The 70,634-nt window shown below is 42.0% G+C and overlaps 4 protein-coding genes and 1 non-coding gene across 9 annotated transcripts; 3 read left to right on the top strand and 2 right to left on the bottom strand.

The window, feature by feature from the left end:
- Positions 1-4,703: 4,703 nt before the first annotated feature.
- On the bottom strand, positions 4,704-4,810 carry LOC121493976. Its single transcript, XR_005988625.1, has one exon. It is a non-coding gene; the product is annotated as a U6 spliceosomal RNA (small nuclear RNA).
- A 20,396-nt stretch (positions 4,811-25,206) lies between these two features.
- On the top strand, positions 25,207-25,993 carry LOC121493328 (coiled-coil-helix-coiled-coil-helix domain-containing protein 2). Its single transcript, XM_041759103.1, has one exon. It carries the CDS (start codon positions 25,243-25,245, stop codon positions 25,699-25,701), a length of 459 nt encoding a protein of 152 aa, XP_041615037.1. The 5' UTR covers positions 25,207-25,242; the 3' UTR covers positions 25,702-25,993.
- Positions 25,994-34,290: 8,297 nt separating this feature from the next.
- On the top strand, positions 34,291-37,356 carry TMEM251 (transmembrane protein 251). 4 transcript variants are annotated; one of them, XM_041759549.1, is made up of 3 exons: positions 34,291-34,417; positions 34,448-34,579; positions 35,908-37,356. In XM_041759549.1, exons 2-3 carry the CDS (start codon positions 34,509-34,511, stop codon positions 36,317-36,319), a joined length of 483 nt encoding a protein of 160 aa, XP_041615483.1. In that variant the 5' UTR covers positions 34,291-34,417; positions 34,448-34,508; the 3' UTR covers positions 36,320-37,356. The 4 variants fall into 4 exon arrangements, with proteins under 4 accessions (XP_041615483.1, XP_041615485.1, XP_041615484.1 ...); XM_041759551.1 differs by lacking the exons at positions 34,291-34,417; positions 34,448-34,579 and adding an exon at positions 34,891-35,004; XM_041759550.1 differs by lacking the exons at positions 34,291-34,417; positions 34,448-34,579 and adding an exon at positions 35,002-35,039.
- Positions 37,357-47,157: 9,801 nt separating this feature from the next.
- Positions 47,158-50,914, bottom strand: GON7 (GON7 subunit of KEOPS complex). Of its 2 annotated transcripts, none has more exons than XR_005988237.1 (2): positions 50,631-50,788; positions 47,158-48,033 (listed from the first exon to the last, which is right to left on the bottom strand). XR_005988237.1 is itself a non-coding variant. In XM_041757683.1 (2 exons), exons 1-2 carry the CDS (start codon positions 50,848-50,850, stop codon positions 47,939-47,941), a joined length of 300 nt encoding a protein of 99 aa, XP_041613617.1. In that variant the 5' UTR covers positions 50,851-50,914; the 3' UTR covers positions 47,158-47,938. The 2 variants fall into 2 exon arrangements, 1 of the variants encoding a protein (XP_041613617.1); XM_041757683.1 differs by having other exon boundaries at positions 50,646-50,914.
- Positions 50,915-51,057: 143 nt separating this feature from the next.
- UBR7 (ubiquitin protein ligase E3 component n-recognin 7) lies at positions 51,058-69,192 on the top strand. Its single transcript, XM_041759845.1, has 11 exons — positions 51,058-51,260; positions 53,080-53,213; positions 53,877-53,937; positions 54,991-55,086; positions 57,182-57,235; positions 57,453-57,558; positions 59,613-59,821; positions 60,001-60,150; positions 61,073-61,235; positions 62,333-62,394; positions 66,937-69,192. The coding sequence occupies exons 1-11, from the start codon at positions 51,111-51,113 to the stop codon at positions 67,027-67,029; spliced, it is 1,278 nt and encodes a 425-aa protein (XP_041615779.1). The 5' UTR covers positions 51,058-51,110; the 3' UTR covers positions 67,030-69,192.
- The last annotated feature ends 1,442 nt before the right edge of the window (positions 69,193-70,634 follow it).

Here is a 70,634-nt window from a genome sequence, read left to right as displayed (position 1 = left end):
ATTAATAGATACAACATTCTTAGTAGCTATCAAGTTCTACATAGTGAAACAATGTGATCTGAAGAAACAATGCACAATTGAAACCTCACTTGGTAAGATCTGGAAATATTACAATTTGTCGTCACGGATTAAATCATCTTTGAATCAGAACATAATAGTCCTTTCTTAAGTACTATTTTAAAGCTTCTGTTATTAAGACAAATAAAGATAAGCAACAATGGGAGAGCAGACAATTTTAAAGCAGCGGATGTCCTACAAACGCGTCTGAAAGTGCTCTGAGATAATGCATGAATTTCCTGGAGCTGCCACAACAAATCACTGCAAACTGGCTTAAAACAAATCCATCTCTTACAGGTCTGGAGGCCAGAAGTCCAAAATCAAGGTGTCAGCGGAGTGGTGCTCCTTCTAGAGGCGCTAGGACAGGGAACCTGTTTCTTGCCCCTTCTAGCTTCTAGTGACCGGACCGCTCTGCTCCCATCTCCGAGCCGGGTACACGCTGCTTACTCCCCTTCTATGTGGATCAAATCTCCCTTTGTTTCCTCTTACGAAGACACTTGTGATGGCACTTAAGTCTCATTCAGGTAATCCAGGGTAATCTCCCATCTCAAAATACTTAACTTCATTACATCTATAAGGTAACGGTCACAGGTTCCAGGGATTAGGACACGGATATATATTTTTAAGGAACACCGTGGAGCCCACTATAGGTGATATGATACGAAATAAAATTAGGTATCATCTGTCTTGTAATAACATCTTCTTAGGATGAATAATAGTCATTTAAAAATTCATTTGAATATTGTTTTATCATTATTTCTGCCTGGCTAAATTGCAAGTGTTAGAAAGTCTCTCTCTCTGGGATGCCTGGGTAGCTCAATAGTTGAGCATTTGCCTTGAGCTCAGGGTGTGACCCCGGTGACCTGGGATCGAGTTCCGCATTGGGCTCCCTGGAGGGAGCCTGCTTCTCCCTCTGCCTGTGTCTCTGCCGCTCTGTGTATCTCTCATGAATTACGAAATAAAATCTTAAAAAAAAAAAAAAGTCTCGGGGCAGCCTGGGTGGCTCAGTGGTTTAGCGCCTGCCTTCGGCCCAGGGCGTGATCCTGGAGACCCGAGATCGAGTCCCACATCAGGCTCCCTGCATGGAGCCTGCTTCTCCCTCTGCCTGTGTCTCTGCCTCTGCCTCTCTCTCTCTCTCTGTGCGTCTCTCAGGAATAAACAAATAAAATCTTTAAAAATTTTTTTAAAAGTCTCTATACATACTATATATGTGTATATATTTATATACACACACACATGCATAGACTCTATAATAATAATATAAATAATATATAAAATAGTCATAAAGGATTTTAAGCATCTCAGAGAAAAGGAACTAGATTAGAATGGCTTACTATTTACATTGCCAATACACATTGTTTACTTAAATCTAATTTACTTCTTTTTTTTAAATATTTTTATTTATTTATTCGACAGAGTGCACAAGCTGAGGGAGAGGCAGAGAGAGAATGGGAGAAATAAGTTCCCTTCTGAGCAGGGAGCCTGATGCGGAACTCGATCCCAGGACCCCAGGAAAATGACCTGAGCCGAAGGCAGATGCTTAACGATCTAAGCCAACTAGGTGCCCTAATTTACTTAAATTCTTACTGACAGTGTTTTCATCATATTGAAACAATTACACTCTTGGTGTATGCCCCTCTCCCAATCATTTAAAAGAGCAGACTATCTGAAAATGAAATGTAAAGTTTTAACATTAACTACAGATACTTTTTAAGTTTCAGGCAATTGATGCAAAGCATTCAGGTGATACCCTTCTGTAACTAAGGCAAGTGATGTTGAGCCCTGGGAAAAAGTCATACTTGAACTACATTCAATGCCAACTAAAGAGGACAAAGTTCAGTATACAAATTTTTACTATAAGGATATCTTTCGGACTATTTATAATGAAAAAGGTGAAGTCAAAAAAAAAAAAAGAAAAAGGTGAAGTCATTATTATTTTTTTTTTTAGGAAAAAGGATGTTAAATGCTAAACATCAACAGGCTGTAAGATCAAATAGAATATTGATCAACTGGAATTTGAATGCTAGCATTAACTGCTAAGATTGCATAGAATCCTGTCTCTATAAACACAATATTTTATAAATATGGTTTGTTAAAATAGCGACATGTCTTTGAGCAGTCTAAATTATACAGCTACATTAGGCAAAGACCAATTCGCTGACCTACCTAAATGAGAAACCCAATAAACATATACAGGAGAAATGTGTTTGAAAGTTGTCATTCTGGGGATCCCTGGGTGGCCCAGCGGTTTGGCGCCTGCCTTTGGCCCAGGGCGCGATCCTGGAGTCCTGGGATCGAATCCCACGTTGGGCTCTCGGTGCATGGAGCCTGCTTCTCCCTCTGCCTGTCTCTCTGCCTCTCTCTCTCTCTCTCTGTGTGTGTGTGACTATCATAAATAAATAAAAAATTTAAAAAAAAAGAAAGTTGTCATTCTATTAGTAGCATGTCTGTGAATGACAGGAATTTATGTTCAGCAACTGTTTGCATATTTGAAAAGGCTCATATTCGGTTTAATTTAAACAATTTTTAAATATTAAACTTTATTTTTTTTTACAGATCTAATTTATTTATTTTGGGACAGAGAGAATGCATGAGGTAGGGGGAAGGGCAGAAGGGGGAAGAGAAACTCAAGCAGACTCCCCACTGAGCAAGGAGCCTGACTCGAGACCCAATTTCATGACCCTAAGATCATGGACTCAGCTAAAACCAAGAGTTGGACGCTTCACCGACTGAGCCACCCAGGTGCCCCTAAATATTAATTTTAAATGGAATTTTTTAAAAAATCGGAGTCAACACACAACTTACATTAGTTTCAGGTGAACAACATGGGGATTGGTCAAGTGCATATATTATGCTCTGCTCAACACAAGTGTAGCCACAATCTGTCACCAAGCAGCACTGTTACAATATCATTGACTATATATTCCCTGACCTGTGTCTTTTATTCTCATGACTTATAATTCCATAACTGGAAGTCTGTGTCTCCCATGTTTAATTTTAGGTTTTGCATCTGGGAAGATTATCTGAAAATATTGTAACTTCTGAAGAGGAATTTTCTTATTTATTTTTAAGTATTTTATTTATTTATTTGAGAGAGAGAGTGCATACATGTGGGCAGAGGGAGAAGGAGAAGCAGACTTTTCCCCCTGAGCAAGGAGCCTGATGCAGGGCTCGATCCCAGGATCTTGGGATCATGACCTGAGCCAAAGGCAGATGCTTAACTGACTGAGTCACTCAGGTGCCTGAAGGAATTTAAATTATATGTAAAGCGTGGCATTCCTCCTAAAATTATTGTATTTCAAAGTTTCTAGGGATATGATGGTTCACAGGATAACTCTGTATTTAAAGGGGTTTTCCCAATTTCATATGCTATGTATTATCTGCTGAAAAAGGATTGGTATTTTATTAATTTACAGTTTTTGTCAAATAGACTTGACAATATTTAAGAAACACTCTTAAGAATAAAAAATCTAATAAAAGCTGGTTACAGCAGGATTGAACCCCAGAAATCATAAATCCAAGCCTCTTGTTTTAGTCATGATTAAAATGAGGTTGAAAGAGAACTAGGACTTGCCCGAGGTTCTCCTAGCTGGTGAGAGAGAAGATGAAGCTGGAAGCCTGAAGCTTGAAGGTAGGGCTCTGCACTCTGAATTCATTGTTCTTTCTACCATGGGAAGCTACTCATCAAAAAGGTGTATAACTTTTCTTCTTCAAGTAACAAACACGATACTTCTAAAGGAGCCCTCTTATTAAGAGCCTGTGGTAATACATTGAGGAGAGCTAACTATATTGTTATTTTTTTCTTCTTTTTTAAAAGATTTATTTGAGTGGGAGAGGGAGGGAGGGAGGGAAGGAGGGAGGGAGGGAGGGAGAGAGAGAGAGAGAGAGAGAGCGAGCACCTGAGTGGGAGGGGCAGAAGGAGAGGGAGAAAGAATCTCAAGCAGACTCTACGCCAAGTGCAGAGCTTGACATGGGGCTCAATCCCCAGCCCCGAGATTGGGATCTGAGCTGAAACCAAGAGTCTGGCGCTTAACCCACTAAGCCATCCATGTGCCTCTGTTACTTTTTTTTGAACCGTATTATGCTTGTTTCCTAACAGGATATATAGAGGGAATGTCAAATCTTTATTTTAAAGATTAAAAAAAGTTTGTCTCACTCTACCATACAATTTAGCAACAGATTTACTTTTTTATTTTATTTTTATTTATCTTTTTTTGGGAGAGCCAGGGCAATGGGGGAGGGAGACAGAATTTTAAGCAGTCCCCACACCCAGCACAGAGCCCTGCATGGGGTCAATCTCACAACCCTGCGATTATAACCTGAGCTGAAATAGAGTTGGATTCTTAACTGACTGAGCCCCCAGGCACCCCCAGATTTAGTTTTATAACAGAATATGGACCTGATAAAGACAGTTTCGCTACCGACTAGGTGTTTAATATTGGGATTCTACTTGTACTAGATAATTTTAAAGCTAAAATGTCTCAAATAGTCCTGAAGAATACAGAATAAAATTGAAAAAAAAATCATAGGATTACAAGCAAGGAATAGTACTTGGATATGCTTTATCTTCTGTCTTCTTTAATTTCTAGACCTTTATTTCTCTGTGAAAAGAGAAAAAAGGAATAAAATAAAAATGGCACAGTTGAAAAAATACAGAATGCATCACGAATTTGCGTGTCATCCTCGTGCCGGGGCCATGCTAATCTACTCTGTAATGTTCCAATTTTAGTCTATGTGCTGCCAAAGCAAGCACTATCTTCTGTCTTTTATTTTTAAAGATTTTATTTCTTTATTTGAGAGAAAGAGTGAAGGAGAGAGCACAAGCTGAGGGAAGGGAGCACACGCCTGTCTGAGCAGAGAGCCAGACAAGGCTCATCCCAGGACACGGGGATCATGACCGGAGCCAAAGGCAGACACTTAACTGACTGGGCCATCCAGGTGCCCCTCTTCTGTCTTTTTGACAGAGACTGGCAACTAATGAAACACATGTTAAAATATTCACAAGATAATTTGTATGACATGGCCAGGCCTGCTCTAGGTCAAATTGCAATGTGTCTTAGGTTTTCCTTATTCTTTTCTCATTCCTCTACCTTCCCTAAGCATCACCTTCTAAAACCCCTGATCACATCCAGTTACCAAAGAAGAGAGAGTAATTACATGGGCACTGTGTTTTCCTTACAAAAGCAAATAAAGCTGTGTGGAAATTGGGCATTTTATTTCTGAAATGCTAGCAGCAATTGCTACAGAACTGGAGACCCATTGAGAACAGGCTGACGACCCTTCTATAGAACACAGATTGCCAGAGCAACCTGAATGTTCGTGGCTGTCCTTGGAACCTTTTCTATAAGCAGTTAATCAATGTGTATACATACTGAAATTCCAATTTTATACTCATTTCAAAACGATTTCTCTCCTTAAGTAAATTGGCACACATGGCTCCCTGTACTGTTCTCTGTTGCATTCCTCTCTGAGCCAGAACATGAAGATGGCTCTCATTAGAGTGGGTACCCCTCTATGCCCTCCACCAGCTCCCCAGAATTTCAACAGTATCTTTTTTAATTTGACAGTGAGCTTTTTGAAAATTTATAATGGAATTGACTTTTTGAGTTTTAGACCATTAAGTAATAGAACCAACATTAAAGGAGTGTTGGCTCTTTTTGATAAACTATATGTAATAATGCTTGGCAAAGAGCTGCATTCTCAGGGCCCGAGTGGCTCAGTGGTTGAGCGTTTGCCTTTGGCTCAGGGCGTGATCTCAGGGTCCTGGGATCGAGTCCTGCATCAGCTCCCCACAGGGAGCCTGGTTCTCCCTCTGCCTGTGTTTCTGCCTCTCTCTGTGTGTCTCTCGTGAATAAATAAATAAACTCTAAAAAAAAAAAAAAAGAGCTGCATTCTCAACAGACATTCGAAATTCAGGATATCTTCACATTCCTAAATGGAGGAGAAGGTGATAAAGAACAGAGATTCTGGTCCTCCACCATGGGACCACTCATGTTAGGTTAAAGTCTAGTAACCAACATGCTTCTGATTTCTGCATACTTACCTCATAAGTTCTTTACCAGGAGAACCTTTTAACCCTTGATTAGGGGTTATGAACTACTAATCTAAGGGTCAGATCCAGTTCACTGACCTATTTACATTTGCCTGCAGAGTTTAAAAATTGGGAAATTCTACATAAAAAGCTGGACTTCTGACTTCTCTTGAGGGATTGGGAAATCTGGTCACGTTGCTCTCATTTCCATGGAAGGACAATAGGTAGGACACATAGTAGAAAGCAGCTTTAGAGAGGGTGCACACACCTGTCAGGGTTCACTTGTCCTGTTCCTTATCGAGGCCTGGCCCTAGAAGCCCTGACGTTTCTAACTATTCTTAGAAGAAGCAGTAAGTACCTTGCAGTTAAGACAGATAACTCTGTGCAGATGAGCTAGCAAGTGAAGAGCAATTTGAAGATATTTTTTGGGAGGGGCGCCTGGGTGGCTCAGTCAGTTGGGCATCTGCCTTCAGCTCAGGTCATGACTCTGGGGTCCTGAATCAAGCCCCATGTCAGGCTCCCTGCTCAGTGAGGAGCCTGCTTCTCCCTCTCCCTCTGCCTGGGGCTCCCCCTGCGTGTGCGCTCTCTCTCTCTCTCTCTCTCTCTCTCTCTCTGTGAAATGAGTATATAAAAAAATTATTAAAACAAACAAACATTTTGCAGGAAAATTAAGTTCCAGAAATTCAGCAGACTTCAAATGGATGAAAATTCTTCTAGGTTGTGTGATTTTTTTAAAAAAATCACTTTTGAAGTTCCCTAATTCTTTTCCTTACATAAATTCATTTTTCTTTTGCTAAGGATGTGAGAAAATCTAACTGAAACTAAAAATTGAATCAAAGTAATCCAAAATCTTTACCAAGGACATTTTTTTCTTTTTAAAATGAGAAATAGGGGGTTCCCTGGGTGGCTCAGTGGTTTAGTGCCTTGCCTTTGGCCCAGGGCATGGTCCTGGGGTCCTGGGATCGAGTCCTGCGTGGGGCTCCCTGCGTGGAGCCTGCATCTCCCTCTGCCTGTGTCTCTGCCTCTCTCTCTCTATGTATATCATGAATAAATTTTTAAAAATGAGAAATAAGTTTTTTCTTTTTAATATTGAGTTGTGAACCAGGCAGACAGGTTTCTGATGGTAGAGTTCACTAGAAGCTATTATTTTCACTATGTAGCTGGCAGTATCATCCATATAATTTTTATTTTCTTTTTTTAAGATTTAATTATTTATTTATTTGAGAGAGAAAGAGTGTGAGCGAGCCAGAAAAAGAGCATGAGTGGGGGAGAGGAGAGGGAGAAGCAGGGAGCCCGATGTGAGGCTCCATCCCAGCACTCCAGGATCATGACGGGAGCCCAAGGCAGCCACTTAACCAACGAAGCTACCCAAGTGCCCCTAATCTTTCATTTTTATTTTAAGCACATTTTGATTTTCAACTAACACTTGAATACAATGCACCAGCAGCTGCTATGGAACACGGAACAACTATTAATGCTCACCTGGTAAGATAATGAAAAAAATAACTAAGTTTTTAAAAAGTCGACCTTATACTCAATTGCAAGATTCTAGAGTAGAGGGTAAACTGGTGGAACTTCCACTATGTCTGGCTCACACACCCCATTCAAAAATTCTCAATTGTGGACCCGGAAAATTGCAATGCCTGTATGAAGTTTCCACGAGGGGGCGCCTCCAGGACACTTGACTGGGCAAAATGATGTGCTTGGCCCTGAAAGGCACTGGAGTTTGTGACCTGTGCTCCAAAGTTATTTCTTCTCAACTCAGAAAAAGTGCAAGGAAGCTCATTTTCACCATCTTTTTTTCCTGTTGTTTAAGAAGGATTCGCAATATATAAAGGCATAAAAACTACAAGAAGTAGCTGTTGGAAATGGTGAGGCTAAGATGTGACGTCATTGTATTGAGCATACAACCCAAAGGAATCAGCAAATTCACAGAACTAACTAGAAGATTTAATACAATGACTGCGAACAAGATACATACAGCTATTAAGGTCACTCAAGGATTTCAGAACGGAAAACCTAAGATCATGTCTCCCTTACCTCATCTTTTAAACCTGGATACTAAACACAAGTCAGTTCCCGTTAAGTGTGCTGGACACATTCCTGAAGGTTGCCACAAACAGAGTTTATGAAGACTAAATCATTGCTTCCTCTTTTTTTTTTAAGAGAGGGGGAGTGGGAGTGGGGCAGAGAGAGGAGAGAGTCCTAAGCCAGCTCCACACACAGCACGGAGCGTGATGCTGGGCTGGATCTCCTAATCCTGAGATCCTGACCAGGGAGGAATCAAGAGTCAGGCACTTAACCGACTAAGCCATCCGGGGGTCCCCTGAATGTCCACTTCTAGAGGAATCATAGGCATAGGTTCCTGTGAGCCTCTGGTTACATTTTCATCAATTGATCATAACCTTGTGTTAGTGTATGTTTCTATCGATTGATTTGCAGTTACGATTACATTTTAGTAAGTAGGCAAATTGGAAAATATAGACACTGCAAATAATTAGAATTGACTATAGAGACGCCTGGGATCAATAGTTGAGCATCTGCCTTCGGCTCAGGGTGTGATCCTGGGGTCCTGGGATGGAGTCCCGCATCAGGCTCCCCCCGCAGGGAACCTGTTTCTCCATCTGCCTGTGTCTTTCATTAATAAATAAAATCTTTTAAAAAATAAGAATAGACTATATATAATTATAAAACATCCATTTATGATTTTACAAAAATATATACTTTTTAAAAAACAGCAGTATTTTCTTCAGCTTCTTGGTTGTTCCCCTTCTCATTCTCCTTCTCCCCCACTACGTCCTTCCCTAGTTTACGCCAGGGCCCACGGTAATTGATGTGGATGACTTAATTGATGTCATCCTGTCTTTTCCTTATGTTTAATCACATACAAAATAAACATACACTTGTAAACATATATTGTTTTACAAAACTAGAATGAAACACTCTTACCTCCGTCTCACGTTTCCTAATATCTCATGGAAATTCATCCAAGTTAGCCAGTATATCTCTACTTCAGCCTTTATAAAGGCTGCCTGATACTTCATGTTTTGGGGGATGTATCTATTTTCTTATTAACACACATTCACTTTGTTTTAATTCTGCTAACATAATGCTACAATAAAGTTCATAGAACATATATTCTTTTATTTCTATGGGCTGGGTCCCCAGGAAAGGGACTGCTGGCTGTTGTCAGATTATTTTCTAGAAGGTCTGATGCTAACATTTCTACCAGCAGTATCTGAGACTACTCCGACTGCATAGCCCTAAAAGGAATACATGCTGTATGTCTTCTTTACTTTTTGCCAGGCTGCTAATAAAAGGATCATTTGATTGTTATCTTAATTAGAATTTCCCTGAGTATCTTTATTTTTTTTAAAGGGCTTTTTTTTTTTCAATTTTTATTTATTTATGATAGTCACACACAGAGAGAGAGAGAGAGGCAGAGACATAGGCAGAGGGAGAAGCAGGCTCCATGCACCGGCAGCCAGACGTGGGATTCGATCCCGGGTCTCCAGGATCGCGCCCTGGGCCAAAGGCAGGCGCTAAACCGCTGCACCACCCAGGGATCCCTCCCTGAGTATCTTTAAATTTGAGCACTTTTTCATGTTTGTTGTCATTTGGATTTGCCTGTCTGTGAACAATCTACTTTTCCATTGGGCTGACTGATCCTTTTTGTTGGAATGCAAGAGTTCTTTGTATATTCGAGATCATAAATAATTTGTTCTCTGTTTTTAAGGTATTTCCTAAATTTTTTATTTTTAAAAATTCTTTGTTTAAATTCCAGTTAGTTAACATACAGTGTAGTATTAGTTACAATGTAATGACTTAATGTTTTCATACAATATCTAGTGCTCATCACAGCGAGTTTTGTCTTTAATCCCCATCACCTACCTATTCAACCCACCCACCCTCACCCCTCTCCCCTCTGATGACCATCATGTTTCTTGGTTTGCCTCTCTCTATTTTATTCCCCCTTGGTTTGTTTGTTTTGTTTCTTAAATTACACATATGAGTGAAATGATATGGTATTTGTCATTTTCTGACTGTGTTATTTCACTTAGCATAATACTCTCTAGCTCCATAAGAATGAATGGCAAGGTTTCATTTTTTTATAACTGAGCAATATTCTATTATTTTATATATATATATATGCCTCTTTTTCTTTATCCATTCATCAGTAGATGGACACTTAGGCTGTTTTCATAACTTGACTATTGTAGATACTGATGCCATAAGCATTAGGTGCATATATCCCTTTGAATTAGTATATTTGTATTTTGGGGGTAAGTACTTCATAGTGCAATTGCTGGATTGTAACAGGGTAGTTCTATTTTTCACTTTTCTGAGGAAATCCATACTGTTTTCCAGAGTAGCTGCACCAGTTTGCATTCCTGCCAAAAGTGCACAAGTATTCTTTTTTTCTCTACATCCCTGCCAACACTTGCTGTTGCTTGCATGTGTGTGTTTTTTTTTACTATTATTTTTTTTAAAGTAGTCTCCACGTCCAACATGGAGCCCAATGCAGGGCTTGAATTCATGACCCTGAGATCAAGGTCTGAGCTGAGATAGAGTCTGATGCTTAACCGACTGAGCCACCCAGGTGCCCCATCTTGTGTTGTTGATTTTAGCTGTTCTGACTGGTGTGAGGTGATATTGTGGTTTTGATTTGTACTTCCCTGATGATTCTAAATTTGTTATTATATGTATATATAATATATAGAAAGAGACTTTGATTATAGTATTTTTCCCAAAACATGATTTTAATGTCTACGTATTCAAAATGCTCACCTTTTCTTTATAGCTATCATATCCCCAGTTTGGTTTATTGTCTTTCCTGGCCCTAGAGTATACACATGGAATTTTAATTTTCTTTTTTTTAAAGATTTATTTATTTATGATAGACATAGAGAGAGAGAGAGAGAAGCAGACACACAGGAGGAGGGAGAAGCAAGCTCCATGCCGGGAGCCTGATGTGGGACTCGATCCTGGGATTCCAGGATCGCACCCTGGGCCAAAGGCAGGCGCTAAACCACTGAGCCACCCAGGGATCCCTGGAATTTTATATTTTCTGGAAAGATATTTATGCTTTAGTCCATATAGAACTTATTTTTGGAGATGGTGCTAGGAAGGCTAGTAAGTTTCATCCAGGAGGCTAGCCGATTATGCCAGCACCATTTAATAAACAATCCACTGTTTTTCACCTATTTTAAATAATACCTTGTCAATATGAATTCTATTATATTTATACTAGGGACAATACATTTTACTAATGTATTTGTCTATTCCTTTGATGGGTTAAAGGATTGACATTTCTTATTTTTTCCCAGTCAAGAACATGATGTGTATTTCCTTTTGCTCAAATCTTAGTTTTTGGCTCTCAAAAAGGTTTTTATAAGCTTCTCTCATATAGATTCTAATTCTGTTACATTTACTTCCAAGTATTTAATAGTTTTTGTTGCTACTATGAATGGGAAAAATCCCATTTCTTTTCCTAGGAAATTACTAAAATAGAGAACAGCTATTTTGTACATTTAACTTACAAGCCACCTTATGAACTTCATAAATTTTATGATTCTAATACATTTTTCTTATCAGAATCTCTTGGCCTTCCTGGTTATAAAGTAATATCAGCAACAAACAGATGGTTTTTATCTTTGCTTTTCCAGGGTCATACCAGGTCCCTCACTTCCTTGTCCTAGAGCTCCTGTTACAACTTCCAAGAATATGTGGAGCATTCGAGTAGTAGCAGGTGGTCCTGCTTTGTTCCTAATGGTTTTCATCATCTGACCCATGTCCACTGAATGTTTGGTTTGCTGAGAGGCAGGGAGGGCTTGCAATATTTTTTTTGCCTTCACATGTACAGATCAACAATACACCCTGCCCCATTTCTCCACCCTAAATGAAAACCCATAACCTTTTTCTCTTTATAAACATGAAAGGGAAGGACATGTTTTAAGCACCCTCACTCAAGAACACAACAAGCCACCAGACTTTATGATACCTTAATGTCATGTTAGACCTAGTGGCTCAAGTACTTCCCTATCTGTGAATAGTTCCCAAACTGGCCCACCCTCTCCATAATATTACATATTGTGATAGTGGAAGACTTTTTTAAAAAAGATTTTATTTATTTATTCATGAGAGACACAGAGAGAGAGAGGCAGAGACACAGGCAGAGGGAGAAGCAGGCTCCATGCAGGGAACCTGACGTGGGACTCTATCCCCGGTTCCAGGATCACACCCTGGGCTGAAGGTGGCGCTAAACCACTGAGCCACCCAGACTGCCCCATGAGAGTGGAAGTCTTAAAGGCCTCCACCACAAATGGATCTTCTCCAAAAAGGACGAGGACACTTCAGCTCTCATATTGAACAGGTAACCTCAATTTGTCCCATCTTCCAGAAACACAGTCGTGGTAAAAATGTAAAGATGGAGCAAGGATGACAGCCAGCTCCCTGAGTCCCTTTCCCTGCTGGCAAATAGATTTGATTAAACTTCCAAAGTCTCATGGGTACAAATATATCCTAATGATAGTCTGCCTTTGAAAAAGGATGTCTGGAAGCTTTTCCCTACAAATAGGCTATTGCCCTAACTTTGGCTAAGTCACTGCTAGAAAGAATTTTCCCCACTTGGGGAATCCCTCTCTTGTTCTCTAGGGATAGAGGAACTCACCTCATTGTTCAGGTGATTCTAGATATTCAATGAGTTTGTTCATTTACAAAAACTGCATGGTCCTTATCACTCTCTATCCCCTTAAATCAGAATGAGCCAAGGGTGCTCTTACACTTAAACCAGTCCAACTCTGAGGAACTCAACCTGACGTAGCCCAAGGTCTTGCCATGAACCTTTGGTCCTTTGATCCTCATTCTCTCAACATTGATTATCCCTTTATGAAATAATTACTGGCAAGCCAGTGAAGATTCCTTACTCTTGTTTGACCATAGAAAATTCAAAATCTGATCGCTTCTAATATTCTTAAATACTGCCAAGTCTTTATTCAATATTTATTGTTTATTTATTTTTAAATTGGTTTTATGTATTATTTTTTTAATTTATTATTTCTATTTATTACCAGTAGTTCAAGTCTGTTTTTCCCCCAGTCATCTCACCTCAGCCCTTTAGATTGAAGATCTAATCTTCTGGAAGAGATATCACCAAAAGACCAATGTTGAATCTAATCTTAGGACTAATACAGTTAACCCTTGATCAATGTAGGGGGTTAGGGGCAATGATCTTCTCTCCTGTCAGAAATCCATGGGGTACTTTTGATTCCCCAAAAAACTTAATGACTAATAGCCTACAGTTGACTGGAAGCCTAATAACATAGTCAATTAACACATAATTTATATGTTATATGTATATTATATACTGTATAATCTTACAGTAAAGCAAGCTAGAGAAAAAATCTTAAGAAAATCATAAGGAAGAGAAAATACATTTGCAATACTGTACTGTACAGTTTGAAAAAAATCCGTGTACTAGAGAACCTGCATAGTGCAAACCCATATTGTTCAAGGATCAATTGTACTGTCTTCCTAACCACCAACTTCTATAAACTCTAAGGAATACAACTTTGGGTTCATTTTTCACAATTTGAAAAACACAAGGCTTGGGGCACCTGGGCGGGTTAGTTGGTAAAGTGTCTGCCTTCAGCTCAGGTCATGATCTCAGGGTCCTGGGATTGAGCTCCACATCAGGTTCCCTGCTCAGTGGGGAGTCTGCTTCTCTCTCTCCCTCTCTCCACTTGTGTTCTCAAATAAGTAAATAGATAGATAGATAGATAGATAGATAGATAGATAGATAGATAGATAATAGATAGATAAATCTTAAAAATAAAAAAAAAAACCATGAGTCTTAATTGGAGATTGGGGAAATTCACCCCAACAGGAGACCTTAAACTGATACTCTTTCGATAATGACATGAGACAGACTACTTTCTCACTAGATTTGGAACAAGTAGATGACATCAGAGTGGGGTCAGCTTCTGCCCACAAGTCCCTCAGATTCTCCCACTTAGTCTCTTTCATATCTTTGTCATTCATTGTGTACTGTCCATTAGTTCCAGGACTTCCTTGACTCATGCCTTTCCTTTCCTTTTCATTTTTTCTCTATTCTTCATCTACCTACAAACATTCAAGGCCTCTGGTTGCTGCACATTTCTCTCCATGTTGCATATGTTCCCTCAAACCTCCCTGATCTCCACATCATAAGCAAGAACATTTGAGATGCTAACCGAGAAAGTCATTGGATGACAACCGTGGTCCTGACCCATTATCAAAGGACCTCTCTACACTACTTTCTCTGAATCCACTAGATGCGTTCCCATTGGCCTCAAGTCTTGGTTTGTTTCTTAATACAGCCTCTATTGCTTCTCTCCTCTGTTTTGTAATTATCTTCCCAACCAAATGCCTTGCTTCCAGAACCCTTTCTCAGCTTCGGACCACCATCAGACCTCAACAAATGGTTTAGCCAGTACTCCAACGAGAGTGCCAACAAGGAACTGCTGACTCTGTGGGCAGCTTCACTGAGCCTTGACCAAGACTCCACAGAGATTATTCTAACCCCTAAGAGTGTTCTACGATGAATGATGTCTGTCTTGCGCAAGAGGGGGCACTGGCAAGGCCAGACACTGTTCCTCCAACTCCCCATTCTTTGTCTCATGATAGATTTGCTAAGATTAAAACTGTCCCGCAAACTAGCTAACCACAGAGAAAAACATTTCCTGTTCACATAACTGACTGAGACTTCTGCTTGGAAAACAACCCCAACTATAAATCACTCCATCTGCAACTTGTTTACTCCTCCCTATAAAAGTCTAAGGCAAAAACATCCTGCTGAGACACTCTGATCTTTGGATTTTGGATGTTCCACCCATTACCTGAAAAATGCCAATCTCCTTACCTGTCTAATTTTTGTCTTGGACATAAATTGCATGAAAAAGTGATAAAAACCATAGAACTAGTGCAAAACCAACAAATGGACCAAGAAACAAAAATAAATCCATGTTATGTGGAAATCTGATGTGTGATAAATAAGGCACCACAAAGGAATGGCAAAAAAAAAATTGTTTAATTGATGGTACTGGCCAAATTAGCTCACTCTATGGAGAAAAATAAAGAAAATAAAGTTAAATCCCTATCATATATTAAAATTTAAAAAGGGGGAAATATCTCCAAAAGTTAAACTTATAAATCAAATTGAAGAAAATGTAGGAAAATATCTATGAACTAGAAATGGAGGGAAACTTTCTAACCCAGAAACAATTTCTGATAAACAATGTACCTGTTGGCAAAATTAACAGAGACATGACAGACTGACTAGGGATTACATCATGGAGTATTGATTGTAGACTCTCATTTGTAGACCATTATTGGGGAACAAATTCAGTGTAGTGATTGCAATGAGTATTAAAAAATAAAGTAGAATAGAATGGAAAATATCAGATTATAGTATTAGGGAAATATACTCATCAAATTTTGTTTAAGTTACATAAATAAAATGTAAATTAAAATATACATCATACACAGTGTGTATTGGTGGGGAATATTATATTTACATATATACATGTAATATATTAATACATAGTAACATAATCACATTTAATTACAAAAATTTAATATACAGTTATATATTGTTATTATAATCAATATATGCTATGTTAACATTATCTTTATATGTACTAATATATATTATAGATAATGTATATATGTTTTTTTGATAATGTATATGTTTATTATAATGTTAAATATCTTCTTACTGTCAATTATGAGCAAAACAGTGAAAACCATTTGATATTTGCTCAAGCAAATCACAGAGAAAACAGTAAGACTCAACAGAAAACTGAGCAAAGTATACCAATAGGCAATGAATAGAGAGGGAAGCCTGATTGGCTAAAAAGTATATGAAGAGATACTCAAATTTATTAGTAATCTGGCAGATACATTTTAAAACTATGTTTGGAGCAGAATGACAAAAATAAAAAAGATGGATGCTACTCAGTGTCAAGGTGTATGGGAACTCTTGTAGTATTGATGAAAGTATAAACTGGTTAGGACATTCTAGAAATAATCATTTGGAGGTACTTAATGGAATTAAGAACAAAAATTCTCTTTGACTCAGCAGAGAAAAATCCATGTCTAGGTGTGTATATCCGGGAGTGGTATATATAAGGGCACCTCTGCCCTTAAGGCAGCATAAAATTAGGATGCTTGCTGTGGTGGTGTTTATGGATTGCAACATTGCAGCCAATCTAGGTTCTATCATTAGGGGAATGGATGCCTAGAATGTGGTAAATACACATTTATAATATGAATGACTATGCAACAGTTAAAAGTAACAGAGTTGGTGTATACCAAACAAAATCTGGAGTGATAAAGGAAGACACAGAATGAGATCTGCAGCATAATACCATTCAAGTCAAATATATATATGCACACATTGCATATTTTAACACTTAAAACTAGTTATCTTTAGGTAGTAGCAGTATGGATTTTTTCTCTTTATTCTTTTCGGTATTTTTAAAGTTTTCCACAAGTTTATAGTTTTTCATAATGAGAACATATATAATAAATTTTACTATTAAAAGTCACCTATATGAAAAAATAGTCTTTCCAACAAATAGACATTTTTTTCCAAAGAAGATATATAAATGGCCAATAAGCACACAAAACAATTCTCCACATTGTAGTCATTAGGCAAATGCAAATCAAAACTGCACTGAGATACTGTTTCACACACATTTGGATGTCAATAAAAAAGACAGACAATATGAAGTGTTGGCAAAGATGTGGAGAAATTGAAACCCTCTGTCCTGATCATGAGAATGCAAAAACAATGCAACCACTTTGAGAAACAGTAGGGCGCATCCTCAAAATGTTAAACCTAGAGGTCCTATATGACTGAGCACTACTATTCCAAGGCATCTATCCAAGAGAGATGAAAACATACGCCCACACAAACACTTGCATGTTCACAGCAGTATGATTTATGAGAGCCAAAGGGTCCAAACAACCCAAATGTCCATGAACTGATTGATGAGTGGCTAAATAGAATGTGGTATATCTATATAATAAGATGCTATCTAGCAGCAAAAAGGAATCAAGTACTGAGTCATACACAAGCTTAAAAAGCATTTTGTTAACTGAAAGAAGCAAGTCTCACAAGATCACCGACTGTATGGTTCAAAGTATAGAGAATGCCCAGAAAAAGTAACTATGGAGACAGAAAGTAGATTATTGGCTGCCCAGGGCTGAGGGTATAGAATGAAGGGTGACTCCTAACAGGTATGAGCTTCTTTCTGAGGTGATGACATATTCTAAAATCAGCCTATGGTGATGGTTACCTAATTCTTTAACTATGCTCTTTAGACATCGTGATGAGTGTCAGAGCATTCTGCTTATCCCTGTTTTCAGCAATAAGGCGCTGTAACCAAGAATCACCATAATTTTCCCATCATCAATGTCTCCAAATAAAATCTGATCATCTAGAGGAAAAGAACTATGAAAAATATCTTTCATAATATTTTTAAATATACTTGTCTCTGGGCAGCCCCCGTGGCTCAGCGGTTTAGCGCCGCCTTCAGCCCAGGGCGTGTTCCTAGAGACCCGGGATCAAGTCTCACATCAGGTTTCCTGCATGGAGTCTGCTTCTCCCTCTACCTGTGTCTCTGCCTCTGTGTGTGTGTGTGTGTGTGTGTGTGTGTGTGTGTGTCATGAATAAATAAATAAAATATTTTTAAAAAAACAGCTGTTTAAAAAAATAAATATACTTGTCTCATAAAATTAATACAAGCTGATTGTAAAATTTATGGAACATAACAAAATCAAACAGCTATTATCCTCAGTCAGAATATAATTGCTATTAATTTTCTGGTCTGTTTTCTCAGTTTTTATGTTTTATTTACTTTTTATTTTTTTAAACATTTTATTTATTTATTCATGAGAGACACATGGAGAGGGAGAAGCAAGCTCCCTGCAGGAAGCCGGATGTGGGACTTGATCCCAGGACTCCGGGATCACGACCTGAGCTGAAGGCAGATGCTCAACCACTGAGCCACCAAGGCATCCCTCAGTTTTTATGTTTTAAATAAAAGTTGTATCTTATATTTGGATTACCTATAATGCAGTATTTTATAATTATATTATTTTCTTAACTCTGATTTAGAAACCTAGATCTGGGCACTAGATGTGCTTGTTCCTGGATTATTACTGGTTCTGTGACCTCTCAGGGGGCAGAGGTGGGGGAGGGGACACACTAATCCATCCATTTGCACATACCTATATGTGCACATTTCCATGGCACATCCTCACCTATAGTGGAGCTAGGTTCTAACTCCCATAGGTGAGAGGCTAATTGAAAGTTGCATTCAAGGAATGCCTCTGAGAGTTGAGCACAGGGCCCTTCCATTGGGCCTCCACACCTAATGGGGACATAGGTTCTAACTCCCTTATGTTAGAGGCTTGTCAGAAGCTGACTACAAGGAATGCTTGTTTCTCAGAGTTAAGTAGACCAACATGTCCCTCTGAGCCTCCACAGGTTCTTTTGATATAGGTTCTAATGCCAGTAGATGAGAGGGTAGTGGAAAGGTGCACTCAAGGAACTGTGGTGTCCCAGAGGCCCACCAGCACCCTGGGAACGCTCCTCCACAGTTTGTGGGGAGACAGGTTTGAACTCCCTTCATCAAGAAGCTATCCTTCTAGGAGGATCTTAGCCTCAGCACTCAAGCCAGCTCATTTCCCTTATGCCCCATCACCTGCTGAGGAGGCCGGGTCTCACAGGCCTCTAGGAGAGGGAGGCCTAGTGGTGAGCATATTCAGGGAGAGCTCGGTCCTCAGAGGAAAGTAGCCTGATTTCCTTTGGCACCGCCACCACTCCTGAGACACCTGTTCCCATTCCCTGAGGTGAGAAGCTAGCCACCAGGGGGCACTCCAGGAAGGCCTAGATCCCCTACAGGTGCACAGCCCCTTCCAAAGCCCATTGAAACTGCCTGAGAAGCTGGGCTTCTCCAGCCCTTCTTGGAGACAGCCCTTCTTGGTGGAAAGCTGCCCTCACTGGCCCCTTGGGCCTGGGGTTCAGGACAGCGAGTTCCTTTGGGTCTCTGGCCTCAGGTGGGGCCAGGGCCTACCTCCCACCTGGGAGGGGCTCGCTGAAAGTTTCCTTCAAGGAATGGTAGTTCCTCAGCATTTAGGAGGTCCTGGGGTCATTTCATCTCCACAACCACTGTGGAGAGGCTGTGCTAACTCACCGCGGTGACAGATTCGTGGTCAGCTGCAGGCCAGGAAAGCTGCTTTCTCAGTGAGAAGTATCTGGCCTCTCCCCTACGCCTTCCCCACTGAGGGTGGAGCTAGCTGCTAACCTCCCTCAGCTGTGAGGGTGGGCATGCCAAGGGTTCCCTCCAGGAGGGCCTGGTTCTGGGGGCCCGGGCAAGAAGGCGGAGGAGTAGGGTCCTCACCTCACTTGGCCCCACCAACTTACCTAGATAGCTTTCAAACCATCCTGAACACCTACGAATTTGACCTGAGATTTTTTTTTTAAGAATTGTTTTTGAAGATTTTATTTATTCATGAGAGAGAGAGAGAGGCAGAGACATAGGCAGAGGGAGAAGCAGGCTCCATGCAGGAGCATGACGTGGGTCTTGATCCCGGGGCTCCAGGATCACTCCCTGGGCTGAAGGCGGCGCTAAACTGCTGTGCCCCTGGGGCTGCCCTCGACCTGAGATTTAAAGAGAGAACAGCTGGAACGCCACAAAGAGAAGGGTTTTCGCTTCTAGCAAGGTAGGAAAGCGGAAAAAAATAAAAAAGAATCGAGTGGGGGAGGGGCCCCCCGAGGAGCCGGGCTAAGGGGGGTGGCGAGAGCCTTGGGGACAGGAAAGCCCAGCCCCGGAGAAGCGGGAACTTTAAGAATCTGCACCAAATTTTTCCCGGGTGATAAAGCGCTCAGCAGGACCGGAGGGGCAGGGGAGCCTCCAGTCTCCCGGGGTCACTAACAGAGGAGGGGTGCCCCGGGGAGAGCGCACCGCACCCCTCGGGCCGAGCACGGTGAAGGGCTGGAGCCGCACGGGCGGGGCCTTGGGGAGAAGCCGGGGGCAGGTGGGGGCTCCGAGCGGAGGGGGCTGCACCTGCTGCCTTCGGGAGCTGCGCCCCGGGAGCACGATTCCAGCAGCACAGGCCCCAGAGCCCAGGGCGCCGAGGGACACAGCCCAGATCCCCCCGGGACAGGCGGAGATGGAGGCAGGTGGACACAGGACAGCGAGGACGCTTCTGCCCCTGGGCGCCCCCAAGCTGTGCAGGTCAGTGCCCCCTGACACCCCGGGAGCATCCAGGCCAGTGTGGACAGGGAGCTGTGGTGATTACTGCGAGAGCTGACTCCAGGGCTGGAGAGCTGGCTGCCGCCAGTGGGGTTGTTCCTCCTGGTGACACCTTGTGCCTGGGCTGGAGTGGGGCCATCAGGGAACAGGGGCCTCACGGGGTAACCAGCTCCCACTGAGCCCGGCACCCAGCGGGGGGCGGTGCATCCCCCCAGGTGAACACACCTGAGAGTCAGCACAGCAGCCCCTCCCCCAGACCAGTTGGAAGGACAGGGGAAGATCAAGTTCTTGACCCAGCAGCGCTGGAAAGCTCCAGGACCAAGGGGAAACCGAGAGAACATAGTATACAGAACTAGAGGGTCCCCCCTTTTTAATTTTTTTCCTTTTTCCATTACAATTCATTTTTTATATCAGACTAAAAATTTCAATTATTTTTTTTCTCTTTTCTCACCTTAGCTACAATAAATTACCAGGTCTTCATTTTTAAGTTTCTTCCTTTTACACTTTAATATTTCTATAATTACATGTCTTAGATATATTTTTCACTTCTGGATTCCCTTCAACATACTCAACTTAATTTTGGGAGATATACGAGATATGGGTTTTTTGTTTTGTGTTTTTTGCTTTCTCTGCGTCGTTTTGTTCTGCAATGGCAGAAGTTAATACCTTCTAAAATATGACCAGCGTGCACTCAGAACCAAGTGGAATACCATGCTGGTTCATTCTATGAGATTATATTATCTCTTCATTCCTATTCTGCTCCCCCTGCCTTTTCTCTCGTTTATGTTTTGGTGGTCAGTGTTGGGGTTTTCTATAAGTATCTCTGCTTTATATAAATTTGGGACTGAGCATCTTCTAACATACAGAACTTAATACACTCAGAACCAAGAGGATCACCCTCTAGGACCCCTCAGGTAGACTATATTCTCCTGCCACTACAACTTCTTCACCACCACCATCTCCAAGTCCCCCCCCCCCTTTTTTTTTCTTTTTTCTCTTTTTCTTCTTTTAGTTTTTTCTTCTTCTTTGGGATTTTTGGCCTTTCATTTTTTTACTACTTTGTTTTAAAATTTTTCACTTTAGTGGTCCTTTTGTTTTATTTCCTTCTGATCTTCATTTTCATTTTCTCGTCTCTGACCTTGTCAGAATCATCTAGGCTGAAATTTACTTAGGTTGTGGTTGATATTCTTGACTCAGCCTGCTCATTCTTGACTCAGCCTGCTCATACAGCCTGCTCATACACTCTGCACTGAACAAAATGTTACAGAATATGGATTACAGTTCAATGTCAGCCAATTCAGAAGCATGATTATAAAGCTACTGGCGGCTCTGGAAAAAAGCATACAGGACTCTAGAGACTTCGTTACTGCAGAATTTAGATCTAATCAAGTCAAAATTAAAAATAAATGAGATGCAATCCAAACTGGATGTCCTAACGGCTAGGGTTAATGAGGTGGAAGAAAGAGTGAGTGACATTGAAGACAAGTTGATGGTAAGGAAGGAAGCTGAGGAAAAAAAGAGAAAAACAAGAGACCATTAGGAAAGGCTAAGGGAAATAAATGATAGCCTCAGAAGGAAGAATCTATGTATAATTGGGGTCCCAGAAGATGCCGAGAGGGAGAGAGGACCAGAAAGTATATTTCAACAAATCATAGTTGAGAGCTTCCCTAATTTGGGGAAGGAAATGCATTCAGATCCAGGAGATAGGCTCCCCACCCCCTGCAAAAAAAATCAATAAAAACCATTCAACACCTCCACACTTAATAGTGAAACTTGCAAATTCCAAGACAAAGAGAAAATCCTTAAAGTAGCAAGATAAGAGATTCTTAACTTACACGGAAAAAAATATTAGATTAACACCAGACCTCTCCACAGAGACCTGGCAGGCCAGAAAGGGCTGGCATGATATATTCAGGGTACTAAATGAAAATAACATGCAGCCAAGAATATTTTATCCAGCAAGGCTGTCATTCAGAATGGAAAGAGAGATAAAGAGCTTCCAAGATAGGCAGAAACTGAAAGAATATGGGACCACCAAACCAGCTCTGCAAGAAATATTAATGGGGACTCTGTAAAGGAAAGAGGAATCCCAGGGAGATAATTCACAAAACAGGGACTGAATAGGTATTACGATGACATTTAATTCATATCTTTCAACAGCTACTCTGAACGTGAATGGGCTAAATGATTCCATCAAAAGACGCAGGGTTTCAGACTGGATAAAAAAGCAAGACCCATATATTTGCTGTCTACAAGAGACTAATTTTAGACCTGAGGACACCTCCAACCTGAAAATGAAAGGGTGGAGAACCATTTACCATTCAAATGGTCCTCAAAAGAAAGCTGGAGTCGCAATCCTCATATCAGATATTAAACTTTATCCCAAAGACTGTAGTAAGTGATGAAGAGGGACACTGTATCATACTTAAATGGTCTATCCAACAAGAAGACCTAACAATCATGAATATTTATGCCTCTAATGTGGGAGCTGCCAAGTATATCAATCAATAACCAAAGTAAAGAGATACTTAGATAATAATACACTAATAGTGGGAGACTTAACATAGCACTCTCTGAAAATGACAGATTTCTAAGCACAACATCACCAAAGAAACAAGGGTCTTGAAAGATACACTGGGTCAGATAGATTTCACAGATATATACAGAACATTCCATCCAAATGCAACTGAATACACATTCTTCTCAAGTGCATGTGGAACTTTCTCCAGAATAGACCATATACTGGGTCACAAATCAGGTCTCAACTGATGCCAAAAGATTGGGATTGTCCCCTGCATAGTTTCAGACCACAATGCTTTGAAACTAGAACTCAATCACAAGAAGAAATTTGGAAGAAACTCAAACACATGAAGGTTAAAGGGCATCCTACTAAAAGATAAATGAGTCAACCAGGAAAACAGAAGAATTAAAAAAATTCATGGAAACTAATGAAAATTAGGATACAACCATTCAAAATCTTTGGGATACAGCAAAAGTGGCCCTTAGAGAGAAATACATTGCAATACAAGCCTCCCTCAAAAAATTGGAAAAAAAACCTCAAATACACAAGCTAACCTCACTTCTAAAGGAACTGGAGAAAGAACAGCAATTAAAACCTACACCAAGCAGAAGAAGAGAGACAATAAAGATTCAAGCAAAACTCAATGAAATAGAGACCAGAAGAACTGTAGAACAGATCAACAAAACCAGGAGTTTGTTCTTTGAAAGAATTAATAATATAGATAAACCATTAGCCAGCCTTATTAAAAAGAAAAAAGACTCAATAAAATCATGAATGAAAGAGGAGAGATCACAACCAATACCAAGGAAACATAAACACTTAAAAAAACATATTATGAGCAGCTATATGCCAACAAATTAGACAATCTAGAAGAAATGGATGCATTTCTGCAAAACCACAAATTACCAAAACTGGAATAGGAAGAAATAGAAAACCTGAACAAGTCAATAACCACAAGGAAATTGAAGCAGTCAGCAAAAACCTCCCAAGAAACAAAAGTCCAGGGCCAGATGGTCTCCCAGGGGAATTCTATCAAACACTTAAAGAAGAATACCTATTCTACTAAAGCTGTTCTGAAGGATAGAAAGGGAGGGATACTTCCAAACTCATTTTATGATGCCAGCATCACTTTGATTCCAAAACCAGACAAAGACCCCATGAAGAAGAATTATAGATCAATATCCCTGATGAACATGGATGCAAAAATTCTCAACAAGATACTCACCAATAGGATCCAACAGTACATTAAGAAGATTATTCACCATGACCAAATGGGATTTATCCCTGGGATGCAAGGTTGGTTCAACACTTGTAAAACAATCAATGCAGTAGATCACATCAACAAGAGAAAAAACAAGAACCATATGATCCTCTCAATAGATGCAGAGAAAGCATTTGACAAAATACCGCATCCATTCCTGATCAAAACTTTTTAGTGTGTGGGGATAGAACATTCCTCAGCATCTTAAAAGCCATCTGTGAGGGATGTCTGGGTGGCTCAGCAGTTGAACCTCTCTGCCTTTGGCCCAGGATGTGATCCTGGAGTCCCGGGATTGAGTCCCACATTGGGCTCCCTGCATGGAGCCTGCTTCTCTCTCTGCCTGTGTCTCTGCCTATCTCTCTGTGTCTCTCATGAATAAATAAATTTTAAAAAATCTCAAAAAATAATGAAAAAGAAAAAATCCATCTGTGAAAAGCCCACAGCAAATATCATTCTCAATGGGAAAAAACTGAGACCTTTTCCCCTAAGATCAGAAACATGACAGGGATGTCCACTCTCACCACTGCTATTCAACATAGTACTAGAAGCCCTAGCCTCAGCAATCAGACAACAAAAAGAAATAAAAGGCATTCAAATTGGCAAAGAAGAAGTTAAACTCTCCATCTTTGCAGATGACACGATACTGTAGGTAGAAAACCCAAAAGACTCCACCCCAAGACTGCTAGAACTCATACAGCAATTCGGCAGTGTGGCAGGATACAAAATCAATGCCCAGAAGTCAGTGGCATTTCTATACACTAACAATGAGCTGAAGAAAGAGAAATTAAGGAGTCAATCCCATTTACAATTGCACCCAAAAGCATCAGATACCTAGGAATAAACCTAATCAAAGTATTAAAAGATCTATACCCTAAAAACTACAGAACACTTCTGAAAGAAATTGAGGAAGACACAAAGAGATGGAAGAATATTCCATGCTCATGGATTGGAAGAATATTGTGAAAATGTCTATGCTACCCAGGGCAATTTACATGTCCAATGCAATCCCTATCAAAATACCATGGACTGGTGTCGGGCTTCTGGGCGCCGTGCTCCTGTCCCAGTAGACATGCCGCGTGGAAGCCGGAGCCGCGCCTCCCGCATGGCTCCTCCGGCCAGCCGGGCACCTCAGATGAGAGCTGCACCTAGACCAGCGCCAGCCGCTCAGCCGCCAGCAGCAGCTCCGCCATCTGCTGTTGGCTCACCTGCTGCACCCCGGCAGCCAGGTCTCATGGCCCAGATGGCAACCACTGCAGCTGGCGTGGCTGTAGGCTCTGCTGTAGGGCACACGATTGGGCATGCCATTACTGGGGGCTTTGGTGGAGGAAGTAACACTGAGCCTTCAAGGCCCGACATCACTTACCAGGAGCCTCAGGGAACCCAGCCAGCATACCAGCAGCAGTTTGGCCCATGCCACTACGAGATGAAACAGTTCCTGGAGTGTGCCCAGAACCAGGGTGACCTAAAGCTTTGTGAAGGTTTCAGCGAGGTGCTGAAACAGTGCAGATTTGCAAATGGATTAGCCTAATCAAGAAGTTTAAATCGGAAGATATGGAAAATCATCTCTCATGACCAAGTTAATTTAGCATAAAAATATAATTAAAAGAGAAGATATAAAGTGTAAAACCACCAGTTAAACCTCTCCTTCATCATTAAATACAGGTTTCTTCAGAATTGTTAATGAAAGAGGGTATTTTTAGTATAGAAGTTTATTGAGATGGTTTGAGTTGGGGGCTGGACAGATGTTTGTGTGCCTCCTTAAATCACCTTTTGTGACGTTATCATTTATGAATTAATTAGAATAAAGTGATTTTTCTCCCCCCCCCAAAAAAAAATACCATGGACTTTCTTCAGAGAGTTGGAACAAATAATCTTAAGATTTGTGTGGAATAAGAAAAGACCCTGAATAGCCAGGGGAATATTGAAAAAGAAAACCAGAGCCGGGGACATCACAATGCCATATTTCAGGTTGTACTACAAAGCTGTGATCATCAAGACAGTGTGATACTGGTACAAAAACAGACACATAGATCAATGGAACAGGATAGAGAACCCAGAAATGGGCACTCAACTCTAAGGTCAACTAATATTCGACAAAGCAGGAAAGACCATCCACTGGAAAAAGGACAGTCCCTTCGATAAATGGTGTTGGGAAAATTGGACAGCCACGTGCAGAAGAATGAAACTAGACCATTATCTTACACCAGACACAAAGATAAACTCAAAATGGATGAAAGATCTAAATGTGAGACAAGAATCCATCAAAATACTAGAGGAGAACACAGGCAACACCCTTTTTGAACAAGGACACATCCACTTCTTCCAAGATACACCATTGAAGGCAAGAGAAACAGGCAAAAATGAACTACTGGGACATAATCAAGATAAAGAACTTCTGCACACCAAAAGACACAGTCAACAAAACTACAAGACAACCTACAGAATGGGAGAAGATATTTGCAAATGACATATCAGATAAAGGGCTAGTATCCAAGATCCATAAAGAACTTATTAAACTCAACACCCAGGAATCAAACAACCCAGTCATGAAATGGGCAAAGGGCATGAACAGAAATTTCACTAAAAAAGACACACACATGGCCAACAAGCACGTGAGAAAATGCTCTGGATCACTTGCCATCAGGGAAATAAAAATCAAAACCACAATGAGATACCACCTCACACCAGTGAGAATGGTGACAATTAACAAGACAGCAAACAACAAATGTTGGAGAGGATGTGGAGAAAGGGGAACCCTCTTGCACTGTTGGTGGGAATGTGAACTGGCACAGCCACTCTGGAAAACCATGTGGAGGTTCCTCAAGGAGTTAAAAATAGAGCTACCCTACAACCCAGCAATTGCACTGCTGGGGATTTACCCCAAAGATACAGATGCAATGAAACGCCGGGACACCTGCACCCCGATGTTTCTAGCAGCAATGTCCACGATAGCCAAACTGTGGAAGGAGCCTCAGTGTCCATCAAAAGATGAATGGATAAAGAAGATGTGGCCTATGTATACAATGGAATATTCCTCAGCCATCAGAAACGACGAATACCCACCATTTGCTTCGATGTGGATGGAACTGGAGGATATTATGCTGAGTGAAGTAAGTCCATCGGAGAAGGACAAACATTATATGGTTTCACTCATACGGGGAATATAAGAAATAGTGAAAGAGATTATAGGGGGAAGGAGGGAAAATGAGTGGGAAAAATGAGAGAGGGTGACAAACCATGAGAGACTCCTAACTCTGGGAAATGAACAAGGGGTAGTGGAAGGGGAGGTGGGTGGGGGGATGGGGTACTGGGTGACAGGCACTGAGGAGGGCACTTGACAGGATGAGCACTGGGTGTTATACTATATGTTGGCAAATCGAACTTCAACAAAAATAAATAGATATATATATAAAAGGAAAATCAACATCTCTAAAAGCAGAGTTAGGCTTGCCAGTAGTAGAGGCAGGATAGTATATTTGAAACCCACCATAATTAAAGGGAAGTTTCGACCTACATGTTATTCTCTTTAAAATAAGAGACTTTCAGAAGTTTAATTGTTTTCTTTAAAGATATTTATTTATTTATTTATTCATTTATTTATTTATTTATTATTTATTCATGATAGAGAGAGAAGCAGAGACACAGGGAGACAGAGGGAGAAGCAGGCTCCATGCAGGGAGCCTGATATGGGACTCGATCCTGGAACTCCAGGATCATACCCCGGGCCAAGGGCAGGCGCTGAACCGCTGAGCCACCCAGGGATCCCCCAGAAGTTGAATTCTAAAACCATCCAGTTTCCAGTTTTATGAAATGTTCTGACTGGAAGTGAAATGGAATCCTTGAGGATGTTCTCATTTACATAGATGTATTCATTTGTCTAGGCCCGGCCTCTCAAGTTAATTAGAAGATTTGAGAAGTGTCACAGGGACTGAAGAGAAAGTCACTTCCTAGATTGGGTACTTAAATATTTTTCTACATAAAGGCTTGAGGAATTTTCCAGTCTTTGAAGGGGGAAGTGTGACTCCACTTATGTAAAAAATAATCCCTTTCTGTTTTGGCCTGGCTGTGGGCTACACTGAGTGCTACTGTCACCTGGTGGTGTTTAGATGAATAACCACTTTTCGGAAGGGTGGGTACTCCACAGTTATTCACTCCCTAGGACTTATTTCACTGGTTGGCATACCAGGTCATTTGTTATTTGCTTGTGCATGTATATATGTATGTATGTAAGTATCTGTATGTGTATTTCAATGAACACATGGTTGATTGACTTTTAAGTTTATTTATTTAAGTAATCTCTACACCCAAGGTGGGGCTCCAACTCAACACGGAGAGATCAAGAGTCACATGCTTTTCCAACTGAGCCAGCCCAGTGCCCCTCAATGAACATATTATTTTTGAATACTTTAGACTTACAGAAAAGTTATACAGTTAGTACAGAGAGTTCCTGTATACTCACCTAGATTCCCCTTCTCATTAACGTCTTACATTACCATGGTACATTTGTCACCTCCAAGAAGCCAACATTGAGGGAGTCCCTGAGTGGCTCAGCAGTTTAGCACCTGCCCTCAGCCCAGGGCATGATCCTGGAGTTCTGGGATTGAGTCCCACATCGGCCTCCCTGCATGGAGCCTGCTTCTCCCTCTGCCTGTGTCTCTCCCTCTCTCTCTCTGTGTCTCTCATGAATAAATAAAATTTTTAAAAAAAGAAGCCAACATTGATATATTGCTAGTTACTAAACTCCAGACTATTTCTGGATTTTACTTTTGCACTAAAGTCCTTTACCTGTCCCAAAAGCCCTTCCAGGATACCAGATTCTATATAGCTACCATGATTCCTTAGTCTTCTCTAGTCTGTCAGTTTTTCAGTCTTTCCTTATTTTTCATGATCTTGATAGTTTTGAAGACTGTTGGTCGGGTATTTTGTAGAATGTCCTTCAATTTGGGTTTGTCTGATAAATTTTTCACAATAGACCAGACTGCGTTCTCAGACATTAACCTTGATGTTAACTAGCCAAGCTAGTACTTGCCAGGTTTCTTCCCCGAAAAGTGACTCTTTCTCCCTTTCATTACTCCATTCCTAAATTCAGCCTAACTTACGGGGAGAAGAGGATAAACTCCACTTCCTTCTTTTTAAGATTTTATTTATTTATTTATTTATTTATTTATTATTTATTTATTATTTAAGATTTTATTTATTTATTCATGAGAGACACACACACACAGAGGGACAGACACAGGCAGAGGGAGAAGCAGGCTCCCTCTAGGAAGTCCTATGCGGGACTTGATCCCAGGACCCTGGGACCCTGGGATCATGACCTGAGCCAAAGGTAGGCGTTCAACCACTGAGCCACCCAGACATCCCTGGACTCCACTTCCTGAAGGGGAAGCATCCATATAAATGATTTGAAATTCTTATAAGGAAAATCTAACTCTTCTCCCACATTTATTCATTCATGTATTTATATCAGCATGAACTTGTAGATATTTATTTTATACTTTGTGTTTTAATCCAATGTAATCCTATTGGTTTTGTTCAAATTACACCTTTTACCAGTGGGAGCTCTTTCAGGCTGGTTCTTGTCTCTTTGACATTCTACCTCCCTTTTGTTTTCTGAGTACTTCCTTTGCATATGTATTTTTCATTAAAAAAAAAACACTTTTATTTTTTTATATATACTTCTTTATTGTTCAATTTGCCAACATATAGTATAACACCCAGTGCTCATCCTGTCAAGTGCCCTCCTCAGTGCCTGTCACCCAGTACCCCATCCCCCCACCCACCTCCCCTTCCACTACCCCTTGTTCATTTCCCAGAGTTAGGAGTCTCTCATGGTTTGTCACCCTCTCTCATTTTTCCCACTCATTTTCCCTCCTTCCCCCTATAATCTCTTTCACTATTTCTTATATTCCCCGTATGAGTGAAACCATATAATGTTTGTCCTTCTCCGATGGACTTACTTCACTCAGCATAATATCCTCCAGTTCCATCCACATCGAAGCAAATGGTGGGTATTCGTCGTTTCTGATGGCTGAGGAATATTCCATTGTATACATAGGCCACATCTTCTTTATCCATTCATCTTTCGATGGACACTGAGGCTCCTTCCACAGTTTGGCTATCGTGGACATTGCTGCTAGAAACATCGGGGTGCAGGTGTCCCGGCGTTTCATTGCATCTGTATCTTTGGGGTAAATCCCCAGCAGTGCAATTGCTGGGTTGTAGGGTAGCTCTATTTTTAACTCCTTGAGGAACCTCCACATGGTTTTCCAGAGTGGCTGTGCCAGTTCACATTCCCACCAACAGTGCAAGAGGGTTCCCCTTTCTCCACATCCTCTCCAACATATGTTGTTTCCTGTCTTGTTAATTGTCACCATTCTCACTGGTATGAGGTGAGAGGCATCTGGCTGGCTCAGTCAGAAGAGCATGTGTCTCTTGTTCTCAGGGTCATGAGTTCAAGCCTCATGTTTGGTGTGGAGCCTACTTAAAAAAAAAGAAAGAAAAAAACACTTGTAGCAAGCAAGAATACCATCTTTATAATTCCATCATCCCAACACAACCAGTTAGCATTTTAGTATTTTGTTGTTCACATTTTTGAAACATAGTTTTTATTTTATTATTTTTTAAAAGATTTTATTTATTCATGAGAGACACAGAGAGAGAAGCAGAGACATAGGCAGAGGGAGAAGCAGGCTCCCTGCAGGGAGGGCGATGCGGAACTTGATTCCAGGACCTTGAGATCACATCCTGAGCTGAAGACAGATGCTCAACCACTGAGCCACCCATGTGCCCACATAACCTAAATTTCACTATACAGTCTAAACCCTCCAATTCAGTGCTTCACGTAGAGAGGTGCAGTGTGTATTAACACCCAAGTGTGCACACACAGTATCTATCAGCAAAATACAAGTATACCACTTCCCACTACTAAGGTATCAAAGTATCTTACATGTACCAACAAGATCAGTTATACCTTTGAATGTATCTAGTCTACACCATCTATTATTTAGCTTCTTTTTCCTTACCTTATTGAGGTAAATTTGACCAGTAAAAATCATATATATCTAAGGGGCATAATGTGATGGCTTGATCTGTGTTTAGCTTCCCATAGTGGGAGGACTTAATAAAGAATGAAACCATGATATTCAGTCTTAACAGAAATACTCTGCAATGCCTTTAAATCTAAACCAAATTTGTATATCCCAAATTTGGTCCTTTGGGGTATTTTTATTAAAGAGGAAGACGTTACTTTACTTTTCCGCAATTTTCAAACTTTCTTCATACTAACTTTTTTTTTTAGGGACCAAATCATTAAATCATGCCCAACCTCCTGGCTGCCTGGTTTTACAGGTTCTCATACTCCCTGCTTCTCATAATGTCTAGTTTGTAGTAATGATTCAGAATAACAAACTCTACACTAACGCATACAAGACAGGTATGAAATATGGTTAACATCTGTTGTGTTTCTGCCATGTTTGTGAAGCCGTTGGGTTCTCATACCCTTGTGATTGCTTCTCTTCTTTGGCAATGGAAGACTATGGGCCTTGCAGGAGGGCAGAGGATACACTTCTGGACCTGCCGCTTACTAGTTGTTTTGCCCTGGACAAGTATTTTTTAACCTTTCTGTGCCCATTTCTATGAGCGAGAAATTGAGTTTTCCTATATTGCAAGATTTTTAAGAGGATTCAATGAGAAAGTACACGGGAAAGCTTTCATTTATTCTAGTCTGTCATAGACAAGCATACAACCTTTCTTTCTTTCCTTTCACTTTCCACACTCGACACTGATGCATTTGGACCTACTCCTTGCATTAATTTGTGTTTGATCTTCTTTCACTCCCCCATGTCAGAAGGTCCCTTCAGCAATCTCACTTAGAAAACTACTCCTTAGGGGTGCCGGGATGGCTCACCAGTTAAGCATCCAACTTTTGGTTTTGGCTCAGGTCATGATCTCATGATTGTGGGGTTAAGCTTTGCACTGGGCTCTGTGCTCAGCAAGGAGACTGCTTAAGATTCTCTCCCCCTCCGTCCCTCCCCGTGGTTAGGCTCTTTCTCTCTCAAATAAGTAAATAAATCTTAAAAAAAAAAAATGAAAAAGAACTATTCTCTATCCCCTGGTCACTAAGAGGAAAATATGCAAGGGACTAAGATTATGTGACCTCAGTGGTTTTCAGTTTTATTTTTTTTTTATTTTTATTTATTTATGATAGTCACACAGAGAGAGAGAGAGGCAGAGACATAGGCAGAGGGAGAAGCAGGCTCCATGCACCGGGAGCCCGACGTGGGACTCGATCCTGGGTCTCCAGGATCGTGCCCTGGGCCAAAGGTAGGCGCCAAACCGCTGCACCACCCAGGGATCCCTCAGTTTTATGTTTTTGGAACCCTCTGTTCAAATGAAATATCTCTTGGAATTGTGATGTATAAATAAGACATTTTAAGAAGGTCATTTTATTAGCATTCCTTTATTTTATAAGTTCACATAGATCATTTTATAACACTTATTAGAATGACATTCAGAACTGAATGTTCTGATGACATATATCAGAAATCCAGGGTTAGAGTTGACAGCTGCAAACTTATCAGCCTCAGCATTTGATTCTGCCTCTTGTTTTGATTGCACAGAATCAGTACAATTGTGATTCAAACAGAAAATAACTTAGCATCTTAACCACTGGCTCATATTTTGATAATAAATATAGGGCAATACACACCTAAAAACCATCTATGATACATCATCACATCCAACATCCTATGGTTGCACCTGTTATCACATAAGCTGACATCTCTCAGAGCATCATACATATGTTGTGACAGACCCTCTGGACAATTTTGTATGATAAATTCACAGACGTAAATTTAAATACATAAATACTAGTGCAGAACTACATCCTTCCTAGTCTGTGACACATCTGGGAAACATTAAATAGGCACAGAAATGACAAAGGAGGGCAGCCCGGGTGGCTCAGTGGTTTGGTGCCACCTTCAGCCCAGGGCATGATCCCGGAGATCCAGGATAGAGTCCCACATAGGGCTCCCTGCAGGGAGCCTGCTTCTTCCTCTGCCTGTGTCTCTGCCTCTCTCTCTCTGTCTCTCATGAATAAATAAATAAATAATCTTAAAAAAAAGAAATGACAAAGGATTTAGACAGGGAACTGTACAGAATGAATTCCTCAGCAGCACAAGGAAGGGACTGATTAGTATCTATCATGAGTACACTGACTGTTCTACCTTCATGCTCTGCTTGCTGCCAGCTACCCCTTCCTGGTTGCCTAAGATTCAGGAGAAATGCCCTTCTAATACTGCCTGAAAAAGGGCCTCCTCCTCCTCCTCCTCCTCAGCTGCTGCTTCATCCTTTATCAGTAAGCCAGGGGCTGGGCCGGCCTGTGGCAGAGCAAGCTTCCTGCGAAGGGTTCCGTGGATGGCTGCAGCCAGGAATTGGTCTAGGTGCGCCTGATTCACAACATCTTTCTCAATTGCTCCTCTCTCTACCAGTTTCTGTAATAGAGGCTCCAATCTTAGCAGGTAAGCAGACAATTTATCTTCATCTCTCTGATGAGTGGTCAGATACTTGATCTGCAATTCCCTAGGATTATCAATAACCCCAAACACCTGCTCAAGAGCCTGCAGGCATTAAGCAACTGTAACGAAAGGATTGTTTATCTTGAGGAAACGAGTAACATCAAATGCTGGGCCTCTGAGGCTCTCTAGCCATGGCCTTCTTTTCTCTGCATCTGACACCTGCCATGTCTTCGTCATCTGAGGAGTATGAAGAAACTGCCGGGATTCGAATTCTTCTTCTCCTGGTTCTGGAGGCTCACTGCCTGAGAACACGCTCAGCTTTTTGTACAGGCTGAAGGGCTCCCTCTAATGCTTGTGTCAACATAGGGGTCTGTATCTCTGGGATCATGTTCTGGCCTAGGTCAAAAGGGTCGTTTCCATATCCAAGAGCTCTGGTCAACTCAACGTTGTGCCCTCTCCCTCTAAGAATTCATTTAATCTGCTTAAAAACTCATTATCCAGGTCTGGCGGCTTAAAGATCACTCTCCAGACACCCCCTCTTCCGGGTATCTCCTTAGGGACCGAGAACGAGTAGTCAGTCTCTCCTCGGTCAGCCCGACCAAGGCTACGTTCCTGTTCTCGTCCCGCCGGAACATCCTCCCGCGCAGTCCGTGCTCGCCCAAGTGCGCCACAGCGGCCCGCAGAGCCTCCTCGCTTTCCGCCATGGCACAGGTCGGGGTGGGGAGGGGGATGCCCTCCGAGGGGATGCCCTCCGAGGGCGCACATCCGTCCCCCCGCGCCAGTCCTCAGCCTCGCGTCACGGTGCCCCAAGCAGCGGATGTCGAGTCTAATCCGGCCGGGGCACAGGTGGCGCCGCACTCCACGCCGTGTCTCCGCCGCAGCCCCCAGGTGAGGTCCGGGTCGGAGGCCTGCGAGCACCAAGCAGTCGGGTCAGCGGCGGGGGCCGGTGACCCCCGCCCCGCCAGGCCCCCCGGAGGGCGACCTCCCGGCCGTCTCACCCTCGGCCGTGCAGTCGTCCGCGCCCGCGCCCCTCGCCGGCGCAGCGGGGGGCCGGCCTCCCCGCACTCGGAGGGCGACCGGGCGGACGGCGGCCCGCCGCGAGGCGCAGGGCGAGGACGCGGAGCCGGACCGAGCAGCTCCGGGGAAGACGCCCGCGGCCTCCGCCCCCGTCCCCACCTGAGCCGGCCGGGCGCGCGCTGGGAGGCGACCCGGCGTCACGACGGGCGGAGCGCGCGCGCTTCCGGCCCGAGCCGGAAGTCCCGACTGTGGCAGCATCCGGGACGGCGGGCGGGCGGGCCAAACGGGACAGGAAGGTGAGATCCGGGAGCTGCCGGTCTCTGCAGGCTCGGTGGGTGGCCGCTGCCCGGCCCCGGGCTCCCGGCGCTGCGAGGCGGAGAGGCCCGGGCCCGGCGCCGCCCGCGCGCCTCTGGTCGCGGCCGCCGGCGCTGCGGCGCCGCGGGGGGCGGGGCCGGCTGCCGGGGAGGCCCGCGGGGGGGCTGGGGAGCCTCCGGGCCCGGCCCGCTGACACGGCTGGGGCTCCGCCGCCGCCACAGGGGCCGGGCCGCCGCGTGACTGGCGCGGTCACGCTGTGCTTAATCACAATTAGCTTGTGCTCCGGGCCGGCCGCGCTCCCGTGTCTCCCAGCCGGTGACCCCGGGGATTTCTCTTAGGGTGGCTTTCTCTGAAATGCCAAAACCACCCGATTATTCAGAACTGAGTGACTCTTTAACGCTTGCCGTGGGGACAGGAAGATTTTCGGGACCACTGTAAGTGTTTAAGAGTTGCGGTCTTACCGTGGGGGCTCCGACTTTGGTTTGACTTGCAGCATCGAGCGTTCCCGTCCAAAACAGGGCTGTTCAGTCAGAAACTACTGGGACTGTAGGAGCGAAGTCTTCCTGAGGAAACCAGTTTAGTTCCAATTCCTCACGGGAACGTGTGCTGGACCTGTTTCAGCCGGATGTTCGGTGATTGGTCTATTCTGTGGGATTCACATAAAAAGCACTGTCTATATATATATATATATATATATATATATATATACTGAAACTTCACTTTTTCATAACTGTTACCTAAAACAAGCTGTGAGTTGTTTACATTTCTTAGTAAATGTCGATTTAGTTATTTCCCAGCTTAAATGCATTAATGGGGAATAGTTGCCCTGACACCATTTACTACACCCTAACTTTTTTTTTTTTTTTTTTCTTCTTAATGTGAAGGCACAGAGCATGGAGAATGATGAACTTCCGCCAGAGGATGGGATGGATTGGAGTGGGATTGTATTTGTTAGCAAGCGCAGGAGCGTTTTACTATGTTTTTGAAATCAATGAGACTTACAACAGGCTGGCCTTGGAACACATTCAGCAGCACCCGGAGGAGCCCCTTGAAGGAACCACATGGACACACTCCTTGAAAGCTCGCTTACTCTCCCTGCCTTTTTGGTTTTGGACAGTTATTTTTCTGATACCTTACTTACAAATGTTTTTGTTCCTTTATTCTTGTACGAGAGCTGACCCCAAAACAGTGGGCTACTGTATTATCCCCATATGCTTGGCAGTTATTTGCAATCGCCACCAGGCATTTGTCAAGGCTTCTAATCAGATCAGCAGACTACAACTGATTGACACGTAAAATCAGTCACCATTTTTTCATTACAGTTAAAAAACTGCCAGTACCATATGGAGCCCGATCACAAGACTGCAGTTTCTTTGCAGACCTCAGGAAGTTGTGGTGGGACAGCGGCTTTCTAAAAAGTGTGACTAGGGGGCTGTCTTTATCTGAATAATAATGAATTTTTAAGTGAAGCCCGAGATACAGTACTACAAAATCATGTTGATGACTTCAGATTTTGGAAGTAAAATCGTGTCTGTTATTTGCATTCTTTAGAAACTTGAATAAGTACCTGAACTCCTATTTTTATTCTACTGTGCAACATAGTGATGATTCAGAAATTTTTCCTATGGGGAAAAATGAATATGAACATTTCCATTGTGCTTAATGTAAAAAAGGTCCAAACATGGTCATAAAATTTAAATTTTATACAATTACTTGGCTTGCTTTAAAATTCTTCAGGCTAAAACACCACTTCAACCTGTTGTAACTAGGCCAACTATTTATGCTTGCTTACTGTCAGTTTGTGAGAAATTGGTATAAAATTATTGAGGTGATGGCTGTCTTGATAAGCAAAGGTTGTGCTTCCTTTTGGTAATGCTGCTGGCACTGTCAGCATTATTAATGCTACTAGTTTTTTAAAAGATTACTTGGGAAGAAAGTAAATGTTTGAAAGTTGAGAAATCTTACATAGAGAAGATGGAAACGAGGTATTCAGTTAAAATATTTAGTCTGGTCCTTGTCAGATGTGTGACACTCCTCTAAAATATTACCAAGTCATCATCCTTCTGATTTTCTTTTCTGGCCTAAGGTCCAGTCTTCCGGTCTTCAGGCAACAGGTTAATTGCATAAAGATGTGATCATTGTACTTCTTCCTTTGCTTCTGTACTTACTACCTCATGTCTGGTACCAATACAATTAACTAAAACATGGAAATACCAGATTTTAGGATTTTTTTTTTTCTGGGTGAGATCAAGATGTATTTTTTATACAGTTAATGTCATTAACACCAAGGAAATGTTTTACACTGATGGATTTTAATAATAATCATAACCTTTTTCGGTGCTTATTCTTTCGGGTCCTGTTCTAAGAGGTTTACATGAATGAACTCCTTTAATCCTCTCAGAAACCCTAAGAAAACAATTATTATCCAGATTTTATAGATAAGGACACTGAGGTAAAGAAGTTAAGTAACTTGCCTGTTAAGGTCACACACCTGGTGAGCAGCAGAGCCAGAGGCATCTGATACCTTTGTTCCTAACCACTGAGTTGTAGTGCTTCTCACAAATGACATATTTCAGGATATTGTCTGCCTAGCCATGCCAAAGAATGGAAATGGCATTACTTAAAGGTTTTTCTCAATTCATAGGAGCTATTGAAAATTGAAGTGTTTTAACAACCTCAGCATTTAAGTCTGATTTGACTAGAATGGAAGGCTGAACATTTCACAGCAAGCTTTACTTGAAAGATGGAGCAGGTACCTTTGTAACTCAAAAGCAGCAAGATCAGGTCCTTCTCCAGGTAACCAATCTCACTTTCCCTTCACTTCTTCCAGGGGGCTAGAGACTGAAATGATCTATCTTTTGCTATAATACACTGAATCTCCAAAGTAGGCAGCAGTTTGAAATACCGTTTCTGTGAGGGTCAGATAACCAAATCACTTGGCATCTTTTGAGTACTTAACTAGTAGTATGCACATTGCAGGCACTGTGTTCTGAGTGATTTACATTTTTCAAAACAGGCCTGTGGGGAGGTTCGTGCTGCTGCTAGTGCCATTTTACAGAAGAGGAAGCACAGGAATTAGCTTGCCTATAGTCACACAACAAGGACATGGAAGAGTCAGGATTTGAATCCATGTCTGGCTTCAGATCTCTAGCTCTATTACTCCATTATACTGCTTCTCAGAAGAAAAAAAAAAAAGGATAATTTGAGGAAAATCACTGAGTTTTCTTGCTTGATTTGATTACTCTTGAGGTAGTGTATTTTAAAAATGATTTAAGAGAATTATTTCAGTTTTTTCATTTCATAAATGCTTGATATAATGCAAGGTTTTTGAGTTTGTCATTTGTCTTATAAAGTAGTAATTCCTTTTTACTGAAGTGGACTTTTTTATCTTTTATACTTCAAATTCTAGCATTTTGAGATTTGCTGATAAGTAAGTGCTTGGTCCATTTCTAGTTTTCAAGACCAGATTGCTTTGGTAGTAAAAATATTAAAATAGGGGCCTCTGGGTGGCTCAGTCAGTTAGGCATCTGCTTTGGCTCAGGTCATGATCCCAGGGTCCTGGGATGGAGGCCCACATGATCCCAGGGTCCTGGGATGAAGCAGGCAGAGCAGGGAGCCTGCTTCTCACTCTCTACCACTTGTGTTCTCTTTCTCAAATAAATAAATTTTTTAAAAAAGAAGTAGAGTGGGAGTAATTCAGTATTTCCAAATAAAATTATTAGGTTTCAGATTGCAGGTTAATCTAGCTCTGTTAGATTGAGGGGGAGATTAAGCTGGTGGAGAGGAGACCCGTGTATTACGTCAGGTTATTTATTTCAAATGCACATCATAGTACAATAAGCAGTGAGTACAGGATTAGATAAATGGCAAATACAGGAAATTCTTTAGGGATTTCAGGGAAAGGACAAGCATCCTAGTACCCATACTAGTCAATAATATCTGCTTCTAGAAATGAGAAAAATAATTATGTACCCTAGTTGCTTAATAAGTCACCTTACTTGCAACCACATCTGAAATAAAGCCTGTTGTGTTTTTCATGGAAAATGCCCAGGATTGAGTCCTGCATCAGGCTCCCTGTGGGGAGGCTGCCTCTCCCTCTGCCTATGTCTCTGTCTCTCTGTGTCTCTCATGAATAAATAAATGAAATCTTAAAAAAAAAAAAAAAGTGCGAGGATAGAGAATAGGCAACTAAATCGGAGAAACATCTAATTCATGGAGTCACCATGTAACTTCTAGTTTTAAAGATGCCACCGTTTTTTAAAAAAATTTTTGGGGGGGCGGCACAGGAGAGGGAGAGACCTCAAGCTGATGCCACAATGAGCCCAACATGGGGCCTGATCTCATGACCCTGAGATCATGACCTGAGCCAAAATCAAGAGTTGGACATTTAACCGACTGGTAGCATCTAAGGGTGCCACCTTAAGGTGGCCTGGGTAGCACCCTTAGATGCTACCAGATTTAAAGTAAAAAATATGATTTCCTAAGTTTAGAATTTTTTATTCTATTTCAAAGCTTTTATAATTAATAAAAAGCTTTTCTTTGGGTAATCCTCAGATAAAGCACTCCTATGAGAGTAATTGCACACATACAATAATCAAACTGGTATGTCTGTTCACAATGGGAAGTGTTATAGTCTTTATTATCTAGTGTTGATTTCCTTCTTGAGGACTTAATAATCTCAATCTCCAAAACACTGTTAGAAAGCTTACTACAATACCGCATGATTCACTTTTGGATCAAGCATGTGCCATCACTTTATAAATTCTCCAACATATTTGTAAAGTTCCATCAAGTTCTGGACCATGATTGGGAATCCTGCATTAGTATTTTCGTTTTGGTCTAAGACAGTGCATAGGTCTTGAACTAGAGCTGTATCATAGAATAATCCAAATGAAAAAGCAAAACTCCTCACATAATGCCAAGGTCCCTTCCCAATTTTATCAATCTCTGGGAGGGGAGAAGAGGCCAATTGTGTTTTTAGAGCTCTTCACATGATTGCTTTGGAATCATTGGTTGAGAATCACTGGGCCATGGATTTTTATGTACCATAAAGATTGAACTATTTGTCATCTCAGCTGTGTTTGTTTGTCTTTGGAGCAGCTTCAACAAATATTTTGCAGCAAGCTCACCCAGCTATTTGAATTGCAAATCTTTAGAGAGATGTCTGTATGTTTGTTTGTTTGTTTATTTGTTTTTGAGGCTTAAATAGACTTTATTGTTACAAGCAGGGCCCTACAGAGTGGGACCTTATAAAGTGATATATGTGGTCCCAGGATATCACTATGGAGAAATAAAGATGTCGTGACTGTAGAAGAGGTCACTGTAATTGAAGGCCATGATCCTAGGAGGCCAGCTAAGAATTCAGGTATGACCAGGACAAAGCATGATCAAGTCACAAGGTGAAGGAGAGGACAGTCCCCTTCACTCCTGCTTCCTGTAGCTCTCCAAATGTGACAAGACCCAGCCCCATGGCAGGAGAAAACAAAGCAAGAGGTGAGTCCTCTGGTGATAGTCATGGTCCTGATCTGTTCCTAGGGCAGTGTGAGATGATCTGGAGCACCGGGAGCTCCATGCTGGGCCTGTCGGGCCCTCTAGTCTAGGAGCAGTGTCAGCGTGGACGTGACCATACAGATAGCTAGCTGCCTGCCAGAGCCCAAGGTCAAGGAAAAGTGTGTTTTCTAGTTCTAGTTCCTCTCCTACAGATGATTTTTTTTTTTCCTACAGATGATCTTGAACATACTTCTATCAGTCTTTTTCCTTCCACTCTACCAAAACTGCTCTCTTGTCAAGAGGTCCCTGGTCACTTGCACCCAACTAAACCCCAGTGGTCAAGGCTCAGTAGCCTCATTAGTCGTTTTTGATACCCTCCTTGAGACAGTTTCCTCAGTTGGTTTCCAGACCAGTACTCCCCAGTAGGGCTTTAGTGATGATGGAAATGTTTGATATCTATCTGTACTGTCCAAATCAGTAGCCACTAGCTACATGAAATGAGCCCTTGAGATGCAGCTAGTGTGACTAAGGAACTGAATTTTAATTTTTAATTGGTTCAAATAGCCACATGCGGTTAGCAGCTACCAGATGTTACCCCACTTCTAGACACTCTCCTGGTTTGCCTTCTTCCTCACTAGCTTTTCCTGTCTCCTTTGCTGGTTCCTCTCTGTGGGCTGTGCCCAGCTTGTGAATGTTGACATCCCCCAGTTCTCATTTCTATACCTATTCCCCTTGCTCATCCTATCCAGGTTCATGGCTTTAAGTGCCCACATTTATGTTACTACCTTGAGTCTCTCCTGAGCTCCAGACTTGGATATTCAACCACCTATTTGATATTTACTAAGATGTCTTGCCAGGAATCTGAGATTTAACCTGTCCTAAACCAAGCTCCTCACCTCTCTACCCACCAAAATCTGATTAAGGCCCCTTTAAGCTCTATCAGACAAGTGGCAAGGGATTCTTTTAAAATGTTACTCCTCTCAAAAAAACCCTCCTATTTGCTTCCCTTCTGAGAATAAAAGGCAAAGTTAACATGGCTTACAAAGTCCTGAATAAGTGGCCCTCGACAATTTTCGTTTTTTACCACTTTCCATCCCTCACTCCACTCTAGCCACACTGATCTTCCTGCTGATTCTAGAACACGCCAGAAAAGCCTGTTTCAGGACTTCTACACTGCACGGACCTTCTGTTTGAGTGCTCAGCCCTGGCCTGCTTGATCACATCTTCAGACCTCTGTTCAGTTGTCAAGTTTCACGAGGCTGCCTCTGACCAGCTATTTTAAATTATTCTCCTTCCCTGTTTTTCTCCACAGCACTTACCGTCATGTGACACTTTACACATTTTGTCAGAATCTAAACTCCAGGATGCCTGGGTGGCTCAGCGGTTGAATGTCTACCTTCGACTCAGGGTGTGACCTCGGGGTCCCGGGATCGAGTCCTACACTGGGCTCCCCGCAGGGTGCCTGCTTCTCCCTCTACCTGTGTCTCTCATGAATAAATAAATAAAATCTTAAAAAAAAAAAAAAAGAATCTAAACTCCACGAGTGCAGCGATTTTGTCTATTCACTGTTGTACACCCCATGCCTAGGACAGTGCCTGGCACATAGGTGCTCATAATTAATTCTCCCATGAGTGATTCTTATTGCCACTGGATACCTCTTTCATTAGACTGCAAAACAATCTAGCTTGCTCTCCAGAGAGAATAAAGGTTAAAGATAACATTTTCTAAGTGCATAGCCTAATCTTTCACATGTTCAAGTTTAGTGGTTAAGCTTTCTCAAGTTTCAGCATGTAGTGATATATTCTGAGGCCAAGATTTAAAATGAGTCCATTTATTTTTGCCAATGGTTGTGATGTTGGTTGTCCTGGGTTTTTTCTCATTCATGCAGAAAAATACATGAACCACATTCACAAACAAGTGGTGGTTACAGCCTTGAGCAATTCTCAAGTTACGATCTTTAAGATAAGTTTTCTAAACCCCTAACATATGCATCAAGTGTCATGCCAACCTCTTAGAGCTACAGCACACAACTGCAGTACTCTGCTGTTTAAGGCAATACCTTGGGCCTGTAAATCACTCATTTAAAGTGGTAACATGTTTTACAAGTTAGGGACACCTGAGTGGCTTCAGCAGTTGAGCATCTGCCTTTGGTCGTGAACCCGTGGTCGTGGGATCAAGTCCGCATTGGGCTCCCTGCATGGAGCCTGCTTCTCCCTATGCCTCCCTCTTTGTGTCTCTCATGAATAAATAAAATTTTAAAAAGAAGACAAGTCTTTCCAGCATAATTTTGAGTATTGGAGTAAATTTGTTTTTCTTTTTGCATTGGAGTAAATTTCTATTTAAAACTGTACCCCGGGGGATCCCTGGATGGCTCACTGGTTTAGCGCCTGCCTTTGGCCCAGGGCTCAATCCTGGAGTCCCGGGATGGAGTCCCGCATCGAGCTTCCAGCATGGAGCCTGCTTATTCCTCTGCCTGTGTCTCTGCCTCTCTCTATGTCTATCATAAATAAATTAAATAAATAAATAAATCCTTAAAAAAACCCACAAACATTAAAAAAATAAAATAAAAATAAAACTGTACCTCAATGGCCTTGCTGCTGCCCCAATGTGAGCTGCTACTTTAAAAAAAAATTTAAATAGGGAACCCCAGGTGGCGCAGCGGTTTAGCGCCTGCCTTTGGCCCAGGGCGCGATCCTGGAGACCCGGGATTGAATCCCACGTCGGGCTCCCGGTGCATGGAGCCTGCTTCTCCCTCTGCCTATGTCTCTGCGCCTCTCTCTCTCTGTGTGTGACTATCATAAATAAATTTTAAAAATTTAAATAGAGGCTTACATTCCAGCATTCACTGTTTTCTGGGCCATGTCTTTAAATAGGGCAATTCTGATCCTAAAGGTCACCTGAGAACTGGAATAGTTACGGCAACACTGTTAAATTCATTTTATATTTTGAGAATAATGCACTGGGTAGAGGGCATTTTTTTCAAGGTGAAAGCTAGGCACATCAGTTTTAGAAACCCCTCCTCCCTTTTTTTTAAACGTTAGCTCAGTTTCTTAATCTCCTTAGAGGTCATGTTCTCCCTTTTCGACAGAGTAGTAGTCATATGGGAAATGTGGATTTCTTTTAAAAGATTTTTTGAGAGAGAGAGAGTATGCACATGCATAAGCCAGGGAGTGGGGGAGGGCAGAGGGAGAGGGAGAGAATTTCAAGCAGACTCTGCACTAAGCGTGGAGCCCATGACCCTGAGATCATGGCCTGAGCCAAAATCAAGGAGTTGGCCGCTTAACCAAAGAGCCACCCAGGCACCCCAGCTGTTTTTTGTGTTTTGTGTTTTTTTTTGGAGAGGGAGAGGAAAAGAGAGAATCATAAGCAGGCTCCATGCCCAGCAAAGAGCCCAACCTGGGGCTCAGTCTCATGACCTGAGCCAAAATCCAGTCAGATGCTTAATTGATTGAGCCATCCAGGCACTCCTGTTTTGATTTTTTTAAGTCTAGATTAGCTAATTTTTGCCCTGAATTACTCACATGACAAATGTTTTAAACTATTCATTTGGCTGGTCTGCCCTTATTAAATGTAAAGCATGACTTTTTAAAATAAAAAATTGGGCCACCGGCCTGGCTCAGTCAGTAGAGCATGTGACTCTTGATCTCCGGGTCATGAGTTTGAGCCTCATGTTGAGTATACAGCTTTAAAAAAAAGTGTTTAGATAGTTTCAGTAACTTTGCAGGAACAGTAACCTTTTCTGTATTTGTATAGAAAAATACAAAATATGCTTACTTTTTAAAAAGATTTTATTTGTCCATGAGAGACACACAGAGAGAGGAAGAGACAAAGGAAGAGGCAGAGGAAGAGGCAGGCTCCCTATGGGAAGCTGGATGCAGGATTTGATCCCACAACCCCGGGATCATGACCTGAGCCAAAGGCAGATGCCCAACCATTGAGCCACCCAGGTGCTTCCAAAATATGTTAAATGCAAAGAGAACAAGAGTGTTCTTGTTCTCACTTTAAGAATATCCCCCCTCTTATTCTCAACCCAACTCTCTCTGCTCAGCAGCAGTCTGGCTATCCTTTTAGATACCACATATGTATCTATTCTCCAATAGTAGCATTCAACACACTAGTCTGTATCTTGCTAGTTTTCATTTAACATTATATTTTAGAGATTGGTCTCTAACACACAGAGCTATACTTTGGTCTTTTATAATGGCTGCACAAAATTATTGTATTAATCTTCTATTTTTATTTAATTAACTAGAGTCTTCTGTGAACGGACACTTAGGTTCTTTACAGTAGTAATACCTAGAATAAATGCTACAATGAATAGTGCTATAGATCTGTGCACATGTGTTCTGTTATCACTGGATAAATTTCTCTAAGTGAAATTGCTCAAAGAACAGTACATCTAACATTTTGACAGAAGTGTCAACTTGACTTTCAAAGAGCTTATACCAGATCACTCTCACCATCAGTACTACATAACCCTCAAGTCCTTTCCAGCTCAATATTGCATCAAAACTTTTGATCTTTCAGTCTGAAAAGTAAAAAGTGGTATTCATTTTATTGAAGTAGCATCTTTTTTCATTTAAAAGTCATGTGTATTTTTCTTGTGATCTCCCTATCCCCTTCCTTTGTCCACTTCTATGGTCTGACTGGTAAAAGGCAATAATTCTTAGTCATTTATTCTGAAAATACAAAATACCTTTTCCCTCTCTTTTTAAAGATTTTATTTATTTATTCATGAGAGACACACACACACACAGAGGGGGAGAGAGGCAGAGACACAGGCAGAGGGAGAAGCAAGCTGCATGCAGGGAGCCTGATGTGGGACTTGATCCCAGGTCTCCAGGATCATGCCCTGGGCTGAAGGCTGCACTAAACCGCTGAGCCACCTGGGCTGCCCCTTTTCCCTCTTTGTATTTCAACCTTATAGAATGTTCTGTTTTTCATTATGGTATAGTCATATTAACCAATCTCTTCTATTATCGTTTCTGGATTTAAAAAAAATCTTGCTTAGGAAACTTTCCTTACTCTGAGACTGTGAAAACTATTACTCCATTTTAATACTTTTGTGTTTTATTTTTTACATTAAAAATCTTGATTCTAGGGGCACCTGGGTGGCTCAAACATCTGCCTTTGGTTCAGGTCATGATCCCAGGGTCCTGGGGTGGAGCCCCTGCATCAGGCTCCTCACACAGTGGGGAGTCTGTTTCTCCCTCTCCCCCTCCTGCCTGCAACTCTCCCTGCTTGTGCTCTCAAATAAACAAAATCTTAAAAAAAAAAAAAATACATATTTCTTAATGTAACCCAAAAGCACTTCAAGAAAAACCATTATGTTGCATATATCCATGTATTTCACACTCTACACTCCATGTCTCAAATTTTAAAAGATTACTTAACTAAGTCTAGTGTCAAGCTTATTTTTAGCTAGTATTGTGAGGCTGACTTTCCTTTACAAAAGTAAATTCAGAAGAAATTCAGATTAACTCTCCTGCTTACCTGTGGCTTATGTTTGTACCCTTAGAAGGCAGATTAGAAAACCTGGCAAGGCATTTCTTCTATACTGGTCCTTCACACTGATATTTGTCACATATGTAGCTCACTTATGAAGAAGACAGTAATAGAGTTAGAATCAGTATTAAAATTAAGGAAAAGATCAAACCTATAACCCAGACCTTAAAGCACTGGACCACAAGCTCAAATATCTTGAAGTTTCTTCTTTATAAATATATTTACTAAACAAAGAAGGGAACAATATTCAGGAGCAAAGTTCAGCTATTACTTCAAAAATATGAACAATTTTTTTTAAGATTTTATTTATTCCCCAGGATTACAACCTGAGCCAAAGGCAGATGCTCAACCACTAAGCCACCCAGGTACCCCCAAATATGAACTATTTTAGGGGCACCTGGCTGACTTAGAAGATCATATGACTATTGATCTCAGGGCCATGAGTCTGAGCCCCACGTTGGGTGTGGAGGTTACTAAAAAAAAATAATAATAAACTTTTAAAAAAGAAAAAATCTAAAAAAATATATATATGAACTATTTTAACAATGTTGGTAGATTTTTTTTTGTTGTTGTTGGTAGATTTTTTTTAAGGATTGTATGAAGAAAACAATTATGTCAATAACTGAGTCAAAGTGCCAACATTAGAGACATTATCACAAACTAAACAAGGAAACTTCTATTTATAAAACTTTTCTAGTTGGTATTTTGATTACATAAGAGCACTTAGTGGAAGGCTGATGTAAAACAATACTTTAAAGATAAGAAAAGGTACCTAAGTTCAGTTTCCTCAATAGCATGTACTTTGTAAGCTATAGATTTCAGAATGTGTACCTGGGAAAGTACTATGGTAATCTTTTTTTTTTCTTTTGGTAATCTTTTAAAGGCTATGTGTACGACCCAGCTCTGCCAATGGTTAGCTCAAATTCAGGGCCAACATCTATTTCAAGATTCAATTCACCTCAGAAATGAATCATATAATCTGTAAGGTTACTTCCAGCTCTAAAATTCTGTAACTATTTGCATTTCCTTAGGCACATGCCACTTGATTTCTTTGCGATCTAAATGAATCAGGAAACATGCACAGTAAATAATAAATGCCTTGGTCCCACTGACAAGCAGAAAAGGAAAACACATACGCATTTTAGAAATATATATGTATTTTAAAGGATTCAATAGTACTTCAGTAAACAAAATCAAAGCATAGATACAGGATGAGAATATCTTAAGTTATAGTCAATATCGATGGTTTAAAGACTTATATTTGTGTTTATATACATAACATGCTTATATATATATAACATGTTACAGCATAAAAGCACACCCAACTTTGTTCTCTTAAGGTAGAAGTTAAATACATATTTGTTGAGTGATATTATCTCTGGGTGTCTGTTTATTGGTTTGAGTGTGGGTTCCAGGTTTCCTTGGGTCTCTCTCAAGGCCTCATTTCCTTCTTCAGTACTTCTCTCTCTTCCTGTTTTCCTTCTTCTTACACAGAACTGCCATTCTCAAATTTAATATCCGATTTTCACCACTTGCTCATGTCACATGGCTCTTTGAAATGTTACTAAGATCCTGACAAGTACTTTTAATAACAAGCAGAAGCCAAAAGATCACACAATTCAGTAGCTATTTAAAAAGTAGAAAACAATAATAAAAATTCAGTTGCCAACTTAGAGGATTTTATACATCATTGAGTATTGTATTTTATTTCCACTGTCTGAAATTTCTCACGCAAGACGACAGATTAATTTCTAAACACTTATTTTATCTCTTTGCTGGAAAGAAACAATTTTTTCTTTGACACACTGTCCTAGGGGAATAAAACAAATGCTTTTCCAAACCAGAGCACAAGTCTTTCCTAATGTCAGTGTGTGATAATTCAGATATAGTCGCAGTCTTTAAAATTTCATAAAAGTACTGTTAAGATGGTGGTTTGGGCCGTTTTGCAGATGGTCCATCTGAGTTAGTTCTGTTATCAATGTTATTTTCATCTTCTGCATCATCTTCATCATCACCTTTTAAAATAAACATTTGTTGTATGACAATATGTTCAGTAGCTCAAAGAAACAGATTGCTAAAATGGTTGATAATGAGACCATTTCACTTTTAAGGATTAATAAAATCATACATACATCAGATTCAAAGTGTACGGATAAAAAGATTTCAAGAATTTTGGTGTTTAAAATCTTATGTATCGGGCAGCCTGGATGGCTCAGCGGTTTAGCGCCGCCTTCAGCCCAGGGTGTGACCCTGGAGACCTGGGATTGAGTCCCACGTCAGGCTCCCTGCAAGGAGCCTGCTTCTCCCTCTGCTTGTGTCTCTGCCTCTCTTTCTCTCTGTGTCTCTCATGAATAAATAAATCTTTAAAATAATAATAAATAAATAAATACATACATACATACATAAATTAAATCCTACGTATCACTTTTTTTGGAGATGTAATTCACATACTGCAAAATTCACTCTTTTAAAGTGTCCAATTTATTGATTTGTAGTATATTCCCTAGGTTCAGCAACTGTCACCACTATTTAATTCTGGAACATTTTTATCATCCTAGAAAGAAATCCCACACCCATTAACAATCACTTCCCATTTCCCTTGGCAACCTGTAATCTACTTTCTATCTCCAGAGATTTGTCTATTCTGGATATTTCATATAAATTGAATCATAAGACATGTGGCCTTTTTGTCTGCCTTCCTGCACTCAACATGTTTTTGAGGCTCATTCACGTTGTATTGTTTATTGGCAGACACTCAGCCACTGAGCCATCCAGGTGCCCCCAACCTAAGCTTTATGAGGTCTTCATTTAATATACAAAAACATGTCCTCCAATACAAAGATACTACTGACCTGCCATTAATAGGTCATTTTTCTGATAAGTAATGATATTTTAAGAAATGGTTCTAGCTGGGGGCACCTGGGTGGCTCAGCTGGTTAACTGTCTGCCTTTGGCTCAGGTCATGATGTCCAGGTCCTGGGATCAGGCCCTGCATCAGGCTCCCAGCTCCGCAGGGAGTCGACTTCTCTCTCTCTCCCTCTGCCTGCCTGTGCTCTCTCTCATTCCCTGTTAAATAAATAAAATCTCTAAAAGAGAGAGAGAGAGAGAGAGAGAGAGAGAAAGAGGAGGAGGGAGGGAGGAAGAAAAATGGTTTCTAGCTACACTCATCCTATTCCAATAACATTTGCAACAGAGAGAAGTAATTCTGGAGCCAAGAAATAGGATTTCATTTTTTTTTGAGATTTTATTTATTTATTCATGAGAGACAGAGAGAGAGAGAGAGAGAGAGAGAGAGAGAGAGAGGCAGAGACACAGGAGGAGGGAGAAGCAGGCTCCATGCAGGGGGAATGTGGGACTCGATCTGGAGTCTCCAGGATCACACGCCCTGGGCTGAAGGCAGCGCTAAACTGCTGAGCCACCAGGGCTGGCCAGGATTTCACTTTCAACCCATGTGGCAACACCCAATTAACAATTCATGGAACCAATATAGAACTCAGTGTAATGGTCTGAGTTCACATTATCTGGAACTATCACGATGTAAACAAGATGGCATGGCAGTTTAAGACCCTCTTTAGAGGAGTTAAGTCCTGACTCCAATAATTAATTCTTAGGTTCTTCAGGTTGGGTCAGAAAGTGTACCTACCTCTTTTTCTATTCACTTAACTTTCATATTTCTCCTTTCAAATTGTACTTTCTAAAATGTGATCTGGGGGGACACCCGGGTGGCTCAGCGGTTGAGTACCTGCCGTCGCTCAGGGCGTGATCCCAGGGTCCTGGGATCGAGTCCCGCATCGGGCTCCCTGCATGGAGCCTGCTTGTCCCTCTGCCTGTGTCTCTGCCTCTCTGTGTCTCTCATGAATAAATAAAGATAATCTCAAAAATAAAATAAAATGGGATATGGGAAACGAGTCCCTGGGAGTTAGGAGGGGAGTTGATTCCTTCAACTGAAATCTTCAGAACCTATTGTGCGATGGTTGGCAGTCTAACTGGTCTGTAATTTCACCCCCGGTGATAACGCTCGTTTTCATCCTTCAACACGCAGCTCAGAAGTCATGCCGTCTCTGAAGCCTTCCTGGGTCCTCTTTTCAATAGCTGGAGGGCCCCGGGGTCATACTTCCAATCTGTAGTGAGTGTTCGCTTGTCTAACTCCCACCAGCCTGAGAGTTCCACAAAGAACTGCGTGGCATTCACCTCATTCTAACTCCAGAGCACAGCCCAGTGCCCGGCACAGAGGAGAAGGCATTTGGCACGTTTATTGTGATACAGATGGAAAGAGTCGTGAAAACGCTTAAGTAGGAGGAGACCAGATAATATGGCGGTTAAGTGCCAACGATTTTTTTCTAACTTTTTAAAATATTTTATTTATGCATGAGAGACGCAGAGCGAGACAGGCAGAGGGAGAAGCAGGCTCCGTGCAGGGAGCCCGACGTAGGCCTCGATCCCGAGTCTCCAGGGTCACGCCCTGGGCCGGAGGCGGCGCTAAACCGCTGAGCCACCCGCGCTGCCCTAGTGCCAACGACGTTTAGCTGGATTCCTCCTTCCCCGAGGCTCACTTTCCCCAGGCCGCCCCCTCCCCCAGGGCCCCCTGCCCCGCCCCCCGCCGCTCCTGCACCTTCTCAGGGCTCACCGTCCGCCTCTTCCGCAGCCGCCGCCTCCCGGTCTTGCGCTTCCTGCTGTACCAAGGGGTCGAAAAGCTCGGCCACCAGCTCTCTCATCTGGGCCACGCCCGACAACAGGCCCTGGAAAGGGTCAGCGTCGGCCGGCGCCTCACAGGGCACCCGCAACAGCCGCTGCTGCCCATCCAGCCCGACGTACTCGCCCAGCAGCTCCATGACGACCGCAGAGCTTCCACAGCCAGCGACCGAGAAGCGCCACCCGGAAGCGGAAACCGGCGCGCGGCGTGCGCAGGCGCGCAGGCCGGAGGAGGGAGAGGAGTGACTTCCGTTTGCCGGGGGTCGCTCCTCCTCCTTCCTTCGCTTCCCTCCTTCGGGATTGGCTCTTGGGACTGGGCCCCGCCTCCTCCGGCCCCGCCTCTCGCAGCCGCTTTTCCCGCCTCCGCCGGGCCGAGCGGCGGTCCCTCTGACAGTTGAGGATGGCTGGGGCGGAGGGGCCCGCGGGGCGACAGTCGGAACTGGAGCCCGTGGTGTCGTTGGTCGACGTTCTAGAGGAGGACGAGGAGCTGGAGAACGAGGCGTGCGCCGTACTGGGCGGCAGCGACTCCGAGAAGTGCTCCTACTCTCAGGTGGGCGCGCGGCCCGGGCCTGGCTCCCCGGGCTCCCGCCGAACCCCGGTTGGCCGACCCGACTCTCCCTCTTCCCGGTGGAGGTACGGGGCCGCCGATGGTCGGAGGCGCTCCCTTCCCAGGCCCAGCTGCCCTGAAACCTCCGCCTCCCGGGCCCTCTTTCTCAGCCTGTGACCCGCAGGGCCCCCCTCCTCCCTCGGTCTCCCCCCGCCGGCCCCTTAGGATTCTCCGGGCTTTGGCCCTGGGGCGCCTACTCTTTCCTTCCTCTCCCGTGTCTCCTTGGTGCCTCGGCTGCTTTTCAGGACCTGTCCCCGTGACCTCTCAGATCCCGACATCTTTGTTCTTACTTTTCCCATCCCGAGAGTGTTTATTTAGGAACCTAGTGGGAGAGCCGATCCAGAGTTAAAGGAGAGAGCTCTGGATTTGAAAATCCGCCCCCCTCCCTGGGCTGGGCTCCTTGACGCCTAATCCCCTACAATTTAGTTGGACAAGTGCTGGCTCGTGGCTTTTTTAGGTGAGACGAAGCAAGTACAGAGTCTCTGCAGCCTCCCGGCTCCCGCCATGGGAATAGACCGGAACCACGACAGCAGGTGGCACTGGCAAAAGAGGGGAGGGGAAGGGGAGGGGGACCCGCTTGAAGGGCAAATTTGACATTTGGAAGACGTTATGAATCAGGAGTTGAGGGGGTGCGTTGTAGTGTTGGGTGACTCACGTTGTATTTCTAGGTACAAAGATGGAGCAAGGTGGGTAGAAGGAAACTACACAGGATGAGAATTGGTAGGAAGAATAAGGTTATGGGAGGAGGGGGTGCGGCGTGGAACATTGGGGGATGAGGTGAGAGACCTGGGGCCATTATGTGGTGCGGCCTGAGTTCATAATACTAGTTGTCATTGTTGGCCCGTGGAGCTTACCCTGCACAGGGGTTAGGTGGTTGAATTAGCCTGGTATCTACAGATAGTCCCAGATGTTGGTGGGTATTTTAAAAACCTTTGGTCACCACTACAACAACTTCTTTTCCTGCTTTCCTCTGGTGGGGGAAAAGTGTGTATAAGCCCTTCTTGAAATGTAGTTAGCTTTATGAAACGGACTTCCTAAAAATTCTCCTTTTATTGTAGGAAAATACGTGGAAAATTGCACAAATCCGGTCTCTGGCTTGGGGAAAAAAGTGAACACATGCATGTACCTACCCCCTCTAGATTAAGAACATGATGGGCATCCCAGAAGCTTCTCTGTCTCCCTCCTCTCTAGAGGAGGGTAACCATTGTCAAGACTTCTAAAAGTTTTGCCTGTTTTTCCTCCAAATTTTGATTTTGAAAAATTTTAAATCTACAGATAAGTTGAAAGAATATTACGAACAGTTTTGTACCTCTCACATGTATTCACTTTTTGCCACACTTGTTTTATCGCTCTTCTCTATATAATACATGTATTTCCCCCTGAATCATTTGAAAATGATTCCCCCTGAATCATTTGAAAATACATTGCAGACATCGTGACACGCTAAATATTTCAGCATGCTTCTCCTAAAATCAAAAGGATTCTTTTAATGCATTGATTTCCTCTTTGGTGGAGTCACAAGTATGATATTGCTAACATAAACCTATACACATTCTCCTATATTTTCATGTCTTAAAATGTTGATGCAGGCCAGCTTATTCTTATTTTCAACTGGCTGGGAATTTTAAACTATCAATTTTAAGAAAAAATTGTATGAAAATAAGCACTAATATAGGACATACGTAATGATGTGAAACATGTGACAGTGTTTTGGCATTCTTGTGTAATTATTCTCTCTTTCCATTTTGGGGCTGTCTTTTAGGGCTCAGTAAAGAGACAAGCACTATATGCCTGTAGTACCTGCACCCCAGAGGGAGAAGAACCAGCAGGGATTTGCCTAGCTTGCAGTTATGAATGTCATGGAAGTCACAAACTATTTGAGCTATACACAAAAAGGTAAAGACAGTCAGAGATTGGTACTGAATGTCTTTTAAATGTTTTGATTCTTTCCCACCTGCACTTTTTTTCTTGTTTTTCCATTTAAAGTAGTTGTGCACTGGTAAAATTTAATATAATCATTTTCTATAACTGGAGAGAACAGTTTTTCCAGAGGGCCTTTTTAAAATTTATTTATTTACTTAAGATTTTATTCATTTATTTATGAGAGACACAGAGAGAGGCAGAGACATAGGCAGAGGGAGAAGCAGGCTCCCCATGGGGACCCCGATGTAGGAGTCCATCCCAGGACCCCAGGATCACACCCTGAGCCAAAGGCAGACACTTAACTGCTGAGCCCACCCAGGCATTCCTCCTCCAAAGGGCCTTTTAAAATATAATTATTGTACAAACTCAAAGTAGTCATCCTCTGCCATTATTTTACTTGTGTGTATGTGTGTGATAATAAATATTTGTCTCTGCATGTTAATTTCCAGAATTATTAAATCTTTTATTGTTATGTGCTTGGAGAAGTTTCAAAGTGGATACATGAACAGCAACCAAGGTCACTTTTTAGATCCTAGAAACGCATTGAAAGGGAAGGGGCTATGATAATGATTTAAAGAGTAACTCATTAGATTTAAAAGAAAAGTTAAAACTGGCTCTTCCTCATTTTTTTTCCAGAAACTTTCGTTGTGATTGTGGAAACAGCAAGTTTAAAAATTTGGAATGCAAATTATTTCCTGTAAGTAAGCACCGTAACTTAAAATGCATTGAGAATAGCTCAGATTGATATTTGCCAGAGTGGATAAAAACCATACATTTCCGAAAAAAGAAGTTCTCATGCTTATTCTTTGCAAATAGGCAAGTCAGTATTAGACTGTATTCCATTTTTGATTTTGTTGGAAAACTAACCTATTCAGAGCCTACATTACAGATTGCAATTAATATGAAAGATTTTGGTAGGAATGTTCTTTAAAGTAACTCAGGCTTGATTATGTTGTCCTCATGGTTTAAGGCTTTTAAAACAAAGGGTATGACCTTAAATACAATTAATAAAAAAAAAACTTGAAAATAATGAATGTGAGCTAGATGGGCACAGGATTTTTTCACTGCTTTTTGGATAATAAAAACTATACTTATAGTGACATTTACAGAAGTAATAGAAATTAAGTAGAAAGTAAGGGATTTTATATTGTTTGGTCATAATTGCTATTTCCCTCCTTTGAAAGTTATTTTTGGACAATTTCCTTGCCTGCTTTTTACTTTCTAGTAATGTGGGAGCTTTGGCTATCAAAGCTGGGCATTAAGAAGTATTTAAAAATTCTAGGTCAATGTTAGTATATATAGGCCGATCATTAATAATTATAATTAATTTTTTATAATTAATTTTTAGGAGCATTTCATTATTGATATATTTGGTTTCCCTCAATTACTACAAAGAAGGTACAAAAAATTAATTGTATTTATTCTCCGTATCCTGGAAAAAGTATCCTTTTAATAGGAGTGAATTCTTTTTCTTTGAAAGTTCTTTAACTTTGAAAGTTAAAGACCAACTTTTGGGGAGGAAGATATTTAGTGCAGAAATTTATTGAATGCATTAACTTCATGCAACATGACATTTACAACATTTATGATATTATATTCATATTACTTATATCTTACTGTATTATACTGATAATATAAGTAATATGTCATATATACAATATTTATATGATATGATAATTTATACTTTCATGATACTTGAAATTATAGTTAAAATTAGACCACATTATATATTGAAATTAATTTCTTTCAGGACAAAGCAAAGATAAATTCTGGCAATAAGTACAATGACAATTTTTTTGGATTATATTGCATTTGTAAGAGACCTTATCCTGATCCTGATGATGAGGTAAGAGACTGGGAGGTTAATTGGAGGTTAATACCTTCAGTTTGCACTCCTCGGCCTGTTGTCCAGTCTGGATCTCTGTAGCTGTTCAGAGGGGATTTGGGGGATTGTGAAAGGATTCTAGGTTTATCCTTTCTTGGGAGTCTGGGCTGGAGCTGTAACTGGTACAGATCTCAACTATTCTTCTCACTCTACAGCATGAGAATGAAATACTAGACAGGACTTTTTCAAGGCCAGCACTTTCTTCCTTCTTCTTTCTTGTCGCCTGCCTGCTCCACTCCCCCAAACACTGTCCAAGAAATGACCTTCAACTTCTTGCTTCCCTGAAAGAATAGAAATGTGGTGTACAGACTGGATCCTCTTAAAAATTTCAATATATACAAAATTAAAAAATTTTTTAAGTTAAAAAGAAAATATACACAGAATTTTATAAAAAGTTTTTCTTCTTCCTCACTCCACCTTCTTATTTCCCCGGTATAACCACTGTTAACACTTTTTTGGGGTATATGTTTTTACCCTATTTCTGTGCACACATAAGTGGATGTGTGTTTCAATTTGTAATTTTAACAAAAGCGAAAATTCGGTATATTCAGTTCTACAACTTGCTTTTCTCACTTATGTATATCATAGACATCTGTCCATGCAAAACAGCACAAATCCACCTTATTCTGATTGCAACCAGTATTCTTAATGCGACACGCTGTAAGTTAGTTACCTAAATGTCCTGTATCAGACTGGTGGTGTCTCATTTCTGTATTGTAAAGAAAGCTGTAGTGAACCTCCTTATACAGTAATATGACTGAGTATATTTCTGCCGGTATTTATGGATACCTAGACGTAAAACTGGTAAAACATAGGATATTTATATTTCAAATTGCAGTCATGTCTGTCAGAAGAGTTCAGTCACCAACAGTAGGTAATAGTGTATCTTTCCCCACATTCTTCGTCAGCCCTACATATCGCAATCTTTTAAAATTTTGCCATCTTGATAGGTGAAGAGCAGTTATCTTTTAAAATTTTTCTCTCCCTGATCATAAGTGAGGTTATGGATCTTTCATGAGCTTATTGAACATTTGTAATTACCTATCTGAAATGTCCTTTCACATGCTTGGCCCATATTCTGACTGGCTTGGATTTTGTTTGTGTATTTACAGTTTTGAAGGAGTGTTTTTATGCTTAGAGAAATTAACCTTCTGCCTTCTTCTTGCTTTCTAGTTGTCTTGGAACTGTAATTATTGAACCAAATTATATAGAGGAACAAGTTGAAGATACGCATTTGAGGAGTTATAATAGGGACAAGACAGAACAATATTGGGATATTAATCAGTAGATGCGAAAGCCTGGGAATGAAAGGAAAACCAACCCAAAAACAGTCTATGCCCTTTGGAATATCATATTCCTAGCAGAATTTAATTACTTAATGATTTAACTAATTCAAGTGAGGGAAATTGCTGTCCATGTTATCAAAAGACTGTTAATAATATTCACTTTTCGGTTTCAGTGAAATGAAGGAGTTGAAGAATATAGGGTTGCCACATTCTACATTGGTCAGTTCACCTTACCTTTCTGGGTCTTGGTTTACATATAAAATAAGAAGACATTACTTAAACAGTTTTGTAAGAGTTAGACGCCAAGTAACCGAAGTGAATGAGCTTTGATGGTTGTTTCCATGATTTTTTTAAAGATTTTATTTATTTATTCGTGAGAGATACAAAGAGAGAGGCAGAGAAAGACAGAGGGAGAAGCAGGCTCCCTGCAGGGAGCCCAAGGTGGGACTCAATCCCAGGACCCCAGGATCACGACCTGAGCCAAAGGCAGACACTCAACCACTGAGCCACCCAGGTGTCCCATGACGGTTGCTTCCAAAGTGCTCATCCCAATGTAACCCTTCTGCGACACCAGTTCCTGTAAAGTGAGCTTTTTTGGCCTTGTGACCCGCTCTTTCTCCCTGTCTTCTTGACTGTTGGCATGTGGATAGCAGTTTCACAGAATCAGTAGACAATTATTTAATATCTAGTTGTACTTTTGGGCAGATTTACTTGCATCCCAGAGTTCATTGTATGTACTCATTAACATACAAACTGCTTTTCCGTGGTAGATTCCGGATGAGATGATCCAGTGTGTAGTCTGTGAAGACTGGTTTCATGGAAGGGTAAGGAAAGCTTTTACTTTTTAAGGCTATTGTCTTCATAGAAAGAGAAAAGTTCTTTTCTTTATGAATTGTGCTATATTTTACATTATAATTACTCTTCTAAAAATAAACTATGAAGATATGATCAGTGTTCTATTGCAATATTTGTTTATTAATTAATGAGCATTTTAGACACTTGGAGACCACAAGAAAAATACTCAGTTTTTTGTATTCACAGCATCTTGGTGCCACTCCTCCCGAGAGTGGGGATTTCCAGGAGATGGTGTGCCAGGCTTGTATGAAGCGCTGCTCCTTTTTGTGGGCTTATGCTGCACAATTGGCAGGTAGGTGTCTCTATGGCATTGGTGTGCCACAGACTTGTGCTTGCGAAATTTCTACATTCAGTCCAGAATTTTTAGCCACTGTTTTTTTTAATTTAAATTCAGTTAATTTACATATAGTGTCTTATTCATGTCAGAGGGTAGTGATTCATCAGTCTTATATAACACCCAGTGCTCATCACATCATGTGCCCTCCTTAATGCCCATCACCCAGTTACCCCATCCTCCCCTCCAACAACCCTCGGTTTGTTTCCTATGATTGAGAGTCTTTTATGGGGCCTAAGTGGCTCAGTTGGTTAAGCAACTTCCTTTGGCTCAAGTTATGATATCAGAGTCCTGGGATCGAGCCCCATGTCAGGCTCTCCACTCAGCAGGAAGTCTGCTTCTCCCACTCCTTCTGTGCTCTGGTTCTCAAATAAATAAAATTTAAAAAAAAAAAGTCTTTTAGCAACTTTTTTTTTTTTTTTTAAGATTGATTGATTGATTTGAGAGAGCACGAGCAGTGGGAGGGCAGAGAGAGAAGCAGACTCCGACACAGGGCTTTGTCCCAGGACACTGAGATCACAATGTGAGCCTAAAGCAGATTCCCAGGCGCCCCTTAGCAACTGTTTTTAATAGGACTCTGAGGTATAGAAAAAGTGTAAGATGCGTGCCTTCTCCACAAAATGCTTCTAGATTGCTTGGGAAACTACCAAGAACAAATTTGTACTTAAGTAGCGTGATAACAGAGGCTGGAGGAGACCAGAATTAGGGAAAAAGGGAGGAGGCAGTTTTTGAATGGGACTTTGAAAGATAAATAGAACCAAAAGAAATGGTTCTTAAATGTAAGACATGTTATTGGTTGGGAAGGGTGGAGTAAAGTTTGTTATGTAGTGTTTTATTATACACTAAGGAATTGGCCCCAAACAACTAACTAATCAGCAATGAATGATCTTGAGGCAGTAAATAATTTAATTCAAATGCGTTACTTAATTTATTTTTAGAGTGGCAGTTACTCATAGTGTCTGCCTCTCTGCCCTCATGTCTTGCCCTTCTCACCTTTAAGGGAACATTTACCATATGAACTACAAACAGCATAGCCATGCCTAAAATCTCACCCTACTCTTTGGTTGGGTCTCAAAAGTCTTAAATTCATTGCACCTTCTTTCTGTTCATACTCTTTTCCATTACATCTCTCACTTTCCACTAGACCTGTATCTATTTCTTACTCATTGGGTTTTTTTTTTTTTGATGGATCCTCCCCATCTCCCATTTCTTCGTTTACTTCCCTATCAACAGATGACCTAGTGTTCTGTTGAATTGAAATGCCAATTGGAATGAGCTCCCTTATCATTCTTCTTCTCTTTTTTAAAGATTTATTTATTTGTTTATTAGAGAGAGAGGGAAGGAGGAAGAGAGAGACAGAATGTGCCAGTGTGGGGAGGGACAGAGGGAGAGAATCTTAAGCAGACTCCCCTGCTGTGCACAGAGCCTGACTAGGGTACCTCAGGACCCTGAGATCATGACCTAAACCGAAACCAAGAGTCAGAAGCTTAACCGACTGAGCCACCCAGGTGCCTCTCTTGTCTTTTTGACAGTATTTCTGCCTCAAAATCCATCCATTTTTATTTCTTGCTCTCATAGAGAAAAGCTGGTTGTTTTTCAAAGCTACCCTACCACCTGTGTTTGCAGTTAAACTTCTCCCTGCTTCTTGCTTCTTGAGATACCCCACCTCCTTTTACCATCTGCAGTGGTTTTTTTTTTCTTTCCTTTACATATAAACTGCTTAAGTATTAATTGGCATTTTGATTTTTTTTTTTAAGATTTATTTATTCATGAAAGACAGGGAGAGAGGCAGAGACATAGGCAGAGGGAGAAGCAGGCTCCTCAGAGGAAGCCCAATATGGGACTCCATCCTGGGACCCCGGGATCACAACACCTGAGCCAAAGAAAGACGCTCAACTACTGAGCCACCCAGGCGCCCCATATTCTGAAATATTTTTTAATCAGACTAAGTGATTTCACTGTTTAATAAATAGGTCTGTGGATATGTATGTTTCTTTTCATTGAACCCACAGTAACCAAAGTATCTGCAGAGGATGATGGGTTGGTGCTGAATGTTGATGGAATAGGTGATCAGGAAGTCCTCAAACCTGAAAATGGAGATCATCAAGATAGTACCCTCAAAGAGGATGTTCCAGAACATGGAAAGGATGCTGTCAAGGAAGTTAAAGCAGAACAGACTAGTGAACCCTGTACCAGCTCTAGTTCTGAATCTGATCTCCAGGTAACCAATGAAATAAGAGCCACAAAAGAAATAAAGCTTTAAGCAAAATTAATTCTGTAAGCTCTGTAGCTTTGGATTTCAACTGTACCCTTTGTCTCAAGAAATTCCTCTCTACAACCTAAGCTATGAAAACTGTTAAACTGTAAAAAAACATACTTCAAAACTTAATTTTATTTCAGACAGCATTTAAGAATCAGCATCTCAACATGGAATCACAGTCTAGCTGCAAACTTCAGGAGCTTAATGCTAAGCAGTTTATAAAGAAAGACACTGCCACCTATTGGCCCGTGAACTGGCGTAGCAAGTTATGTACCTGCAAAGACTGCATGGTGAGTACCTCATCAGGGTCAATGTCACTGTGTTTATTATGGACCGATGCCTCAAATAAGGCCATCTGAAAAATATATTTATGAAAGTGATGCTAGGACTATTGAGAACAATGAGATATTTTATTATTTTGTTTATTTATTTATTTATTTTTAAAGATTTATTTATTTATGTTAGATCTAGAGAGAGAGAGGCAGAGACACAGGAGGAGGGAGAAGCAGGCTCCATGCCGGGAGCCTGACGTGGGACTTGATCCCAGGACTCCAGGATCGCGCCCTGGGCCAAAGGCAGGCACTAAACTGCTGAGCCATCCAGGGATCCTGAGATATTTTATATTAAGCAAATTTATGGAATGCTACTGGCAGTCGCTTGTGGAAGTAATTAAAATTCATACAGTACTGCTTTTTATTTACTTATCTTCATTTTAGTGGAAAATAGAAATTATCATTTTTATATCATAGAATTTACTTGGAAATAAAAATTGGGGGAAACCTGGGTGGCTCAGTGGTTGAGCATCTGCCTTTGGCCCAGGACGTGATCCCGGGATCGAGTCCTACACCAGGCTTCTTGTAGGGAGCCTGCTTCTCCCTCTGCCTGTGTCTCTGACTCTCTCTCTCTCTCTGTGTCCCTCATGAATAGATAAATAAAATAAAATTTAAAAAAGAAATAAAAATTGGCTGAAAGTTACAGTAAGTCAGTGGTTTTTAAGTAAAGATCTCTTAGACTATACAACACCTACTGGGAAGTTGAGGAGATTTCTAGAAGAGATTTGGGCAAAAAGAAATCACTCCAATTCTGTACTAAGGTTCAGGTTTTCTGGAAGTTAATCTAAAAACATTAAATGACTTTTTAGTGATTCTCATGAAGTTGACCTCCCAAGAATGACATACAGTTCTAATGGGAAACTGGTTTTATTTTTTGAAGAAAATGTATGGCGAGCTAGATGTCCTGTTCCTGACAGATGAACATGACACAGTTCTGGCTTATGAAAACAAGGGCAAGGTCGACCAAGCAGCTGACAGGAGAGACCCTTTAATGGACACCCTTAACAGCATGGACAGAGTCCAGCAAGTGGAACTTATTTGTGGTAAATGCTGTTTGAACCAAAATTCATGAAGTACATAAAGTTTCCTTCACTCTTAAAATATGTATAAGGAGGACCACTAATACCTGTCATTTTTGTTTAATACAAAATTTAAAATCGGAAATGCAGAGTAGGCCTCAATTACACTTGCCTAATTGTAGTGTTGCTGGGTATTTAGCTGTTGTCAGCACTGAGTCTGAGTTCTGTACTAGGATCATTATTACATGCTTGAGAGACCTTAACATATGCTGTTTTGATTCATAGTAGATGTACGAGTAAAGAATAATAAGAAAATCAGTGTCTTTTCCATCCATTGAAATAGTTTTCACTGAACATTACAGGTCCTCTTTTCTGACAGTCCCTCAGGCTGCTCCAGGGAACCGCCAGAGGGGAAAGCATCCCTAAACCCTTCATTGCAGGCGTTTACATATTTCCCCCAGCATACCCGACAGATTTTAGTAATTTCCATCCCAGACAGATTTTAGTAATTTCCACCCCAGCCGGTCTCTCCTTGGATGCCAACACCTCTGTGGCATTGATCATTTCTGTCTTTTATTTTTAACAATTTAATTTCCTTTGCCTATATTAGACTAAAAGCTTTTCAAGGATAGAGGCTGCATCTGAAAGATTTTGTAGCCCTCAGGGTGCCTCATACATAATAGAAACTATTAAGTGAGTGAATGAGTTTTAAACTTAGTATTTGACAAGTTCAGGATTCTTTCAACTATTAGAATTCCAGAGAGATAGGGGAGCCTGCTTCTCCCTCTCCCTCTGCCTGCCGCTCCCCCTGCTTGTGCTGTGTGTCAAATAAATACAATCTTTAAAAAAAAAAAATTTTCTTAGCTAATCTTTTTGGACCTGAGGATTTTTTTTTTCCCTAAGAAGTAGAGTTCTAGATATCAAAGTGAAAGAACTTGGGAGAAATTAGGAGCAAGTTTCTGTGCATGTTTCACTTAGAAAAAAATTCAAGGTATTAACAATACTCAAATGTTAGTGGGAAAGTACTTTTTTTTGTTTGTTTGTTTTGTTTTTTAGTACTTTGTTTCTAAAAGCAAATGACTTGCCTAAAGTCTACTCCCTTTTTTGTTGTTTTGATTTAGAATACAATGACTTGAAGACTGAACTCAAAGACTATCTCAAGAGATTTGCTGATGAAGGCACGGTATGTTAAGTTAAAGGACTTTAATCATATCCCTATATGTTTTAAATAAACTTTATTTTCTTGGATGAAGAAATGACGGTGCATCTTAAACTGGATGCTCGGGAGGTGAATGCAGGCAGAGCTAAAGAAATCAGTGAGAGGTGGTGAAGGAATGGCCTGGCCACGCTGAAAGACCAGAGGGAAAGAGGGGTGAAGGGGCCACACGGGTCTGGAGAGAGTACATGTAGCTGAAGAGAAGGCCATCAGCCATCCTGACTCGGCCTATCCTAACCTTCAGGCAGGGATCCTTGGATGAAGAAGGAAAAATGACCAGGCAGGGAAAAATTAATGACAGACCCCTTTTTTGGATTATAGAGTCTATAGTTGAGAATAAAAGAATTTCAAAACTGGGACTAAAACATTTTTCTTGCTAGTAAGAGGATCTATACACTTTTAAGGGTGACACTGATTCTAAAATGTGTATATATATTTTTTTAATTTTTTTTATTTTTTATTTATGATAGTCACAGAGAGAGAGAGAGAGAGGCAGAGACACAGGCGGAGGGAGAAGCAGGCTCCATGCACCGGGAGCCTGATATGGGATTCGATCCCGGGTCTCCAGGATCACGCCCTGGGCCAAAGGCAGGCGCCAAACCGCTGCGCCACCCAGGGATCCCTAAAATGTGTATATTTAAAATAGTGTTTCAGAGGTGCCTTGGTGACTCGGTTGGGTGTCTGCTTTCAGCTCAGGTCATGATCCCCCAGGGTCCTGGATCAAGCCCTGCATCCAGCTCCCTACTCAGTGAGGAGTCTCCTCCCTCTCCCTGCTCATGCACTGTCTTGCTCAAATAAACAAAATCTTTAAAAATTAAATTAAATAGTCTCCCTGATGAGTTACAGATACCTCCTGGCTCTTTACTATTCATACACTGGTGACAAAAAATTTTCTTGCTCTTTTGTTTTTTTTTTAGATTTTATTTATTTATTCATGAGAGACACAGATACATAGGCAGAGGAAGAAACAGGCTACCTGAGGAGGCGGGGGGACCCGAAGTGGGATTTGATCCAAGCACCCCAGGATCACAACCTGGGCCAAAGGCAGATGCTCAACCACTTAGCCACCCAGGCATCCCAACAAAAAGTTTTTCTGAAATACTTTTCTATCTTCCAAAGGCAGATATTAAACAAAATTTAACTTTACTTTTCTTGGCCTAAAAGTATCTTCATAGTTGGTTTGTTCTCTGTGTTTAGACACAACTTAAGTCAGGCATGGGCCTAACAGCTGCTGAGGAAGTGTGCTGACACTTGCTGTCTTGGAAGGAGACTTGGCCAGCTCGCTTGAGGCCACTTTCTCCTTGCTCATAAATGTGGCAAGAACTTGGAGCTGCCTGGATGTCACAGCCCTGCCTTTCTGCAAAATGAGTTGTAAAGTCAGAAGTTTCCTAGTTGGTGTTCTCATGTTTTAGGGAATGCTCTTCACGGTCCCTATGAACATCCTCCTGCCTCTCAGCAGTTCTTAAACTACAGTTATTGCTGTTCCTCTGGTTAATGTAGACTCATGTTTCTCTTTTGCTAGAACTGAGAACATTCATGGGGCTCCTGGATGGCCTAGTCAGTTAAACATTTGACTCTTGATCTCAGATCAGGTCCTAATATCTGGGTTGTGAGTTCAGGCCCCATATTTTTTTTTTTTTTGCAAGTTGAATATTTACTTAAAAATAAATCTCAAAAATATCTATTTACAGTACAGTAAGAGGGGCATGTGCAAACAACAGAAAGGGGGAAAGTCTATCCCGCCGTGGAAGGTCCACACTTCGATGTGCTGGAGCAAAGTGCATGAACACCACGGGCCGCACTGAGCTGTGCTGGCAACAGGATGCCATTCAGTGAATACTGGACACAGTCCACCCTTGAGACTTAGACAGGTGGAAGTCAGTGTTGGGGGCGGGGGGGGATCCTTTAAAAAAAAAAAAAAAGAACTAAGAATGTTCATAGGTGTAACTATTTTAACCTTGGCACTATTTTTTTATATTGTAGTTGACATACAATGTTACATTTGTTTCAGATGTTTATTAACCTCTGCACTATTAATAGAAATTTGAGGTCTTTCACATGTGGCAAAATATTTTTTTTTATTGTTTGTTCCATGACATTACTAACTAGATCTTTACAAAAACAAATAAGAGCTTTCAAATACAATCAAGTTAATCTGCTTTGGTTGTATTTGTCCACATAAGATAAAAAGTTCTGGATGTTCTCAGATGATGGACTCCCTTTTATGTTTGTGTTTGACTATAAAAGAACACTTAGAAACTACACAATTTCTTTTTTTTTTTTTTTTTTTTAATTATTCATGAAAGACACAGAGAGAGGGAGAGACAGAGACATAGAGAGAGAAGCAGGCTCCATGCAGGGAGCCCGATGTGGGACTCGATCCCAGGACTCCAGGATCACGCCCTGGGCCAAAGGCAGGCATTCAACCGCTGAGCCACCTAGGCATCCCAAAAACTACACAATTTCTGAGACAAACCAAGAAAATGATTTATCATCGAACCCCAGTATTTATTCTTTAACATTTCTACTGTGCATGTTGGCTATGACCATTTGAGAGTCTAGAAGCTAAAAATTGCACCCTCTAATTTGCATGCTCCCCTCTCCCAATATCCTTGTAGGTAAAATTGTTTTTTGTTTTTTTTTTAATGCCTTTCAGTGTTTTGTTGGTGATGCAGCATAGGGATAGATCCTTTGAGTTGAAATTTCCACATATACTGTATATTAGCATTTTTGTAAGTGAATTCCCAAGCCATTTAGCAAATGTATTAGAGCTTTGAGCTTCCGTGTCTCGAGTGGATTAGCCACCTAGATCTTGAATCAGGGGTTCTGATTCCTCACTAGTTGACCAGCTGTCTCACTCTTGGTGCTTGCAAAACTGGTGTATCAGTTACTAGTCTGTGTCGTTCTTCCATTTAGAGGATTAATAAGTATCCTGTCATCCCAAGGAAGTTATCCAAGTAGGCATGGCTGTTTGTGTACTTTAGCCACACTTACCTTTGGGGAGTGAGAAGGAGAGTTTCAGTTAATACACAAGTATTTATCTACTTTCTTACCTTTTCCTCCTCTCTCCCTCTTGCTCACCTGTATTCCCTGGGCTTTCTTTTCCTCCTTTTCTTTCCCTCCCTCTACCTGCCCCACCTTCATTCCTTCATAACAGTAAGAATGTGTTACCTTTGTACTTAAAAAGTAAATGAACAACCTGTCTCTTTTGATGGACTTCAGGCAACAGGTAGGTCCCATCAGCTGGCTAGACACTCTTGTGAGCAGAGACTCCTTCCAGGGTGTCCCACTTCTTCATCCATATTACCTCACTTACTTTATTTTCTCATTTCTAGTATCTTATTTTGCTAATATCATAAACACCTTTGTATGATGTCCTAATAATTCTTTTTCCAAGGAAGTGGAAGATAAATTTCTCTTTGCATAAAATGGATATTCCATTTCCTAAGAGTAACACTTCTTTATTTTTGGCCAGTTACTCTTTTTATGTAGCAAACATTTCTAATTTTGGACTCACTAAGAGGGCGACATTTTTGGTTCCTTTTTTCCAGTAAAGGAGAAAACACAAATCTCAAAGCAAAACAGACTTTGTTTTCTGTGGGCACTCACACGGAGCTGAAGGATCTTCCCAAGAGACAGCTGTGGTCGCGAGAGAGGGTGCTGGTCTTGAGAGACCTTCTGGGTGCTCGGTTATATGCTGACTTTGCCACTTTCTCTTCAGCCAAAGGACTTACTATGGGCCAGGCCATGTTTTACAGGCATTAAATCTGATCTGATCTCTCAACAATCCTGTTAGTCAGATGGGTGCTGCTTTTACCTCATTTCATGTGAGGGGGCCAGAGTAGGTGATGGCACCCGTGCTCAGCCCTGCTCTGCTCTTCCTCTTTACTGTCTGACTCTGACCAGGCCTGCATCTGTGCACCTGGAGAGGCTTTCTATAAGACAGAGACAGTATAATCACAGATTAAAATAATTTTTCATGTGTGGAAAGGACATTTATTTACCAAACTGTAAATCAGAAGGGGTAGGCAGGGTATATAATAGGAGGAGCTGAGTGGTCACGTGTCAGGCATCTGTTCCTTCTCTCTGTCCTCCTGGGCCTGGATCCTGAGCTCCTCAGCTCAGGCCACCTTGGACCACAGGTAGGAGCCACCCACAGATACATCATTCGCTTTGAATAGGTGTTCATAGTTCTTCTGGATCTCCATGGGGCTCAGCTTGGAGACATGGGGACTCTGCTGGGCCTCCTGGAGGCTGAGGCTGGACAGGTTGGAGGTAGCCACAGATTGGTGTCAAGCCCATCCTGGCTGCAAACTCCTGCCACAGGCTCCAGCCTTCTGGCCCCACGGCCCCAGCTCAAGGGTGGCCGGTGTGTCCAAGGTCAAGGGAGAGATCACATTAAAATAATTCATATCAGCAGTATTGTTCACCTTGTCTGTGACTATTATGACCAGTTATTGCCAACCTGTAATGCGTGCCCCTTTCCTAATCTGTGCTTCCCATCAACAGGTTGTTAAGAGAGAGGACATCCAGCAGTTCTTTGAAGAATTTCAGTCGAAAAAGAGAAGAAGAGTGGATGGGATGCAATACTATTGTAGCTAGAGTGGGGGTCGGCGCCTTCTCAATGCGGCCAACTCGAAGGCCACTTACTGTGCCAGGAATAAAAGAGGCGTATCTCACACCTGGTCCTGTTCCAGCCTCTCCCTAAAGAGGTCTCCCCTCCGACCTTGAGCTTCCTTTTATCCCCAGTTCCAGTTAGCCACACGGTGTATGCCGATCTGACAACCAGCACCCTGACTCCGCCAAACGCGGCTCATTCCTCAGACTGCAGGCCCGCCACCCGACTACCAAATAACCTCCAGGTTATTTGCTTAGAAGTTTGAAGAAGTTTGATTGGGTTTTGAGAAAGTAAACTAGTTTCTTTTTTAACGACTGGTTCTTTAACTCCTGACGTGTCCGCCCTGCCACAGAGCTGTTGTCTCTGGGACCTGCTGTGCGGGGCAGGCTGGGCGCCCTTCCGGTCCGCAGAACCCTGCCCGGTCCCTCAGCCTCTGATCGCGGTGCCTTGGGTTGGAGCCTCCTCGGGCCTGGTCTGCCTCCTCCCACACCCCTGCTCTCTCAAGTGTGGTCATAGTGGGAGGCATCTTGAAACTTGCTTCTCCTGGGCCCAGCCTCCAGGAGAGCCCAGGCTGAGGGTTTTCTGGGCTGGTTGCCTGTCGCAGGCAGGGAGGTTGGCCCATGGCAGGATCGAGGAAACCAACCTTTGTTACAATTTTTACTAATAAATTCAAAGTGAAATTTTCCTTCACAGTTCTCCTGGCACTAGAACATTAGGATTTCAGTACTGTAGTGCTCGCAGGGCTTCCTGGAGAAAATTCGCCCGTGTGCTAGTCCCTCATCTGCTGCTTAGAAAACAGACCGGGTACTACCCTGTGAAATCTTGGTGGTTTACGAAGTCCTCTGGATTTCTTTCTATTATCAGGGATATTCATAAGCGTATAGTAAAAACGGACCTATTTTGATATTGTTCTGTTATGAAAATGTTATTAGAACCCCAGTAAATTATTATTTTTCCCTTTAAATCTGTGTTGAAGAAAAAAGATCCTGGTTTAGCTTACTTGTAGCGAGCAGGGTGGTGAGTGCCCTGTTCCGGAAGAGGCAGACTGTGTAAGAGATTCCAAACTAAGCCCCAGCTGCACAAATGATGAGCTTTATGTAAATAAATGTTCGTGTCCACAGCTGGTTCTCTAATGACCATGAAATCTGCTTTTGAAGAAACTTGTGGAATGTTTTATAAAACCCCATGTTTGAGGGGAAGTCTCCTTTCAGTTGGTAGGAAATCTCTCTATGGCCCTCAGTCTATGTGGACAACAGCTTTGCTAAACACAGCCCTCAGTTGCCCTCCATGTGGAGCAACACGGTCTCTTGTGACAATAGATGACACGCCTTCAGGTATGTGGCCCTAAGTACTGGAGGCTTTGAGGCCACAAAGTGTACATTAATTTTCCTTCATGTGTCCAGTTGCAAATACCAATCCCTGGATGAGATGAATTTGGCCTAGAGAACCTCAAAGAAAATGGTCCAACCCCCAGTTTTCTGCATCAAGCCTCCTAATTCCAGATCCCCTTGAAGAGTGATGTGTAAAGCTGGAAGGTCTTGTGGCCACAGGAGATGCTGGTGTGCCCTGAGCTGGCCGTGTAGACCCACGAAGTTGCCAAGCTCAGGGCATCTGGGAGATCATGAACAGTCAGCCCCAGCTTGGGAACTCCTTTCCAAGCCTGAGCAATTCCGCAGGCCCTCTGCAGGGTTGCGCCAGCATACAGCCGTGGCTTGCAACTTACCGTCTTCACAGACATTTGCTCTAACTGCCACGAAGTTCCTGGCACCTGTGACAGGTCGGGGCCAAGTCTCAGAGGCCACGCGTTACTGCACAGCCCGACGTACGCATCACCCAGTGCAGAAGGGCTCTTTTAGAAAGGTACTGATCCTTCTTTTACATTAACCAGAAAACCTCTTTTTTTTTTTTTCTTATCTATGTTCACAACTAGTTTTCTTATTGATCGTAACGGACGGTCTCTTCTTGTAGAGACTGATTCTGGCCAACATGTGGCAGTTGAGATAAATGCATGTTTTATGCAAAACAAGAATACGATAGTTGCTTTTAAGGAATTCTGGCATTGTATGTGCATTTTTGTAGAATTGTTACTGGACTTACATACTTTAATCAGGTTTCTGTAAAATTTAAATAAAGCCAGTTCAACAAAATAGCAGCCTTACAGGTTGTTTGTATTCAGTCCTCTTTAAATGTGCGCAGCCTCCCTCTGCAGGTTATAAGAAAAATGAATGTAACGTGAGTGTCATAGCAGCTGTTCCTGCCCTGGGGGCCTGCTCAGGCAGGGACTTCTCTCCTGCTGTTCTAGGAGACGTGGCCCGATCTGAGGTCCGCCGGCAGGTTCCTGGACTGCCCGGGCTTTACAGCCTCCTCCTTCTTATTTCAAAAGCAAACATGAAAACAAGCCAAAAAACCAATGTAGAGGCCCATGTTTGGCCTCTCCCCTGCTCTTGCTTCCATGGGAATTCTTCAGACCGGTGTGGTCATCACCATGGTGAGCCGAGCGCAGGTAAAGTGCTGTCTTCAGTCCTGAAGCTGCCACATGTCTGAAGACGCAGGATTATATAATCCTCAATGCCAGCAAAGCTGCAGTTCTGCTCCCGGACCAAAGGACCCTAGCGGGGCGGAAGGAAATTGAGAGCAATCCAAGTACCGCAGGACCTTGGTGGTGACCTTGGTCAGCTCCCCAGTGAAGAGGAGTGTGGTCTGGGGAACATGGGAAGTACAGCAAACCAGCCTGGTTCCCAGAGGCTGGCGAGACTGTCTCCCTGTCAGGTCACCTTGAAGTGGCTGCTGGATGCAAGCCTTGGTCTGAGGAGGCATCTGGCATCTGGCACTGGGCCAAAGCCAGATGGACCTCACTTGCCCCCTGTCGAACCACTGGGTGTTAGATGTGTGTCCTCCGCTTACAATCCCAGGATCACTCTGTTGGAAGGGACCTGAGAAGTGCCCCAGTCTCACCTTCTGTCAGGACAGGAGGCCCTCATTCACGGATGTACCTCATAGGCGACCTGTGCTGCTCGTTGCCACTGGGTCCCAAGGTCTCCCATGCTTTGGGTGGCAGTGGCCCAACCTGCAGTTTAGTCTCTGGCCTGCCACCCCTGCCACATGATCTGAGGGGCACTGACCACAGCACTCTCAGCTGCTGGCATCTATTGTGTGGGCACTGCAGGAGGTCAACACCATGGAAGGCAAAGAGAAAGATTCAGTGATTTAGACATCGAGCCGCTGGGCTAAGCCTTTCCCAAGGCTTGTGCAACCAGCAGACTTTTCTATGTTCGCTTGTAGTGTCAGAGTGCTCACTGCCTCACATGGCACTCCTCCTCTTTCTCCCAGTCCTTGATGTATCTTCCTGGACAGAAAGGCTGGCTGCTGCTTCTGGACTTTTCCACTGGCCTCCCATCCAAATCTTTGGTTTTCCTTCAGGGATTGCTCTGGCTGGAGTTGGGAGAGCTGTTCATGGCACTCTCGGGCACCTGCCCTGGTGGCTCCGCCCTGATTCCCCCAGCTGGAGACTCCCCCTTGGGTTTCCCCTCAGCCATCTTTCCTCCTGTAAGGGCTCCTGTGGCTCGTGCTACTACTCCCCCACTTGCAT

Source organism: Vulpes lagopus, chromosome 6, assembly GCF_018345385.1.
Source record: "Vulpes lagopus strain Blue_001 chromosome 6, ASM1834538v1, whole genome shotgun sequence".
Classification (NCBI taxonomy): Eukaryota; Metazoa; Chordata; class Mammalia; order Carnivora; family Canidae; genus Vulpes; species Vulpes lagopus.
The sequence above is the reverse complement of the archived record's forward strand: the minus strand, read 5'-3'. Positions and strand labels throughout refer to the sequence as shown.

What these genes read in the sequence shown, in the direction of transcription:
- LOC121493328 (XM_041759103.1), top strand. Translation starts at nt 25,243, where the DNA reads ATGCCGCGTGGAAGCCGGAGCCGCGCCTCCCGCATGGCTCCTCCGGCC.
- TMEM251 (XM_041759547.1), top strand. Translation starts at nt 35,378, where the DNA reads ATGCCAAAACCACCCGATTATTCAGAACTGAGTGACTCTTTAACGCTT. An exon ending in GGAAGATTTTCGGGACCACT is followed by an intron (nt 35,458 to 35,907) that starts GTAAGTGTTTAA and finishes CTTAATGTGAAG; the next exon opens with GCACAGAGCATGGAGAATGA.
- GON7 (XM_041757683.1), bottom strand. Translation starts at nt 50,850, where the DNA reads ATGGAGCTGCTGGGCGAGTACGTCGGGCTGGATGGGCAGCAGCGGCTG. An exon ending in GGCTGCGGAAGAGGCGGACG is followed by an intron (nt 48,034 to 50,645) that starts GTGAGCCCTGAG and finishes TTATTTTAAAAG; the next exon opens with GTGATGATGAAGATGATGCA.
- UBR7 (XM_041759845.1), top strand. Translation starts at nt 51,111, where the DNA reads ATGGCTGGGGCGGAGGGGCCCGCGGGGCGACAGTCGGAACTGGAGCCC. An exon ending in ATCCTGATCCTGATGATGAG is followed by an intron (nt 55,087 to 57,181) that starts GTAAGAGACTGG and finishes TTTCCGTGGTAG; the next exon opens with ATTCCGGATGAGATGATCCA. An exon ending in GTTCTGAATCTGATCTCCAG is followed by an intron (nt 59,822 to 60,000) that starts GTAACCAATGAA and finishes ATTTTATTTCAG; the next exon opens with ACAGCATTTAAGAATCAGCA.